The following is a 72,089-nucleotide window of genomic DNA, read 5'->3' as shown; positions in this document are numbered from 1 at the left end:
TTGCAAATTAAGGCACCTCTCAAGCTAAGGGGCTGAATGCGCCAGCTTATCCAACACCGGGTCAGATCGACCCCGTGAGGCCATGAGCCATCAAGGCCCTCAACTTAGAATAATAAGGCGCTATCTATTTCCTTTCTTCATCGGTTGGCCAACCTAGAAAGGCGACGGTAGCATTGAGCTGCTCTAGTCTGTATAACCCGGCAGGGTTTTTCCACCTTGTGGAGCAGTATTTCTACAGTAAAACCAGGTCTTATGCCAACCTTTGGGATGACTTTCCAACTTGGCTTCAGGGAAGGATCCTTTTTTCCTTTTCTGAATGGAGATTCCTCCGAGCTCTATGCTGGGCCCATCTTTGAATTCAGTCTGATGGTTGATATAGAAGAATTCCCGAAATAGATTAACAGTTGGCTCCGTCTAAAGGTATACTTCACAGAAAACATGGAATTGGCATAAGTTTGTGATTGAGTTGGGGCCGAGATCTTGTGGCCTGAGGTTGAAGAAATTGAGCACATCCCGGAAGAATTTTGACCCGGGCGGTCAGAAACCTCTATGCAAATGATCTGCAAATATGACAACCTCCCCCTATTGAGGTTGAGGGGGATTTTCTTCCTCAGACGTGCGCCAGCCGATCTCTGCTTGAGCCGGCAAAAGACCATGGCTCACAAGGTCATCCAACATGAGGGTTAAAACTTGAGATTTAACCTAGTCAACGGCCTTGTTGGTTTTTAGGGGCCATCCAAAGTCTCCCGAAGTTCAGCTGCAAAATGAAGGTTACAAACATGAGCCGGCGTACTATGTTCGCGTATGGTAAGTCGGTAAGTTATTCAAGTCATGAAGCAAATAAGCCGGAAATCGGTAAGTCGGCTATTGTCTAGCTTACAACTATTAGATTTAAGTAAACCATGGTAAGTATACCAAGGTGTCTACAAGCCAGTGAATCAATAAGCCGGCGTTGGTTATTCAGTGACATTTCTGGAATTTTACTAAGTATTGGGTGGCAAGATGAGCTAAGCTCGCTGTAAACGGGAATCTTGCAAAGTTTCTACGACTATGGACCTGGAAAAGGCTCTAAAAAGGAAAATAAAAGACCTAAGTGGGCACAGATGCGGGAACTAGTCTGTCAATGGGGGTCTATTATAAGCATTACAAGGATCCTAGATGGGATAGACGGTGTCGTCACAGTAATTAATGCACCTACTCGAGTTGTTTGAAGCGATTTAGATTCAAAAAAGAGGAATGGCGATGAGCGTCGATGAACTATTGACGAATTACGAAAGAGGTAATGGAGAACTTACAGATCTGAAGAGAAGCACGATGAGGCATAGACGCACTGCGGGTGTGGTCGGAGCATAGTAGATGAGCTCCGGCGACACCTGAGGCGGTGAAGAGGTCACTGCCAATGTGGCTGAAGAACTTGCGGAGACACAACACAGCTTCGTTTGCAAGGAGCAGAGGGCAGGATCAAATCAAAGGCACCAGACGACGGCTCTCCTCTCCCCCCTCTCTCCCTCCCCCTCCCGGGCGGCGGCAGCGTCGGGCTCGTCCCCCCGACTCCGGCATCCCCGTGCTGCCCCCTCGCGGCCTCCTCCTCAGTCCCCACCCCGCCGTCCACTCCTCGTTCTATTCTTCGTGCTCCTGCCCCCGCCAACAAGTTCTCGGCTCTCGGATCTGAGGCCTCGGACTCCGAACCCTCCTCCCCTCCTCCTCCTTCGCCCTGCGCCTTCGTGCGTGCTACCTTTCGTCGCTGCTCCGTCGCGGTGTCGTAAATTCGCTCCCGGCGGGCGTGGCCGCTCTGCTCCCGATCCGTTGGTCATGGATGGCTGGACCCGCGTTTCGTGCAGGCGCCGTCGGGTTCCACCGCTGTCTCCTGCCCGTGGCATCCTTGGTCCTGGGCGGTGTTGTGCGCCGGCGTTGGACCTGATTTCCCTCCCCCTCCCCGACTGTCTCCTCCATCTGTGCTTCGTCCTCTGGTTCGCTGATGGCCTCGCCGGCGGCGGCCGGGTTGCCTGAAACCCTAGATCTGGTGGTGCCCTCCGTGGTGGTGCCAGACCCTGGGATTCGGGCCTCCGCGCCTCCTGGTGGGCCTGGGGCCCCCCTCCCTTTCCAGTGTGTCGGATTTCCCCCTACCTCTCGTGGTTCTTGGGCCTCGAGTGGCCTAGGCCCACCCCCTCATGCCCTCTCTAGCCCAACCCATCAGCCCCGGCCTGGTGCGGTCGGGGTATATATGGGTGCGGAGGGGCTCGCTCCCCCCATTTCTAGGGTTCCCAGCCTCTCTCTGACCTACGTCGTCACCGCTTCCCCATCCGTGTTTTCTCTAGATCTACTCCTCCTCCGCCCCTCTCCCTATCGTTTGTGTCGGTCGTCTCGATGGACCGCTCACGCGGCTCCTGCAGCGAGGCCTTGTCCGGCCAAAAGCGGTGGCGGGATGGCTCTGTTGAGGGGGAGGTAGATCTGGAGTACGAAGCTGCCCTTCATTTCAAGCTCCAGGCGGATCGAGCTCGGGTGGAGGGGGCCGCGGTGGAGCCTGGCGGTCCTCCTTCCTTTGGATCTGGCTCGGTTGCGGCTGGTCCCTCTGCTCCCCTTGGTGGTTCTTCGTCGCGTCCTCCGGACCCCTGGGAGGTGGCGGCCGCGGCGAGTAAGGTTGGCTCTACTGGCCTGTCCTCGCGGCCCCCTCCTCCTCGCAGTGCTGCGGCCTCGACGCGGGCTCCGGCCCGGGCCTCGGCGGCCCCTGGTGGTGGTCCTGGTCATTTCGTGCCCCGCGGCTCCTCTGGGGCACCGGGTCGCCGCCCCTCCTCCGGCGGCCTGGGCCCTGCCTCTGCCTCTGGTCCTGTGGTGATGGTATTCTTCCTCCGCCTCCCCCCGCTCCAGCGCGCGCCCCTCCTCCTTCCCAAGTGGCCAACCCCACCCTAACTTGCTTCGCCTGCCACCGCCCTGGTCACTTTCAGTCTCGCTGTCAAACCCCCCTTCTGTCTCATTTGCAGAGAAGACGGCCACCTTACGGTCGACTATCAAAACCGCCTCAAACCCCCTGCTTTCGTGCATTACGGCCTCGGCCTCCCTGGATGTGCTTTCTTCGCACTCGATCGCGAGGTTCCTCAAGTGGTTCCCAGTCCTGCTCTTTCTAACGCCGGCATCATTACTGTCAAGGACAAGAAAATCTCCCCCCAGGTTCTCCTCGATGAACTCCAATTATGGGATGATGGTGGATGGGATTGGCAGATCCGCCAACTTTCTGAGTCTAAGTTCGCTGCCATTTTCCCCTCCAAAGAAAGCTTGCGAATGATATCTTCGTGTTCCAGTTTTACCCTTCCCCTCAACCAACTTGTCGTTTCTGTCAAGGCCGCCTCCAATGGATCTAAAGCTATCTCTTCGCTGTCTGATGTTTGGGTCTTAGTAGATGATGTCCCACCTACGCTTCGCTCTTCTGCCTTTCTTATGGCATTCGGTGTTCTTATTGGCAAACCAATTGAGGTCGATCTGGAGTCTCTGCTTGTCCTGGGCCCTGTGCGGCTGCGGGTCTAGTGCGTTGATCCTCATTGCATTCGCGGCTCCGTTGACGTCTTCCCTTCTGCTGGTGGCTTCCGTCTTAGGGTTCGGGCCGAGGGCGATGCTGCTCCGCTGTCGCCCCCGTCCCCACCCCCTCGGCCGGCCTCGGGCAATGATGACAAAGATGACAAGGATGGGGATGGCCTTCCGGATGACTCGAATCCTGGTGCTGAGCATCGTTTTACTCAGTCGGAGTGGGATGGGCTAACTTCTGAAGATCGTGATTTGCTCAAGGAGAAGGCTACGGTGGGTGGTGGGAACAAGGAAGCGGTGGACGGCGCCGGTGGGGGGTTGCTGCCTCTGATGGAGCGAGGGGTACCCCTTTCTCTGGTGTGTGCTCCAACCTTCCAGCCCGCTGATGACCCACAAGTATAGGGGATCTATCGTAGTCCTTTCGACAAGTAAGAGTGTCGAACCCAACGAGGAGCAGAAGGAAATGATAAGCGATTTTCAGCAAGGTGTTCTCTGCAAGCACTGAAATTATAGGTAACAGATAGTTTTGTGATAGGATAATTGGTAACGAGCAACAAGTAACAAAAGTAAAATAAAGTGCAGCAAGGTGTCCCAATCCTTTTTGTAGCAAAGGACAAGCCTGGACAAACTCTTATATAGAGAAAAGCGCTCCCGAGGACACATGGGAATTATCGTCAAGCTAGTTTTCATCACGTTCATATGATTCGCGTTCGGTACTTTGATAATTTGATATGTGGGTGGACCGGTGCTTGGGTGCTGCCCTTACTTGGACAAGCATCCCACTTATGATTAACCCCTATTGCAAGCATCCGCAACTACAAAAGAAGTATTAAGGTAAACCTAACAATAGCATGAAACATGTGGATCCAAATCAGCCCCTTACGAAGCAACGCATAAACTAGGGTTTAAGCTTCTGTCACTCTAGCAGCCCATCATCTACTTATTACTTCCCAATGCCTTCCTCTAGGCCCAAATAATGGTGAAGTGTCATGTAGTCGACGTTCACATAACACCACTAGAGGAGAGACAACATACATCTCATCAAAATATCGAACGAATACCAAATTCACATGACTACTAATAGCAAGACTTCTCCCATGTCCTCAGGAACAAACGTAACTACTCACAAAGCATATTCATGTTCATAATCAGAGGGGTATTAATATGCATAAAGGATCTGAACATATGATCTTCCACCAAATAAACCAACTAGCATCAACTACAAGGAGTAATCAACACTACTAGCAACCTACATGTACCAATCCCAGACTTAGAGACAAGAATTGGATACAAGAGATGAACTAGGGTTTGAGAGAGATGGTGCTGGTGAAGATGTTGATGGATATTGACCTCTCCCGATGAGAGGAGCGTTGGTGATGATGATGGCGATGATTTCCCCCTCCCGGAGGGAAGTGTCCCCGGCAGAACAGCTCTGCCGGAGCCCTAGATTGGTTCCGCCAAGGTTCCGCCTCGTGGCGGCGGAGTCTCGTCCCGAAAGCTTGCTTATGATTTTTCTTCGGACGAAAGACTTCATATAGCAGAAGATGGCCACCAGAGGGCCAACAGGGGGCCCACGAGGCAGGGGGCACGCCCCCACCCTCGTGGATAGGTGGAGGCCCCCCTGACGTATTTCTTCCGCTCAGTATTTTTATTATTTCCAAAAATAACTTTCGTGGAGTTTCAGGACTTTTGGAGTTGTGCAGAATAGGTCTCTAATATTTGCTCCTTTTCCAGCCCAGAATTCCAGCTGCCGGCATTCTCCCTCCTTATGTAAACCTTGTAAAATAAGAGAGAATATGCATAAGTATTGTGACATAATGTGTAATAATAGCCCATAATGCAATAAATATCGATATAAAAGCATGATGCAAAATGGACGTATCAACTCCCCCAAGCTTAGACCTCGCTTGTCCTCAAGCGAAAGCCGATAACGATAAATATGTCCACATGTTTAGAGGTTGAGGTGTCGATAAAATAAAATACGGACATGAGGGCATCATGATCATACTTATAACAGCAACATATATGGATATTGTCATATGATTTCTTATGCTCAAGTAATAATCTATTCAATCAGAAACTTTAATGAGAACCAACAAACTATAATCTCAGTCATTGAAGCAATTGCAATTTATCATAACATCAGAAAGAGTCTATGTCAGAGCTTTCTAGCAAGTCCACATACTCAACTATCATTTATTCTTTCATTATTGCTAACACTCACGCAATACTTGTGGTTACAGAGTTTTAGTCGGACACAGAGAAAGATAGGGGCTTATAGTTTCGCCTCCCAAACTTTTACCTCAAGGGTAATGTCAACAATAATAATTCATGCTAACCCATATCCAATTAGATATATCTATCAGGATCTTTTCAACATCCTGTGCTTGCCAAAGGATAAAATGTAAAAAGGAAAGGTGAAGGTCACCATGACTCTTGCATAAGGTAGAAGGTAATAATAAAAGATAGGCCCTTCGTAGAGGGAAGCAGAGGTTGCCATGCGCTTTCAGGTTTGGATGCACAAAATCTTAATGCGAAAGAACGTCACTTTATATTCCCACTTGTGATATGAACCTTTATTATGCAGTCCGTCGCTTTTATTTCTTCCACATCACAAGATCGTATAAAGCTTATTTCCTCCACACCAATCAATCATACATATTTAGAGAGCAATTTTTATTGCTTGCACCGATGACAACTTACTTGAAGGATCTTACTCAATCCATAGGTAGGTATGGTGGACTCTTATGGCAAAACTGGGTTTAAGGGTATTTGGAAGCACAAGTAGTATCTCTACTTGGTGCACAGAATTTGGCTAGCATGAGGGGGAAAGGCAAGCTCAACATGTTGGATGATCCATGACAATATACTTTACCTCAGATATAAGAAAACATAACCCATTACGTTGTCTTCCTTGTCCAACATCAACTCTTTAGCATGTCATATTCTAATGAGTGCTCCCAATCATAAAAGATGTCCAAGATAGTATATTTATATGTGAAACCTCTCTTTCTTTATTACTTCCTATTAATTGCAACGATGACCAAAGCTATGTTTGTCAACTCTCAACAACTTTTAATCATGATACTCTTTCTATGTGAAGTCATTACTCTTCATAAGATCAATATGATCTCTTTTTTATTTCTTTTTATTATTTTCTTTTTCTTTCTTTTATTCACTCAAGATCATAGCTAGATAATCAAGCCCTTGACTCAACACTAATCTTTATTATATATAGCTCACAGACTCGATTACATAGAGGAATCATAAAGCAAAACTCAAAACTAGATCATACCAAAACTTTTATTCTACTAGATCAAGATACTACTAAAAGGATCGAACTAAGAAAAACGGTAAAGATAGGAGTGTGATGGTGATACGATATCGGGCCATCTCCCCCAAGCTTGGCAGTTGCCAAGGGGATTGCCCATACCCATGTGATTATATCTCCTTCTTCGGGGATGGTGATGTGATATTCTTGGCGATAATGCCCCTCAGGATACGATTCTCTTCCTCGAGCTTATTGAGTTGCTGCTTGAGATCCATTATCTCCTTACGAAGCTTCCCTGTAACGGCTAAAGCTCCTTGCACCCAAGGGTGTTGCATAGCTGTGGGAGAACAAGTGACACTATTCTTCATATTTTCATAAGAAAGAAATCTAACATTGGAAGGGATAACCGAGTTTGGAATAGCTGAGCTCTGTAGTTCCCCCATCGTGAATCCAGCCCGGAAGCGAGAAGTGACTTCTTGATCCTCCTCCATGGCATCTATCCTCATCAAATCAGCCTCCATCTCTTCCTCCATTGCTGGCCCAAAGTGGTCAGCATCGCTGTTTGTCCTTGGTCTCGATGCCGGATGAGACACCCGGCTCTCCCCGACTGACTCTTCAGAAGACATCTTGCTCTAATCTGCAGCAGCAACAACTCGAAACAAGAATAGAAGACAATTGCGTGATACGGGAGTCAAAACCTTCGGGAGATTATATAATGAATTTTTACCGACCAAAACACGTATCGTGCAAGAGAACGGAGTCCGGAGAGTGCACGAGGTGCCCACGAGGCAGGGGGGCGCGCCCAGTAGGGTAGGGCGCGCCCTCCACCCTCGTGGAGCCCTCGTGTCCTCCCCGGACTGCTTCTTATTTTTCTATTTTTCTAAATATTCCAAAACGGAGAAAAATTGCCTTTAGAACTGTTTTGGAGTCGGTTTATTTACCGTACCACATACCTATTCCTTTTTGGAGTCTGAAACGTTCCGGAAAGTGTCCCTTATGTATTCCTCCGGGGTTACGGTTTCAATAACATTGGTTTCGACATTTATAGGATTACCTGAGATATAATGTTTGATTCTTTGACCGTTCACCACCTTCGGATTTGTGCCTTCGAAGTTGTTGATTTTTATGGCACCGGAACGATAGACTCCTCGATAACGTAAGGACCTTCCCATTTAGAGAGAAGTTTTCTGGCAAAAAATCTTAAACGAGAGTTGTATAGCAATACATAATCACCTACATTAAACTCACGCTTTTGTATCCTTTTGTCATGCCATCTTTTAACTTTTTCTTTAAACAATTTAGCATTCTCATAAGCTTGGGTTCTCCATTCATCAAGTGAGCTAATGTCAAATAACCTCTTCTCACCGGAAAGTTCGAAATCGTAGTTGAGCTCTTTAATGGCCCAATAAGCCTTATGTTCTAGTTCGAGAGGTAAGTGACATGCTTTTCCATAAACCATTTTATACGGAGACATACCCATAGGATTTTTATATGCAGTTATATAGGCCCATAATGCATCATCAAGTTTCTTGGACCAATTCTTTCTAGATCTATTGACAGTCTTTTGCAAAATTAATTTGAGCTCTCTGTTGCTCAATTCTACTTGACCACTAGACTGTGGGTGATAAGGAGATGCAATTCTATGATTAACATCATATTTAGCAAGCATTTTTCGGAAAGCACCATGAATAAAATGTGAACCACCATCAGTCATTAAATATCTAGGGACTCCAAACCGCGGAAAAATAACTTCTTTAAGCATTTTAATAGAAGTGTTATGATCATCACTACTAGTTGGAATAGCTTCTACCCACTTAGTAACGTAATCAACAACAACTAAAATATGTGTGTATCCATTAGAGGCAGGAAAAGGTCCCATATAATCAAAGCCCCAAACATCAAATGGTTCAATAACAAGTGAATAATTCATAGGCATTTCTTGACGTCAACTAATATTACCAATTCTTTGACATTCATCACAAGACAAGACAAACTTACGGGCATCCTTGAAGAGAGTAGGCCAATAAAAACCGGATTGCAATACCTTATGTGCAGTTCTGTCTCCAGCGTGGTGTCCTCCATAAGCCTCGGAGTGACACTTGCGTAGGATCTGTTCCTGTTCATGCTCAGGTACACAACGTCTAATAACACCATCTACTCCTTCTTTATAAAGATGTGGGTCATCCCAAAAGTAATGTCTCAAGTCATAGAAAAACTTTTTCTTTTGCTGGTATGTGAAACTAGGTAATTTAGGAACGATGTAATTAGCATAGTCAGCATACCAAGGAGCAGTACGAGTAGTATTTATGACATTTAATTGTTCATCAGGGAAGCTATCATCAATAGGTAGTGGGTCATTAAGAACATTTTCTAACCTAGACAAGTTGTCCGCAACGGGGTTCTCAGCTCCTTTTCTATCAATAATATGCAAATCAAATTCTTATAGCAGGAGAACCCATCTAATAAGTCTAGGTTTAGCATCTTTATTTTCCATAAGATATTTAATATCAGCATGATCAGTGTGAATAGTTACTTTATAATCAACAATATAAGGTCTGAACTTATCACAAGCAAATACAACTGCTAAGAATTCTTTTTCAGTAGTAGCATAATTTCTCTGAGCATTGTCTAGAGTTTTACTAGCATATTGAATAACATTTAATTTCTTATCAACTCTTTTCCCTAGAACAGCACCTACAGCATAATCACTAGCATCACACATAATTTCAAAAGGTAAATTCCAATCAGGTAGCTGAACAATAGGTGCAGAGATCAATGCTTTCTTAAGTATTTCAAATGCTTCTACACAATCATCATCAAAGACAAATGGTATATCTTTTTGTAATAAATTAGTCAGAGGCCGAGAAATTTTTGAGAAGTCCTTAATGAACCTCCTATAAAAACTGGCGTGACCAAGGAAACTTCTTATACCTTTGATGTCCTTGGGACATGGCATCTTTTCAATAGCATCAACCTTGGCTTTATCAACTTCAATACCTCTTTCAGAAACTTTATGCCCCAAGACGATACCTTCATTAACCATAAAGTGGCACTTCTCCCAATTCAAGACAAGATTAGTTTCTTCACATCTCTGCAAAACTCGATCAAGGTTGCTCAAGCAATCAGCAAAAGAGGATCCATAAACGGAGAAATCGTCCATGAAAACCTCACAAATCTTTTCACAAAAGTCAGAGAATATAGCCATCATGCATCTTTGAAAGGTAGCATGTGCATTACATAAACCAAAAGGCATACGTCTATAAGCAAAAGTACTGAAAGGGCAAGTAAAAGTGGTCTTTGATTGATCATCGACTGACACAGGTATTTGAGAGAAACCATAATAACCATCTAGAAAGCAAAAATGTGTATGTTTGGATAATCTTTCTAGCATTTGATCGATAAAAGGTAAGGGGTAATGATCCTTTTTAGTAGCTTTATTTAATTTGCGGAAATCAATTACATCCTATAACCTGTAATAATTCTTTGCGGGATCAATTCATCTTTATTGTTAGGAATGACAGTAATACCTCCCTTCTTAGGGACACAATGGACAGGACTTACCCACTGACTATCAGCAACGGGATAAATTATACCTGCCTCAAGGAGCTTTAGTATTTCCTTTCTTACCACTTCTTTCATCTTAGGATTCAGCCGTCGTTGGTGATCACGAACTGGTTTGGCATCTTTCTCCAAATTTATTTTGTGTTGACATAGAGTGGGACTAATGCCCTTAAGATCATCAAGAGTATATCCAATAGCAGCACGGTGCTTCTTCAGAGTTTTCAATAATCTCTCTTCTTCATGCTCTGAGAGGTTAGCACTAATAATAACATGATATATCTTCTTTTCATCAAGATAAGCATATTTAAGAGTATTAGGTAGCGGTTTAAGCCCAAACACGGGATCACCCTTGGGTGGAGGAGGATCCCCTAGGATTTCAACAGGAAAATTGTGTTTCAGGATAGGTTCCTGTTTAAAGAATACTTCATCTATTTCCCTTCTTTCATTCATAAACATATCATTTTCATGGTCTAGCAAATATTGTTCTAAAGGATCACTAGGAGGTACGGCAATAGAAGCAAGACCAATAATTTCATCCTTACTAGGCAATTCCTCTTCACGGTGTTGTCTACTAAATTTAGAGAAATTAAACTCATGAGACATATCACCCAAGCCAATAGTAACAACATCCTTTTCGCAGTCTATCTTAGCATTAACAGTGTTCAAGAAGGGTCTACCAAATATAATGGGACAAAAGCTATCTTGTGGGGAACCAAGAACAAGAAAATCAGCAGGATATTTAGTTTTCCCACACAAGACTTCAACATCTCTAACAATTCCAATGGGTGATATGGTATCTCTATTGGCAAGCTTGATGGTAACATCAATATCTTCTATTTCAGCAGGTGCAATATCATGCATAATTTCTTTGTATAAGTCATGAGGTATAGCACTAGCACTAGCACCCATATCACATAAGCCATGATAACAATGATCTCCTATTTTAACAGAAATAAAAGGCATGCCTACCACAGGTCTATGTTTATCTTTAGCACAAGGTTTGGCAATTCTAGCAGTTTCTTCACGGAAATAAATAACATGCCCATCAATATTATCAGACAAGAGATCTTTAACAATAGCAATATTAGGTTCAACTTTAACTTGCTCAGGAGGTGTATAATTTCTAATATTGCTTTTACGAACCACGGTTGAAGCTTTAGCAAGATCCTTTATTCCAACAGAGAAAGGTGGTTTCTCAACATAAGCAGTAGGAACAATAGGATCATTATAAGTGATAGTCTTTTCTTCAACTTTAATAGGTGTAGCTACTTTTACTTCTATGGGAGGATGATATTTAAACTACTTCTCCTTAGGGAGATCAACGTGAGCAGCAAAAGATTCACAGAAAGAAGCTACTATCTCAGAGTCAAGTCCATATTTAGTGCTAAATTTACGGAAAACATCGGTATCCATAAAAGATTTAACACAATCGAACTTAGGTGTCATACCCGACTCCTTAGGCACTTTTTTTTGAAGAAGAAATGGAAATGCTACCTTATCAATTTCTGGCAATATTATTTCTGTTTTTGGACTCAGCCGCGAAGACCTTCGTTGAGATCCCAATCTTCAGAGTTGCGTTTAATTCTTTCCAATAAGTTCCATTTGAATTCAATAGTCTTCATCATAAAAGAGCCAACACAAGAAGTATCGAGCATGGTGCGATTGTTATCAGAAAGCCGAGCATAAAAACTTTGAATAATTATTTCTCTTGGGAGCTCATGATTGGGGCACGAATATAACATTGATTTAAGCCCCCCCAAGCTTGAGCGATGCTTTCTCCTTCGCGAGGCCAAAAATTATATATATAATTGCGATCACGATGAACAAGATGCATAGGATAAAACTTTTGATGAAATTCCAATTTCAATCGTTTGTAGTTCCATGACCCTGTATCATCACATAGCCTATACCATGTCAATGCATCTCCCTTCAAAGATAAAGGGAAGACCTTCTTCTTAATAACATCATCGGGTATACCTGCAAGCTTAAATAATCCACAAACTTCATCCACATAGATTAGGTGCTCATCAGGATGCATTGTTCCATCTCCTGCAAAGGGATTAGCTAGCAGTTTTTCTAACATACCCGAAGGAATTTCAAAGCACACATTTTCATTTTCAGTAGGTTCAGTAGGTTGAGGAGCAACTCTTTGCTCTATTGGTCGGGGTGAAGATACCCCGAACAAGCCCCTCAGAGGATTACTTTCCATAGTAACAAGTGACAGTAAATTTCAGCACACTATATAAAGTTTTTCCTTACCAAATTCCACCTACCAAAGGCGCTTCACTCCCCGGCAACGGCGCCAGAAAAGAGTCTTGATGACCCACAAGTATAGGGGATCTATCGTAGTCCTTTCGATAAGTAAGAGTGTCGAACCCAACGAGGAGCAGAAGGAAATGATAAGCGGTTTTCAGCAAGGTATTCTCTGCAAGCACTGAAATTATAGGTAACAAATAGTTTTGTGATAGGATAATTGGTAACGAGCAACAAGTAACAAAAGTAAATAAAGTGCAGCAAGGTGGCCCAATCCTTTTTGTAGCAAAGGACAAGCCTGGACAAACTCTTATATAGAGAAAAGTGCTCCCGAGGACACATGGGAATTATCGTCAAGCTAGTTTTCATCACGTTCATATGATTCGCGTTCGGTACTTTGATAATTTGATATGTGGGCGGACCGGTGCTTGGGTGCTGCCCTTACTTGGACAAGCATCCCACTTATGATTAACCCCCGTTGCAAGCATCCGCTAACCATAGCATGAAACATGTGGATCCAAATTAGCCCCTTACGAAGCAACGCATAAACTAGGGTTTAAGCTTCTGTCACTCTAGCAACCCATCATCTACTTATTACTTCCCAATGCCTTCCTCTAGGCCTAAATAATGGTGAAGTGTCATGTAGTCGACGTTCACATAACACCACTAGAGGAGAGACAACATACATCTCATCAAAATATCGAACGAATACCAAATTCACATGACTACTAATAGCAAGACTTCTCCCATGTCCTCAGGAACAAACGTAACTACTCACAAATCATATTCATGTTCATAATCAGAGGGGTATTAATATGCATAAAGGATCTGAACATATGATCTTCCACCAAATAAACCAACTAGCATCAACTACAAGGAGTAATCAACACTACTAGCAACCTACAGGTACCAATCCCAGACTTAGAGACAAGAATTGGATACAAGAGATGAACTAGGGTTTGAGAGGAGATGGTGCTGGTGAAGATGTTGATGGAGATTGACCTCTCCCGATGAGAGGAGCGTTTGTGATGACGATGGCGATGATTTCCCCCTCCCGGAGGGAAGTGTCCCTGGCAGAACAGCTCTGCCGGAGCCCTAGATTGGTTCCGCCAAGGTTCCGCCTCGTGGCGGCGGAGTCTCGTCCCGAAAGCTTGCTTATGACTTTTCTTCGGACGAAAGACTTCATATAGCAGAAGATGGCCACCAGAGGGCTAACAGGGGGCCCACGAGGCAGGGGGCTCGCCCCCCACCCTCGTGGACAGGTGGAGGCCTCCTGACGTATTTCTTCCGCTCAGTATTTTTTATTATTTCCAAAAATAACTTTCGTTGAGTTTCAGGACTTTTGGAGTTGTGCAGAATAGGTCTCTAATATTTGCTCCTTTTCCAGCCCAGAATTCCAGCTACCGGCATTCTCCCTCCTTATGTAAACCTTGTAAAATAAGAGAGAATAGGCATACGTATTGTGACATAATGTGTAATAACAGCCCAGAACGCAATAAATATCGATATAAAAGCATGATGCAAAATGGACGTATCACCCGCCCTGACTCCCCTTCCCTTTTCAGTATTGAAGATCTGCCCCCACCGGTACCATGGCCAAGACAAAGAAGAAGAAATCGTCCGTCAAGAAATTCTCCACGCATAGCAGGGCTTCTGGTGATTCCAAGCAGTCTGTGGTAGGGCTTTGCCGCAGGCTTGATGCTGATTTGGGTGCGGCCTCGGGTCCTTCGTCTGCGGCGGCTTCGCCGTGCCGTGCCCGTCCTGCGCCGATGCGCTCCCCCGCTTCCACCGCCCGCAAGAGTGGTTGTGTCTCCAACAGCGGCGAGCGGGTGGCCGATCGGGCGACACGGCGCGCTGCGGCCAGAGATCTTCCCCCTTCAGGTACTCCTCCATGCTCCCCACCCCCTTCTATCCCTGTTTCTTCTCCTGTTCGGTTAGTCCTTCCGTCGCAGTCCAATGATCATCTTCTGCATATCTTAGAGGACGCAGGCACTTCTTTTGATCCTACTTTTGGCTCTCCGTCTACCCTGTTGGATATTGTTAGGGCAAACGAAATGGCCCAGGCGGATATTGCTAGGGCCAAGGAGGCCGCGTCTCGGGTTGATGCCTCACTAGTTGTGGCCGGTGGGGTCGAGGTGGCACCTGAGAGGGACCAGCTGCCCATCGCTGCGCCTTGGCGCGGGGCTGGCAAACGTTCTAAATCCTGCATTGCCCCAAGCAGGTCGAGTCTTCGCATAAAAAACCTTTCCCATTGATGAAGGCCTTATTCTAGAATATTAGAGGTTTCGGTGCTAGGGGGCGCAGGGACCAGCTTAAAGATCTTGTTCGGTCTGAGAATATAGACATCATTGGCCTTGTTGAAACGCTTAAACCTTCCTTCTCCCCAAATGAACTTTCTGCTGTTGCTGGGATTGATAGGTTTGATTGGAACTATTTGTCTTCTTCACGCCACTCGGGAGGAATTCTTATTGGTACCAAGAGAGACATGTACGATTTTGTTGCCTTCGACCATGGCATTTTTTGGGCTAGTACAGTAGTATCTCATCGCTCCCTCAATATGCTTTTGGAAGTTATGGTAGTCTACGGCCCGGCTGATCATCCCCTCTCTTATGTTTTCTTGGACGAAATTTTGAATAAGATAAAATCTTGTGATCTCCCTTTCCTTATTGGCGGTGACTTCAAATTGATGCGCTCTCCTATGGATAAAAACTCGCCTAATTTCTCTTGGCCACTTGCTGACGCATTTAACGCTTTTATTTGGGACTCCGCTATCCATGAAGTGCCTAGGTTGGGTTCCCGCTTCACTTGGATGAACCATCAAACGGCTCCTATACGATCTGTTCTTGATCGCGCTTTCATATGCCCCATATGGGACTCCTTGCTCCCTCGGGCCTCCCTTCGGGCTCTGCCCATCGTGGGGTCTGATCATGCGCCCCTGATTCTTGATGATGGGATCCATTCCGTCTCCTCTCCGCAGTTTCAGTTCGACGCTTCTTGGCTCCTGGTTGATGGTTTTGCTGATCTGATTGCGCATAAAATTTCCTCCTTCTTATCTTCTGCTCGCCGCTCTTTTGGACCGATGGACGACTGGCACCAATGCTCATACTACCTCCGAAAATTTCTCCGTGGATGGGCTAAGAACCACGCTGCTGAGTCAAGGCGTGACAAGGCTCGGCTTGCTACCCAAATAGGCTCTATGGACGCGTGCGTGGATGGCCCTGGTCTCTCTCCCCCTGAATGGCAGGCTTGTTATGATTTAGAAGAGGCCCTTTTGGCCTTGCACCGTCAAGAGGAAATTTACTGGAGACTAAGGGGCACCATTAATTGGACTTTGAAAGGCGATTCCCCTACTGCGTACTTCTTTGCCATTGCTAACGGTATGCGTCGCTGTTGCATGATTGATAGCTTGATCATCAGTAATGTCAGGGTGTCTGATCACTCCCTGATTATGTCGCACGTGGTATACTTCTTTTCCTCTCTCCTATCCGCTAAGCCTGAGGTGGGCTTTAGATTGGCTAACTCCTTCTGGGCTTCTCAGGAGAAGGTTACTAGCGATGATAACATAGCCTTGCTGATCCCCCCTCTGATGAGGAGATTTTTGAAACGATTCGCTCCGCTAATACCAATGCGGCCTCAGGCCCAAACAACTTCTCCATCCCCTTTTTTAGGCAGTTCTGGCCCTAGTTGCGGGGCCTCGTCCAGGCTATCATTCAAGGCTTCTGGTTGGGTACCGTTGGCATATCACGGTTAAATTATGCTGTGCTTACTCTTATCCCTAAAGTCAAAGGGGCAGACTTGATCACTCAATTTAGACCTATAGCCCTTATTAATAACTTCGCTAAGCTTCTGGCTAAAGGTTTTGCTACTAGGCTCTCCCCAATCGCTCATCGCACTCTTAGTCCTTTCCAATCGGCGTTCGTAAAGGGCAGTTTTATATTAGATGGCATTCTTTGTCTTCATCAGATTGTGCATGACCTACGAGTCCGGGGCTCCAAAGCGGTGATTCTAAAACTTGACTTTGAAAAAGCCTACGACTCGGTTAGTTGGAATTTCCTCCGACAAGTGCTTCTAGCCAAGGGCTTCGATGGTGCGGTGGTTCACAGACTTATGCAGTTGGTCACAGGTGGCTACGCTGCAGTTTCGGTCAACGAGAACATTAGTCACTTCTTTGCTAACTACAGGGGCCTGAGGTAGGGTGACCCGGCTTCTCCCCTCCTCTTCAACTTTGTGGCCGACTCTCTCTCTCATATTCTGACTCGGACTGCTGCTGCTGGCCACATCACTCCTGTCAGCTCTCACCTTGTCCCCAATGGCATGTCTCACTTACAATATGCGGATGATACTATCATTATGGTTGAATTGAATGAAGCTAGCATAATCCATCTAAAGTTCCTTCTCCTTTGCTTTGAAGCTCTATCTGGTCTCAAGATTAATTTTGCTAAGAGTGAAGTCATTGCTACTGGGGTCTCGGATGTTGAGGCCCAAAGAGTTGCTCATCTTCTTAACTGCTCCCTAGGCTCTTTTCCTTTCAAGTATCTCTGCCTTCCGATCTCTCCCCACAAGCTGTTGGCTAAATATTTTGCTCCGGCTATCACTAAGGTGGGCAATCGGGTCTTGCCGTGGAGAGGCCGCTACAACACCCAAGCGGGCAAGGTTGCCCTAACCAACGCTTGCTTGTCTTCCCTCCCCATGTTTCTGATGGGCTTCTACCTCCTTTTGGGAGGGACACACGCTGGTTTTGATAACCACATGGGTGCCTTCTACTGGAATTCGGCAGATAATAAGCGCAGATACAGGATGGTGAAATGGAAATACATTTGTCGACCCAAAAACATGGGTGGGTTAGGTATCATTAACACGGCTGTTATGAATAAGTGCCTCATTTTAAAGTGGTGGTGGAAAATCATGTCTTCTGTGGAGTCCCCTTTGTGGCTCACCAATCTCAAGGCTAAGTACTTCCTGATGTCGAGCCCCATGTTTGCTTCGGCCTCTGGTGGTTCCCAGTTTTGGCATCAATTCGTTAAAGTTCGTCCGATTTTTCAATCCTTGGTCAAATTTATAGTCAGGAATGGCAAATCTATTCGTTTTTGGTTAGACTGGTGGTGCGGGGAAACCACCCTCGTGGTGTCGTTCCCTACCTTGTTTTCTTATTGTTCTAATCCGGAGATCTCTATCTTCGAGCTCTCTCTAAATAACTGGGATCTAGACCTTCATAGAACGCTATCTCTTGAAGAGTTGGAAGATTGGAATCGCCTTATTGCTTGCTTCCCCTTGCTCTCGGAGGAAGAGGACTCGGTTGTCTGGCCCCATTTTTCTTCTGGTCGCTTTTCGGTTAAGTCTGTTTATGCTAAACTCATCTCTGGCCCCCCCACGTCCAAGTTCAAGTGCATTTGGAGTGCCCGAATTCCTCCTAAGATAAAAAATTTCATGTGGAAAGCTTTTCATGGGAAGCTTCCCGCGGAGGATCAAATTCGGAAAAGGAACGGTCCGGGCTCTGACAGATGCGCCTTATGTGGGGCCATCGAAAACACTAACCATATCTTCTTTCAGTGCTCTTTGGCTAAGTTTGTGTGGTGCTGTATTCGATATTGTTTGCAAGTGAATTGGAATCCCTCGTCCTTTGTGGACTTGCGGAGACTGGCCAGCGGGCTATCTGGGGCTTCTAAAAGGATCTTCTGGGTTGGGTTTGCAGCGATTTGTTGGTCGTTGTGGACCACTAGAAACAAGTTTACCATTGAACATATCTTCCCGGCTAATCCTGTTAGTTTCTTATTTAAAACTGGTGTATTCCTGCAGCAGTGCAGATTATTGATTAAGGAAGCGGACCACGAGGCTTTCGACGCCATGGCATCCAAGATTCGAATCACGGCTTCCTCCTTGGCGCGCTGGCATCGGGAGGCGTCTTAATTCTAGCTTCCTTCTATCATTTAGTTTGATGGTTGGCCTGTGTGCCATGACTGGCTAGGTTGCCAGGTATGCGACTTATTTTATCTGTTGTCTTGCTACTTTGTTTGCTTGGATGTTGGTTGTGCTACTCTGCCTGGTGGCTTTATTTTTAAAGTCGGGCGTATGCCTTTTATCTAAAAAAAGGAGCAGAGGGCATGAGAAAGAAGACATGTCTGGAGGTGGAGATAGTAAAAATAAACCTTGAGGCCCCTCGTGCATATTTATAGAATGGTAAGAATGTGGAACAGCAAGTGTGAAAGCCTAGGCGCAGTAAATTTTGGGCGGAAAGGTGGGAGGAGGATTTGTGGTCTATGGGGACATATACACCCTATATGGGAAAAATTAGTAATTCAACAAAAAGTCAAAAATTCCTGAAAATATTTTTGAAATAAACTTGACCTTCTGCTGTACCCGTGAGAAAAAATCCACAAAAAGAAAATATCCCTTCGGCTTCTTTTCAGAAAAGACAATTTTTTGGCTAAAATAGTGTGAATAGTGACCTATAATAGCAAATAAAATTTGTCTTTTTTGCTGTGAGGTCAACTTTTGTTTTTTTTCGTGAAAATTTATATACTAGTGCAAAAGTAAGTCAAGTGTTTTGTCAAAATAGTTCTTACCTATTTTCTCTTTTTATTAAAATATTTAAAAAAATCCCCATATAGGGTGCATATACAACCAGGAACCATTGGGTATTTCCCAAGAAAGGCGCCTCAATTTTTGGGCCTGTCATATCCACTCAAGATTTGTTGTGATGTCACGCGAAATACGGAAATTCAGGAGGGTGACGTCATGGCATGAAGAAGGAGCAAACAATGCTAAGTACAAATATCATGAGCCGGCATATACAACGACCCGACTAGGAAATGAGCTGAAAGGAGGAATTCTAGTTTATTAAAGATAACCCGGAGTTACTTTGGGTTTTTTTTTTCATATTTCTTCTTTTTTTATTTTTCAGGGCAGAGTTTAACATGGATAAATCCAAGTTAACCTGGGAGTTAATGTTGGGGATATACCCCATGATATGACCCAGTTATCATTTGGCGGCTCACAAACGACCTCGCTGTTGGGTCACAATGAGCCATAGAATTTAAGGCCGAGAGTGATGAAGACATGGCTACCTTGGATATGGTCACAAATATTGGATATGCGTATTTATTTGAGAATTATCAGACACTTGTTCAATCCACATGTGAAGATAAGGGAAAAAGAGACGTTTAGGTGTTGTTCAAGAAGTTCTTTCACGTCACTTTTAGCCCAAGAGAAGATAGAGTCCAAGTCTCTAACGTTCTGGACTCAGATTCGGACTGCACAGACATACCTGACTCAAAACGCTAAGAAATCTTACATCGAGACCGAGAATTGGGTGATAATTTTTTTTGTTGGAAAGTTCACTTCGTGCACTTTCCAACCCAGTTGGATTCACCTTCAAATTCGTTGGGAGCATTGAGATATTGATGAAACAATGTGACATTGCAGCAGAATCAGAGTCAAACTACAAGTCCAAAGGTGGGCCTTGCACGACATAGGGTTAGTTTTAGGCTGCCTTGGGATATCCTGCCACCTCCTTGGTCGCCACCCCTTGCTCCTATATAAGTAGATCAATCTACTAGCTTTTTCCTTGGGATTTGTTTAGTTGAAAGTTAGCCATTGCAACTTCGTGTACTTCATTTATGTCCAACAACCAGACCAAGACCGCTTACAGATCCCCACCATTATCAATACTTCATATATACTCACAATTTCAGATTACTTTATCATATTCTTGCTCGTTCTTTGATTGCTTGCAGGAATAGACCTTCGTGGTCAGTCTGATTGTGCTTCCGGCATCGTCAGTAACCTCAGGAGATTGGTTTAGCAATTGCTAAGGCGCAACGTGGATGCACATTTGTAGTCGGATCGTCAAAGTCGTCTCCACCAAATCGACAGTTATCATCTCATCGAAAAGATCGGACCCTCGCCTCTATCAAGTCGTATCAGTTTTCAGGTTGCTCGGTGAGAAATTCCAGTTATCCTTAGATTAGATTTATTTTCATACCTACTTTCCAAGAAAAATCCATAAAATGTTAGATCTGTTCATCCTTTGTCCAAGCCACTCTGAGCCTTTGCAATTTTCTTTTCATTGCTTGCATAGTTAAATTATCGATTGCATCATCGTGTCGAGTTGCTAGTCTTAGTGTCTAGTTCCTTTAGAGTTTCGAGTTCTATTCGCATTGGTCACACCGTTGTTGCATCATTATCCCTTCCGTTGTCCACCATCCCATCCATCAATTTCCACCATGTGCTATCCATTGTTCATTGTCATAATCATAGTTGAGGTCATTCGCATCTTCGCTTGATCCAATCTGCATCTTATCTAGTTTGTTTTGGAAAGAGAGAGAAAAGGCATACAAAAAAAGTAAAAAAAGTCAAAGAAATAAAAGAGAGAAAAGAAAGAAAAAAAAGTGAGGATTGGACTCTATTTTGCACACTGTTCAATAAAATAGGCATATCTTCCTCATACAAAGTCCGTTTTGGCTCCAGAAGTACCCAAATTAAAGCTAGCGACGAGCCGCATCTGAGCAGTTGCAAAAGCTTGTTCAATATTTGGCACCTCAAAATCGGCTTCTAAATAGGTCTTTTTGCCCACCAAAGTTTGCGAACACAGCTTGTTCCAGTTTTAGATTTTTTTGACTCCTCATATCAACTCGGAATTGAGTGATTCCTTTTGCGTTGGAAAGCTTGAGTCAGTAGCATTCTGTAGAAAAAATTATCAAAAAATTGGCACATACTTTTCTAGAGGAAAGTTGGAGAGAGAGTTTTTGGTATATCCTCCTTGGCAGTTGTTTCTCATCATTATCTTTACTTTCATTGTGATCTTCACTTATATCTTGTAGTCCAAAGGTACTTCATATCCATTATTGCTGCTAGTTGTGCTACGCCGTGACCTCATTAGTATTCTAGGCTTGCGTCTCTAGTCCGATCTAGCCTAGGACCATCACAATACCGTCGTTGAGCGTTTATTCAATATTGCATCTCTGAATTGATTGGTTATTGCTAATATTTTGCTATCATATATATAAAGCTAACCTAGCTCCACATATTTCTACATCGTGCATATTACGTTCACCCGACATTTGCTTTACTCAATCTTCGGAGTTATTCGACATCGCTGGTTGCCGGTCACCACCTGCTGCATCATAAGAACTTGTAAGATATTGATATTTTTTTACTGTGAGCGCTTTACCACCACATCCTAGTAGTTCACAGGAACATTATTCTTGAATTTTGTTTCTTGTTTCTACTCATCATGACAGGTTCCGGAGATAGAAGTTCCTGGATGACGGACACATCTTCACCATCGCGAGAGGTGGCACAACACACACAAGCACATGGTCAGGTTATCTCTTTACCGTCATTTGAGGGTAGATTTAATCCTGCTATTTATCTAGCTTGGGAGCTAGAACAAGTTTTTAGTCACCATGATTTTTCTAAACTTGAGAGAGTACGGGCTGCTACTGGAGCATTTACTGGTTTTGCTTTTGTTTGGCGGAGTGTGCATTGTAAGAAAAATATTGATAACCAACCCACAACTTGGAAAGATTTGAAAGCTATAATGAGACATGAATTTGCTCCTGCTTACAATCGTCACGAATTGCTTCACAAATTAGAACAATTAAAACAAGGCAGTAAAACTATTAATGTTGGGGAACGTAGTAATTTCAAAATTTTCCTACGCACACGCAAGATCATGGTGATGCATAGCAACGAGAGGGGAGAGTGTTGTCTACGTACCCTCGTAGACCATAAGCGGAAGCGTTATATCAACGCGGTTGATGTAGTCGTACGTCTTCACAATCCGACCGATCCAAGTACCGAAAGCACGGCACCTCCGAGTTCTGCACACGTTCAGCTCGATGACGTCCCCGCCTTCTCGATCCAGCAAGACGGGCGAAGTAGTAGATGAGTTCCGGCAGCACGATGGCGTGGTGACGGTGTTGGTGAAGAATAATCTCCACAGGGCTTCGCCTAAGCACTACGAAAACTATGACGGAGGATAAACTAGAGGGGACGGGGTTGCGGGCACACGGCTTGGTGTTTCTTGATGTGTCTTGGGTGCTAGCCCTACCCCTCTATTTATATGTTGAGCCTTGGGGTCGAAACTTGGAGTAAAAGCCTCCACAAAGTCGGTTTCACCTGAAAGGCAAGAGTCCTTCTCGGACTCCAGGGCCAGACGCCAGGGTTTCCGGCATCTGGACCCAGACGCTAGGGACCCTAGTGTCTGGCCCCTGGACTCCGCAAAACTTCCTTTTGCGCTTTCCAAAAACCTCGTGGGCTTTCCCCTTTGGCCCAGATAAAGTGTTCTTGTGCCCAAACATTTCGGGAAACATCCGGAACCCCTTCCGATGGATTCTGGAACCTTTCCGGAGATCAAACACTACTATCCACATATCAATCTTTACTTCCAGACCATTCCGGAGTTCCTCGTCATATCCGTGATCTCATCTAAAACTCCGAACAACATTCGGTCACCAACATACATAACTCATAGTACTATATCGTCAACGAACGTTAAGCGTGCGGACCCTACGGGTTCGAGAACTATGTAGACATGACCGAGACACCTCTCTTGTTAATAACCAATAGCGGGACCTGGATGCCCATATTGGCTCCTACATATTCTACGAAGATCTTTATCGGTCAGACCGCATAACAACATACGTTGTTCCCTTTGTCATCGGTATGTTACTTGCCCGAGATTCGATCGTAGGTATCTCAATACCTAGTTCAATCTCGTTACCGGCAAGTCTCTTTACTCGTTCCGTGATACATCATCCCGCAACTAACTCATTAGTTGCAGTGCTTGCAAGGCTTATAGTGATGTGCATTACCGAGTGGGCCCAGAGATACCTCTCCGACAATCGGAGTGACAAATCCTAATATCGTAATACGCCGACCCAACAAGTACCTTTGGAGACACCTGTGGAGCACCTTTATAATCACCCAGTTACGTTGTGACGTTTGGTAGCACACAAAGTGTTCCTCCAGTAAACGGGAGTTGCATAATCTCATAGTCATAGGAACATGTATAAGTCATGAAGAAAGCAATAGCAGAATACTAAACGATCAAGTGCTAAGCTAACGGAATGGGTCAAGGCAATCACATCATTCTCCTAATGATGTGACCCCGTTAATCAAATGACAACTCATGTCAATGGCTAGGAAACATAACCATCTTTGATCAACGAGCTAGTCAAGTAGAGGCATACTAGTGACACTCTGTTTGTCTATGTATTCACACAAGTATTATGTTTCCGGTTAATACAATTCTAGCATAAATAATAAACATTTATCATGATATAAGGAAATAAACAATAACTTTATTATTGCCTCCAGGGCATATTTCCTTCAGTCTCCCACTTGCACTAGAGTCAATAATCTAGATTAGACAATAATGATTCTAACACCCATGGAGCCTTGGTGCTGATCATGTTTTGCTCGTGGAAGAGGCTTAGTCAACGGGTCTGCAACATTCAGATCCGTATGTATCTTGCAAATTTCTATGTCTCCCACCTGGACTAGATCCCGGATGGAGTTGAAGCGTCTCTTGATGTGCTTGGTTCTCTTGTGAAATCTGGATTCCTTCGCCAAGGCAATTGCACCAGTATTGTCACAAAAGATTTTCATTGGACCCGATGCACTAGGTATGACACCTAGATCGGATATGAACTCCTTCATCCAGACTCCTTCAATTGCTGCTTCCGAAGCAGCTATGTACTCCGCTTCCCACGTAGATCCCGCCACGATGCTTTGTTTAGAACTGCACCAACTGACAGCTCCACCGTTCAATGTAAACACGTATCCGGTTTGCGATTTAGAATCGTCCGGATCAGTGTCAAAGCTTGCATCAACGTAACCATTTACGACTAGCTCTTTGTCACCTCCATAAACGAGAAACACATCCTTAGTCCTTTTCAGGTATTTCAGGATGTTCTTGACCGCTGTCCAGTGATCCACTGCTGGATTACTTTGGTACCTCCCTGCTAGACTTATAGCAAGGCACACATCAGGTCTGGTACACAGCATTGCATACATGATAGAGCCTATGGCTGAAGCATAGGGAACATCTTTCATCTTCTCTCTATCTTCTGCAGTGGTCGGGCATTGAGTCTTACTCAACTTCACACCTTGTAACACAGGCAAGAACCCTTTCTTTGCTTGATCCATTTTGAACTTCTTCAAAACTTTGTCAAGGTATGTGCTTTGTGAAAGTCCAATTAAGCGTCTTGATCTATCTCTATAGATCTTGGTGCCCAATATATAAGCAGCTTCACCGAGGTCCTTCATTGAAAAACTCTTATTCAAGTATTCCTTTATGCTATCCAGAAATTCTATATCATTTCCAATCAGCAATATGTCATCCACATATAATATCAGAAATGCTACAGAGCTCCCACTCACTTTCTTGTAAATACAGGCTTCTCCAAAAGTCTGTACAAAACCAAATGCTTTGATCACACTATCAAAGCATTTATTCTAACTCTGAGAGGCTTGCACCAGTCCATAAATGGATCGCTAGATCTTGCACACTTTGTTAGCTCCCTTGGGATCGAAAAAACCTTCCGGTTGCATCATATACAACTCTTCTTCCAGAAATCCATTCAGGAATGCAGTTTTTACATCCATTTGCCAAATTTCATAATCATAAAATGCGGCAATTGCTAACATGATTCGGACAGACTTAAGCATCGCTATGGGTGAGAAGGTCTCATCGTAGTCAATCCCTTGAACTTGTCGAAAACCTTTCGCAACAAGTCGAGCTTTATAGACAGTAACATTACTGTCAGCGTCAGTCTTCTTCTTGAAGATCCATTTATTCTCAATGGCTTGCCGATCATTGGGCAAGTCAACCAAAGTCCACAATTTGTTCTCATACATGGATCCTATCTCAGATTTCATGGCCTCAAGCCATTTTGCGGAATCTGGGCTCACCATCGCTTCTTCATAGTTTGTAGGTTCATCATGGTCTAGTAACATAACCTCCAGAACAGGATTACCGTACCACTCTGGTGCGGATCTTACTCTGGTTGACCTACGAGGTTCAGTAACAACTTGATCTGAAGTTTCATGATCATCATCATTAACTTCCTCACTAATTGGTATAGACGTCACAGGAACCGGTTTCTGTGATGAACTACTTTCCAATAAGGGAGCAGGTACGATTACCTCATCAAGTTCTACTTTCCTCCCACTCACTTCTTTCGAGAGAAACTCCTTCTCTAGAAAGGATCCATTCTTAGCAACGAATGTTTTGCCTTCGGATCTGTGATAGAAGGTGTACCCAACAGTCTCCTTTGGGTATCCTATGAAGACACATTTCTCCGATTTGGGTTCGAGCTTATCAGGTTGAAGCTTTTTCACATAAGCATCGCAGCCCCAAACTTTAAGAAATGACAACTTTGGTTTCTTGCCAAACCACAGTTCGTAAGACGTCGTCTCAACGGATTTTGATGGTGCCCTATTTAACGTGAATGCAGCCGTCTCTAAAGCATAACCCCAAAATGATAGCGGTAAATCAGTAAGAGACATCATAGATCGCACCATATGTAGTAAAGTACGATTACGACGTTCGGACACACCATTACGCTGTGGTGTTCCGGGTGGCGTGAGTTGCGAAACTATTCCGCATTGTTTCAAATGTAGACCAAACTCGTAACTCAAATATTCTCCTCCACGATCAGATCGTAGAAACTTTATTTTCTTGTTACGATGATTTTCAACTTCACTCTGAAATTCTTTGAACTTTTGAAATGTTTCAGACTTATGTTTCATTAAGTAGATATACCCATATCTGCTTTAATCATCTGTGAAGGTGAGAAAATAACGATATCCGCCACGAGCCTCAACATTCATCGGACCACATACATCTGTATGTATGATTTCCAACAAATACTCCATAGTTCAGGAGAATGGCGTTTTAGTCATCTTGCCCATGAGGCATGGTTCGCAAGTACCAAGTGATTCATAATCAAGTGATTCCAAAAGTCCATCAGTATGGAGTTTCTTCATGCGCTTTACACCAATATTACCCAAATGGCAGTGCCACAAATAAGTTGCACTATCATTATCAACTCTGCATCTTTTGGTTTCAACATTATGAATATGTGTATCACTACTATCGAGATTCATCAAAAATAGAACACTCTTCAAGGGTGCATGCCCAGAAAAGATATTACTCATATAAATAGAACAACCATTATTCTCTGATTTAAATGAATAACCGTCTCGCATCAAACAAGATCCAGATATAATGTTCATGCTCAACGCTGGCACCTAATAACAATTATTTAGGTCTAATACTAATCCCGAAGGTAGATGTAGAGGTATCGTGCCGACGGCGATCACATCGACTTCGGAACCGTTTCCCACGCGCATCGTTACCTCGTCCTTGGCCAGTGTTCGCTTAATCGTAGTCCATGTTTTGAGTTGCAAATATTAGCAACAGAATCAGTATCAAATACCCAGGTGCTACTGCGAGCTCTAGTAATGTACACATCAATAACATGTATATCACATATACCTTTGTTCACCTTGCCATCCTTCTTATCCGCCAAATACTTGGGGCAGTTCCGCTTCCAGTGACCAGTCTGCTTGCAGTAGAAGCACTCAGTCTCAGGCTTAGGTCCAGACTTGGGTTTCTTCTCTTGAGCAGCAACTTGCTTGCTGTTCTTCTTGAAGTTCCCCTTCTTCTTCCCTTTGCCCTTTTCTTGAAACTGGTGGTCTTATTAACCATCAACACTTGATGCTCCTTCTTGATTTCTACCTCCGTAGCTTTTAGCATTGCGAAGAGCTCGGGAATCGTCTTATCCATCCCTTGCATGTTATAGTTCATCACGAAGCTCTTGTAGCTTGGTGGCAGTGATTGAAGAATTCTGTCAATGACGCTATCATCCGGAAGATTAACTCCCAGTTGAATCAAGTGATTATTATACCCAGACATTTTGAGTATATGCTCATTGACAGAACTATTCTCCTCCATCTTACAGCTGTAGAACTTATTGGAGACTTCATATCTCTCAATCCGGGCATTTGCTTGAAATATTAACTTCAACTCCTGGAACATCTCATATGCTCCATGACGTTCAAAACGTCATTGAAGACCCGGTTCTAAGCCGTAAAGCATGACACACTGAACTATTGAGTAGTCATCAGCTTTGCTCTGCCAGACGTTCATAACATCTGGTGTTGCTCCTGCAGCAGGTTTGGCACCTAGCGGTGCTTCCAGGACGTAATTCTTCTATGCAGCAATGAGGATAATCCTCAAGTTACGGACCCAGTCCGTGTAATTGCTACCATCATCTTTCAACTTTGCTTTCTCAAGGAACGCATTAAAATTCAACGGAACAACAGCACGGGCCATCTATCTACAATCAACATAGACAAGCAAGATACTATCAGGTACTAAGTTCATGATAAATTTAAGTTCAATTAATCATATTACTTAAGAACTCCCACTTAGATAGACATCCCTCTAATCCTCTAAGTGATCACGTGATCCAAATCAACTAAACCATAACCGATCATCACGTGAAATGGAGTAGCTTTCAATGGTGAACATCACTATGTTGATCATATCTACTATATGATTCACGCTCGACCTTTCGGTCTCAGTGTTCCGAGGCCATATCTACATATGCTAGGCTCGTCAAGTTTAACCTGAGTATTCTACGTGTGCAAAACTGGCTTGCACCCGTTGTAGATGGACGTAGAGCTTATCACACCCGATCATCACGTGGTGTCTGGGCACGACAAACTTTGGCAACGGTGCATACTCAGGGAGAACACTTATATCTTGAAATTTAGTGAGAGATCATCTTATAATGCTACCGTCAATCAAAGCAAGATAAGATGCATAAAAGATAAACATCACATGCAATCAATATAAGTGATATGATATGGCCATCATCATCTTGTGCTTGTGATCTCCATCTCCGAAGCACCGTCCTGATTACCATCGTCACCGGCGCGACACCTTGATCTCCATCGTAGCATCGTTGTTGTCTCGCCAATCTTATGCTTCTATGACTATCGCTACCGCTTAGTGATAAAGTAAAGCATTACAGGGCGATTGCATTGCATACAATAAAGTGACAACCATATGGCTCCTGCCAGTTGCCGATAACTCGGTTACAAAACATGATCATCTCATACAATAAAATTTAGCATCATACTTTGACCAGATCACATCACAACATGCCCTGCAAAAACAAGTTAGACGTCCTCTACTTTGTTGTTGCAAGTTTTTACGTGGCTGCTATGGGCTGAGCAAGAACCATTCTTACCTACGCATCAAAACCACAACAATAGTTTGTCAAGTTGGTGCTGGTTTAACCTTCGCAAGGACCGGGCGTAGCCACACTCGGTTCAACTAAAGTTGGAGAAACTGACACCCGCGAGCCACCTATGTGCAAAGCATGTCGGTAGAACCAGTCTCGCGTAAGCGTACGCGTAATGTCGGTCCAGGCCGCTTCATCCAACAATACCGCTGAACCAAAGTATGACATGCTGGTAAGCAGTATGACTTATATCGCCCACAACTCACTTGTGTTCTACTCGTGCATATGACATCTACGCATAAAACCAGGCTCGGATGCCACTGTTGGGGAACATAGTAATTTCAAAATTTTCCTACGCATATGCAAGATCATGGTGATGCATAGCAACGAGAGGGGAGAGTGTTGTCTACGTACCCTCGTAGACCGTAAGCGGAAGCGTTATATCAACGCGGTTGATGTAGTCATATGTCTTCATGATCCGACCGATCCAAGTACCGAAAGCACGGCACCTCCGAGTTCTGCACACGTTCAGCTCGATGATGTCCCCGCCTTCTCGATCCAGCAAGAGGGGCGAAGTAGTAGATGAGTTGCGGCAGCATGACGGCGTGGTGACGGTGTTGGTGAAGAACAATCTCCGCAGGGCTTCGCCTAAGCACTACGAAAACTATGACGGAGGATAAACTAGAGGGGACGGGGTTGTCGGCACAAAGCTTGGTGTTTCTTGATGTGTCTTGGGTGCTATCCCTACCCCTCTATTTATATGTTGAGCCTTGGGGTCGAAACTTGGAGTAAAAGCCTCCAGAAAGTCGGTTTCACCCGAAAGGCAAGAGTCCTTCTCGGACTCCAGGGCCAGATGCCAGGGTTTCCGGCGTCTGGACCCAGACGCCAGGGACCCTGGCGTCTGGCCCCTGGACTCCGCAAAACTTCCTTTTGCGCTTTCCAAAAACCTCGTGGGCTTTCCCGTTTGGCCCAGATAAAGTGTTCTTGTGCCCAAACATTTCGGGAAACATCCGGAACCCCTTCCGATGGATTCCGGAACCTTTATGGAGATCAAACACTACTATCCACATATCAATCTTTACTTCCGGACCATTCCGGAGTTCCTCGTCATATCCGTGATCTCATCCAAAACTCTGAACAACATTTGGTCACCAACATACATAACTCATGGTACTATATCATCAACGAACGTTAAGCGTGCGGACCCTACGGGTTCGAGAACTATGTAGACATGACCGAGACACCTCTCTTGTCAATAACCAATAGCGGGACCTGGATGCCCATATTGGCTCCTACATATTCTACGAAGATCTTTATCGGTCAGACCGCATAACAACATACGTTATTCCCTTTGTCATCGGTATGTTACTTGCCCGAGATTCGATCGTAGGTATCTCAATACCTAGTTCAATCTCATTACCGGCAAGTCTCTTTACTCGTTTCGTAATACATCATCCCGCAACTAACTCATTAGTTGCAATGCTTGCAAGGCTTATAGTGATGTGCATTACCGAGTGGGCCCAGAGATACCTCTCCGACAATCGGAGTGACAAATCCTAATCTCGAAATACGCCAACCCAACAAGTACCTTTGGAGACACCTATAGAGCACCTTTATAATCACCCAATTATGTTGTGACGTTTGGTAGCACACAAAGTGTTCCTCCGGTAAACAGGAGTTGCATAATCTCATAGTCATAGGAACATGTATAAGTCATGAAGAAAGCAATAGCAGAATACTAAACGATCGAGTGCTAAGCTAACGGAATGGGTCAAGTCAATCACATCATTCTACTAATGATGTGATCCCATTAATCAAATGACAACTCATGTCAATGGCTAGGAAACATAACCATCTTTGATCAACGAGCTAGTCAAGTAGAGGCATACTAGTGACACTCTGTTTGTCTATGCATTCACACAAGTATTATGTTTCCGGTTAATACAATTCTAGCATGAATAATAAACATTTATCATGATATAAGGAAACAAATAATAACTTTATTATTGCCTCTAGGGCATATTTCCTTCAGTTAATGCTTACTTCCAGGAGTTCAAATCTTACATGCATCACTGTGACATATATGGATCTGAGGATGATACAAATAATAGATTTTTCGTGGTTTGAACCATGACACTCATGCATGATTTCATTATATTCCGTGTTCCATTACTGGTATGTTTGTTCGTGCTTGTACCTCTGAGTCATTGCGATAAGGTAACACTAAAGGCATTGATGACATAACTTCACATGAGGATGATGAATGCCTAGTTGACTTGACTACATCATGTGTTGAGTTACCTATTGATTTGAGCACAACACCTATTTTAGAGAATCATGTTACCGTTATGAATGTGTCATGTGATCAAACAACTGAAATACGAACAATTTTGTGTGCACCCATTGAATTAATTATTGATGAGAAAGAACCATGTGACTCGGTGACTAAATCTAATTTGGATCAAGTACAACTGATTAGACATGATGACATGTTATCTACAATTTGCATGCTCATTCTTTGTATTATGTGGTTTTGAATTCACCCATGGCTTTGTCACATGCAAAACTCAAAATAATCGAAATCACATGTTTAAAATCATCGCAAAGTGTTTGTGCCTATAATTTTACTTTTAACTTGATTGGAGATTATGGCGTAAATAGTGATTTTTTTGTGCATAAGATTTGTATCACGAGTGATGATCATGCTAGTTTGAAAGAAATGAAAATAATTGTGCCAATGTTTAATCATTTTGATATGACCTCTAATCTTGGTGATGATTATGTGTTAAATGACTTGTTGTATGTTTGCTTATTTAAGCATGTTGTAGCATGTAACTTTGATGCAATTAAAGTTTATTCACCAATGTTGGGATGGTTTAATGATGAACATTGTCAATCCTTTGATATGAATAAGAGCTTCACTTATATGAGCAAACTAGCTACAATATTTTCATGCCTTCTACTTCTTGTGATAATATTTTGGCTTTATATTTTACAAACTATGAAAGTTACTCATGTATACATGTGTCATATGTGCAAAAACCAAGAGAAGTAAAAATGGATGACATATACATATACAACATGTGCACCTTGTCTCTTTTGTTAGCCACATTGCAGACTAGGCAACGTTGAGAATGGCTTTGTTTTCAAGAAGGGGGAGGATGAGGAGGACATGGATACCTTGGATACGACAAAAAATGTTGCATACATGCATTTTTGTGAGGTGATTTCTTATAAGAATCATGCAATAATTTATTTATGTTATACGGAACAAAAGTACTTCACATTCTTTTTATTTCTTGCCTAATCGCAGAACTACCAGACACTTGTACAATCCACATATGAAGATAAGAGAAAAAGAGACATTTAGGTGTTATTCAAGAAGTTCTCTCACGTCACTTTTAGCCCAAGATAAAATAGAGTCCAGTCTCTCACGTTCTGGACTTAGATTCGGACTACGCAGACATAACTGACTCAAAATGCCAAGAACTCTTTCATCCGGACTCTGAATTGGGTGATTATTTTTTGTTGGAATTTTTTTCGTGCACTTTCCAACCCAATTAAATTCACCTTCAAATTTTCTGGAGTGTTGAGATATTGACGAAACAATCTAACGCTGTAGGAGAATCCGAGTCAAACAACAAGTCCAAAGGTGTTGCATCACCTCCACTTGGGCCCATGGGCCTTGTATGACCTAGGGTTAATTTTAGGCTACCTTGGGACGTCCTCCCACCTCCTTGGCCACCACCCCTTACTCCTATATAAGTATATCAATCTAATAGATTTTTCCTAGGGGTTTGTTTAGTTAAAAGTTTGCCATTGCAACTTCGTGTACTTCGTTTGTGTCCAACGGCCAGACCAAGCCCGCTTACGGATCCCCACCATTATCAATACGTCATATATACTTGCAATATTCAGATTGCTTTATCATATTCTTGCACGTTCTTAGATTGCTTGCAGGAATAGACCTTCATCGTCAGGCTGATTGTGCTTCTGGCATCGTCAGTAACCTCAGGAGATTGGTCTAGCGATGGCTAAGGCACAAGGTGGGTGCACGTTTGTAGTCGGATCATCAAAGTCGTATCCACCAAATCAATAGTTATCATCTCATCGAAAGATCGGGACCCTCGCCTCTATCAAGGTTTATTCACCAATGTTGGGATGGTTTAATGATGAGCATTGTCAATCTTTTCATATGAATAAGAGCTTCACTTATAGTTGCAAACTAAGTTGCAATATTTTCATGCCTTCTACTTGCAATAATAGTTTGGCTTTATATTTCACGACATATGAAAGTTACTCACGCATAAATGTGTCAGATGTGCAAAACCCGAGGAAAGTAAAAATGGATGACATATACATATACAACATGTACACCTTGTATTTTTTTCTTAGCCACATTTCAAACTAAGCAACACTGAGGACGGCTTTGTTTTCAAGAAGGGGAGGATGATGAGGACATGGCTACCTTGGATATGATCACAAATATTGGATACGCATATTTATTTGAGAACTATTGGACACTTGTACAATCGACGTATGAAGATGAGGGAAAAGATACGTTTAGGTGATTTTCAAGAAGTTCTCTCACGTCACTTTTACCATAACATAATATAGAGTCCAAGTCTCTCACGTTCTGGACTCAGATTCGGACTGCACATACATACCTGACTCAAAATGCCAAGAACTCTTTCATCCGGACTCTGAATTGGGTGATTCGTTTTTTGTTGGAAATTTTATTTCGTGTACTTTCCAACCCAGTTGGATTCACCTTCAAATTCGTCCGGAGCGTTGAGATATTGACGAAACAATGTGATGTTGCAGCAGAATCCGAGTCAAACTACAAGTCCAAAGGTGTTGCATCACCTCCACTTGGGCCCATGGGCCTTGTTGAGGATATAACCCTTAGAGTCACCCGCCAGGAGGGGTCGGGTTACTCATAATGGTCATCACACGAAGCCCAGTACCAAGCTTGAAGACGGCGGGTCAATGATGGGCCTAAGAACCAGAGGTGGCTTAAGGCCCGTAGTGTTAAACCGCCGTATGGCAAGACTTGTAGTGTAAGGCAAGAATAGTTGAGAGTCCGAGCCGGACACTCTTATGAGCCGGCCGGGACTCTGAGTGCCGCTGGGCGTCAGCCTCTCTATATAAAGGGACGACCCGGCGGCGGTTTAGGGACAAGTAAGATCTCATCGAGAGCCAGGCATAGCAATTAAGCTCCCTGGTCATCGAAACCATAATCAATACCACCTCAACTGGACGTAGGCTTTTACCTTCACTGTAAGGGGCCGAACCAGTATAACCCTCTTGTTCCTTGTCCCGTTTAACCCCTTTAAGCTTCCTAGCTACGATGGCTCCATGACTAAGTCCTAGCTCGAGGACATCTGCCATGACAATTCCACGACAGTTGGCGCCCACCGTGGGGCCAGCGCACGGTGGATTTGAGTTCTTGAAGGGCAGCTTCGAAGGGCTCAAGGGATACGCTGTGGGCCGGATGACCAAGAGTCGTCGCGGCAAGCTCTACATCGACGATGCAACCTGGGGCCCCGACGCCGACTCAATCGAGTACGGGTACCGGGTCCCCTTTGACGGGATCCACGTCTTCATTGGCAAAATTGGTGAGCCGGGCCCTGAGCCGGAGCTCTGCACCAACCTCATCGAGACGGCTCAGCGTGCACGGCCCGCCCGGGCTCTACCTGCCTTGAAGCATGCTTTCATGGGGTGTGTCCATGGAGGACTCTCTGAAGGATCTGGATCTGGTGATGAGGCGGCCGCCGGCTCTGACGGCGAGTCGGCTACGGATGAGTCAATCTCATTATATCAACTCCAGGATGGCAGGCTCAGGGGCTGTTCCGACGGCGACAGTATTCCGGATCCTTTTGAGCCGCCGAGCCGGGTTGGAATCTTCATGGCCGGTGCACAGCCTGTTCAAAACCCTGCTGCCGGGTCAGGAAACCCGGTGCCCTCGCCGGCTCAGGTGCTGATGGATCTCACGGACAAGATGACGGCCCTGTTGACCGCTACGGTTGACCCGGCGGATCAAGCTCAGCATGACGCGGAGGTGGCACAGTTAAAGTTAGATCTAGTAAAAGCCAAGGAGGATCTGGCGGCGGAGGGGATCAGGATGGCTGCAGAGAGGGTGGCTCTCGACGCCCAGACTCAGCTGATTCAGGCACAATCTTTCCGTCTCACGATGGATCAAAACGCGTCCAATGAGGTCATGAGAAGGAGGCACCACAAGACCCAATCTCGGCTCCCTCCGGTTTACGATCCTCGGAACCTCTTCAACGCGCCTGGTGCAGGGCCTAGTAACCCGCCAGAGATCATAGCACCCGGGACTGGAACACCAATTCAACCCCAAGTGATGGGGCCTCCCCGGGTGAACCCTGCCCCGCCTCAGTACGTGCCAATACCACCGGGTCATTATGCCAACCCGCTGGAAAACATGGTCGCTGCGGCGGCACGGCTGGCGGCTCTCCCAATTGATGGTGATTCTCCAACGGCGGTTGAAACCCGCCGGGTCAGGGAGCTCCTTCAGACGGCTCTGGCGCAGCAAGAGGCGTACTCTTACAGCCGGGACAGGATCCATTCGACCCCTCGTCCAGGCCGGAGCCCGAGTTATAGCAGACACATGGCTTCAACGACCGGCTCAAGTAATGTCCGACGCCATGACTTGCCACCTGGCCATGGCCCGGCTCATAACGGAGCCTTTGACGCGACAGACCAAGACAGAGCACGGCAAGAGGCAGAGCAGGTGCCTCAGTTGACGGCTTACCAGACACCCCCGGCTTATCCGACGGCTTCCGTCGACGTGGGTATCCCTACAAGGACTGGAGGTGTCCCTTGTTTAGTGCCGGCTCTCCGCAACGAACGTCTACCCAAGGACTTCAAAGGGCCTAGGAAGGTGCCTAATTACATGGCTGATTTACAACCCGGAGTCTGGATCGAGAGTTATGAGATGGCCATGGAATTGCTGGAGATCAGCGAAGCGGCGATGGCCAAGTACTTCACCATAATGTTAGATGGGACTGCCCGCACTTGGTTGAAAGGGCTGCCACCGAATTCCATCGGGTCTTGGGCTGAGCTGAAAGCCCGGTTCATCCAAAACTTCAAAGATACTTGTAGGCAGTCTATGTCAATTGTGGATTTGACTAACTGTAAACAGCAGGAGGGTGAGTCTACAACACATTGGGTTCGCCGGGTCAAAGAGATAATACATTCATATGATAAGATGGATGCCGGCTCTGCAGCCTTAATGTTGGAACATAATTGTCGTTTCTTGCCCCTGAAGATGAAACTCGGGCGGCTCAAGCGTGATTGTAATGATATGGGTACGCTGATGGCAGCTCTCGTCAAGTATGCCGACTCTGATAGTACCAAGGACCCCGCGTCGGATGATGAAAGGGCAGGGAAGGGAAAGAAGAACGGCAATGGCAAGGGTCCTCAGCATAACCCGGTGAACCAAGGAGGTGGCAAGCGTAAGGCCGATGGCAGCCTAGAGTTCGTGGCCAACGCCAACTCACAGGGTAATAACCAGCGACGCAAGGGGAGGCCACCTCCCCGAGCCGGCGGGTCAGGCCCGACGCTGGAGCAGCTGTTGAATGAGCCTTGTCCAAGGCATGGCTCTAGGGAGAAGCCAGCTACTCATCTATGGAAGGATTGCGCAATCATGAAGGCCTTTAAGAATTCCAATGCCTTTAATGGCAACAATGGCCCGGGCGGCGGCTCAGGCGCTGGCGGTTTTCATGGCCCGGGCGGCGGCTCAAATCTTAATCCTCAGAACGGTCAAGGGGGCTTTAATCAGCAGTCTGGCCAGGGTCATCAACAGCAGCAGGGGGGTTATCAGAGCAATCCAAAGCAGCTTAACGGTGGACAGTATCACGTATTTACCACCAGTCTGTGTAAGCGAGATCAGAAGCTTCATAAGAGGGCTGTGAATGCTGTTGAGCCGGCGGTTCGACGCTATTTAAGATGGTCTGAGCAGCCTATTGTGTGGAGTAGGGAGGATTACCCTCCCCGGGTTGATAATCTGGGTCACTTGGCCCTGGTGGTGGCTCCTCAGGTGGGAGGATATAAGTTCACTAAGGTACTCATGGATGGAGGCAGCAGCATCAACATCCTCTATTATGAGACTTTCCGTCGTATGGGGTTGATTGATAAGAACCTCAGCCAGTCCAATACTGTTTTCCATGGCGTGGTGCCCGGTAAGTCGGCTTATCCAGTTGGTAAGATCGAATTGGAAGTAGCCATTGGAGACGAGTACAACTACAGGGTGGAAAAATTGACCTTTGAGGTGGTCAAGATAAGAAGTCCGTATCATGCCATATTTGGGCGGCCGGCTTACGCCAAGTTCATGGCCGGCCGTGTTACGTATTCAGCTCAAGATGCCGGGTCACAATGGGACCATTACGGTTCATGGCAGCCGGAAGGTGGCCTTGGAGTGTGAGGAAGGCGATGCGGCTTATGCAGAATCTGTTTGTGCAACAGAGGAGTTGAAGTTTTACAAGGACAATGTTGACCCAACAGATATGACCTCTCTGAAAAAGCCGACTACGGAGCATGAGCCAGCAATGAAATTTAAGTCGGCTGATGAGACTAAACTTGTTGATTTCGTTCCAGGTGATTCATCTCAGCAGTTTAGCATCAGTGCCAATCTGGATCCAAAATAGGAAAGCGCGCTCATCGAGTTCATCCGTGAGAATAGGGACATTTTTGCATGGAAACCTTCTGACATGCCAGGTGTACCTAGAGAACTCGCTGAGCACACACTCAATGTTGATCCGAAATTCAAGCCGGTCAGGAAATTCCTTCGGCGGTTTAATGAGGAAAGGCGGAAAGCCATTGGAGAAGAGGTGGCCCGGCTCTTGGGGGCTGGTTTTATTGTTGAAGTCTTTCACCCAGAGTGGTTAGCTAACCCGGTGCTCGTGCTCAAGAAGAACGGCACCTGGCGGATGTGTGTGGACTACACAGACTTAAACAAGGCATGTCCGGCTGATCCTTTCGCTCTCCCTCGTATTGATCAAATTATTGATGCCATGATGGGTTATGAGCGTTTAAGTTTCTTGGATGCATATTCTGGATACCATCAGATCAAAATGGCAGTTAAGGACCAGGAGAAGACGGCGTTCATCACTCCCTTTGGAGCCTTCTGTTATGTGTCTATGCCTTTTGGACTCAAGAGTGCACAGGCGACTTATCAGCGTTGCGTGCAGAACTGTCTTCATAACCAGATTGGGCGCAATGTTCATGCCTATGTGGATGATATTGTGGTTAAGTCCAGGGAGAAGGAAACCTTGATAGATGATCTGAGGGAAACCTTTGATAATCTCCGGGTCTACAAGATGATGCTTAACCCGGCCAAGTGTGTTTTTGGTGTTCCTGCAGGCAAGCTCTTGGGTTTCCTGGTTTCTAACAGAGGCATTGAAGCTAACCCGGAAAAAATCAAGGCAATCACCTCTCTGGCTAAGCCGGCGTGCATAAACGACGTCCAGCGCCTGGCGGGTCGTATCGCTGCTTTAAGCCGGTTTATAAGCCGTTTGGGTGAGAAGGCCATGCCGCTGTACCAGTTGATGAAGAAAACTGATGACTTTATCTGGAATGATGCTGCTAATGCTGCTTTTGAGGATTTGAAGAGACAGCTGGCCGAGCCCCCAGTCCTTGCTGCTCCGGTTGACAAGGAGCCTTTATTACTGTATGTAGCTGCTAACACACGGGCCGTCAGTGTGGCTGTGGTGGTGGAGCGCAAGGAAGAGGGTAAGGAGCATCCGGTTCAGCGGCCGGTTTATTACGTCAGTGAAGTGCTCATCGAGTCCAAACAGCGGTATCCACATTGGCAGAAGCTTGTTTATGGTGTGTTCATGGCAAGCCGGAAGCTTAAGCATTATTTCCAGGGTCACCCTATCACTGTGGTTAGTTCTGCTCCCCTTGGAGATATCATCCAAAACAGAGAAGCCACAGGAAGAGTGGCTAAGTGGGCTATAGAGCTCGGGCCTCATGGTCTGAAATACGTACCACGCACTGCTGTTAAATCTCAAGCCTTGGTGGATTTCATCAACGATTGGACAGAGCTACAAGTGCCCGAAGAAAAGCCGGATAATACATATTGGACTATTCACTTCGATGGGTCCAGGCAATTGGAGGGCTCGGGGGCTGGAGTTGTATTGGCTTCCCCTAAAGGTGACAAGTTTCATTATGTGCTACGGTTGATGTTTCCTTGCACTAACAATGCGGCTGAGTACGAGGCCTTGCTCCATGGTCTTCGGATGGCTAAGGAGATGAGCTTGAGCCGGGTAAGGTGCTTCGGCGACTCAGACTTAGTGGCTCAACAAGTATCAGGCAAGTGGGATTCCAAGGACCCTCTCATGGCGGCTTATCGCCGTGAAGTTGATGCCATTGCTGGACACTTTCAGGGTTACCAAGTAGAGCACATCGATCGCAGGAAGAACGAGGCGGCTGATGCATTAAGCCGGCTGGGCTCTCAGCGAAAACCGGTGCCGCCTAATACTTTCCTGGACATCTTGCATAACCCTTCTGTTAAGGTACCTACAGAGGAAGATTTGGCTGTCCCTGACCCGGAGGCACAGTTGGTGGCGGCTCTCCACATCACCCCGGACTGGACGGTGCCATACTTGGCTTACATGACCCGGGGAGATTTGCCTGAGGACGAAACTTTGGCCAGACAAATAACCCGGCGGTCTAAGTCAATGGTTGTTATCAATGGTGAGCTGCATCGCCGCAGTGTTACGGGAGCGTTCCAGCGTTGTGTCTCCCCTGAGGAAGGTCAAGAAATCTTGCGTGAGATTCACGAAGGGGATTGTGGCCATCATGCCGGCTCAAAATCCCTTGTGGCCAAGGCTTTTCGTCATGGTTTTTATTGGCTGACGGCTCATGCTGATGCGGAGGACTTGGTCAGTAAATGTGATGGTTGCCAGAGGTTCTCGCGACGGGCTCATGTGCCGGCTCAGGAGCTGAGGATGATACCAATCACTTGGCCATTTGCGGTCTGGGGGCTTGATATGGTTGGGCCTTTTAAAAGGTCCAAGGATAAGAAGACTCACCTCTTGGTGGCAGTTGACAAGTTCACAAAGTGGGTTGAGGCAGAGCCAGTTAGCAAGTGTGACGCAGCCACGGCGGTTCAGTTCATGAAAAGGGTGATATTTCGCTTTGGTTTTCCACACAGCATTATAACTGACAATGGGACCAATCTGTCTAAAGGCGCCATGGAGGAGTTTTGTCAACGAGAGCATATTCGACTTGATGTTTCATCAGTGGCTCACCCTCAATCCAATGGTCAAGCTGAGAGAGCTAATCAGGAGATTTTGAAGGGCATCAAGCCCCGGCTTTTGGTCCCTTTGCAACGGACGCCGGGTTGTTGGGTGGAGGAGCTACCCTCCGTGTTATGGAGCATCAATACTACTCCTAACAGGTCTACGGGTTACACGCCTTTCTTCATGGTTTATGGAGCGGAAGCAGTCCTCCCCAGTGACATCCGTCATGACTCGCCTCGAGTGGCGGCTTATGTTGAGGCGGATAATGAACAGGCGCGCCAAGATGCTCTTGACTTGTTGGACGAACAGCGTGATGTGGCAGCAGCTCGCTCAGCGATTTACCAACAAGACCTGCGCCGTTATCACAGTCGCCGGGTTAAGTCCCGGGTCTTCCAGGAAGGTGATCTGGTGCTCCGGCTCATCCAAGATAAAAAAGATGCGCACAAGTTATCGCCGCTTTGGGAAGGGCCCTTTATGTTCAGCAAGAACTTGCACAACGGGTCATACTACCTTATTGACGTTCGGGAGCATAAAGATTCACGTAAGTCGGAGGAAGAGACCCGTCGGCCGTGGAACATAGCTCAACTTCGGCCTTATTACACTTGAGCCATCGGCTCTCATAATGTACATATTTCTATAGCCATGTATATATTATGATAAGCAATAAAGCAGGACCTCTGTCCTTTTATCTCCTCCAAAGGTAAATGTGTTGTTTCCATTACAAGATCACATGGTAACTTGGAGGTGGATCCGGCTTACGATCGTATTCGAATCTTGCCGTTAACCAATATATCACCTGGGGGCTTCCTGTTCAAACATAGGTCGTATTCGAACCAAAGAGAACATAGCTGTCGATACCCACTTGATTGGCACACTGCCGAGCTCATTGGGGAGTTTTCTTGATCATATTTGAATCATAGCTCAACCCCTTTGGGAACCGACGTGGATCGTATTCGAATCAGCGTCGTTAAACAACTTTTAAGGTCATTTGGGGGCTTCCTGTTCAAACATGGGTCGTATTCGAACCAAAGAGAACATAGCTGTCGGTACCCTCTTGATCGGCATCGCCAAACCCACTGGGGGCTATATGATCGCATTCGAATCTTAGCTTAACCCCTTTGGGATGGGTCTCTGGTCGTATTCGAACTGGAAGCCCCTAAGTTTTGATTTTCTGATTTACAACAAGTTCTTCTGGTTGTATCAACAGTGTACACGGCGGTTCTTATTCCGCCGACTTAACTTTGATTCACAGTGTTAGTCACACACAATAAGCATTATCAAAACTGGTAAACCGGAGTTGAGGTACCAACCTTATTATCCGGGTTACATAAACCGGAAGTATACTTGAAGGCCTGTAAGTATGCTATTATGGTTACATCAAGGATATAATTGCGGACCAGTCTTTGGTGACTTAGATTCATATTCCGGGTTATACGTATGAGACTATGATCCTCAGTGCGGTAAGCCGCCTAGAGACTTGTGACTTGTTTTTCTATGCAGGATGGTTAAAGACAGCTATTCGAGCTTAAGGAAAATAAATGATCAATTATGACCCGGAGAAATATAAGGAAGCAACTTCAATGGAGTTAAGCATTCAACACGTGCACGATGGCATGACAAAGTTAAAATATTGGTCCTACTCTATTACAAGACTCCCGAGTCCAAAAGGGTGAAGCATTGTTTAACAAGCATAATCATGGGCCGCCTAAAGAGTCAAGATGCTTGCCGGGTCGAAGCTTCCAACTCATCCCTCTCCGCTCCTCCGGCTGTTCCTATGACCTGGAAAGTTGACGATTTCCAGTCAATGCCGCTCAAAGCTTCAAATTGAGCCTCCTCGTCAATTAACCCGGCCGGGTCAACTTCTGGGGCGAAGGTATGCTTACGAGTCGGAGGGATCAAGCTGATTGCTTCGTAGCGTGGAGTGGGGATCCTCTGATTCTCCGAGTCATAACCCGGCTGATACTTGGTGAGGTCGGTGTCATTCCCAATTAAGGTAGCCACCGGGCGGACACTCTTCACACAATCAGCAAAATCTTTTTGGTCAAAGGGAGTGCCGTCTTCCTTCAGACTGGGATATCCAAGTGCGATCTCTGCCGGGTCTAGCTCCGGGAGGAAAGCCTTGGCCCGGCTCAGAGCAGCTATGGCTCCGGCTCTTGCAGAAGCCCGTCGCAGCTCTTGGAAACGCTGAGGAAGAACGGCAAGCCGGCGAAGTACGTCCGCCAGGTGAGTCGGAACCTCACTGGATAGGGCCACAACGGCCAAGGCGCGCTGTGACCCGGTGTAGAGTTGCTCCACCAAGGTGTACACGGCCTTCAGCTTGGTCAGCACGTTCTGATTGAGGTTGGCGCTTCTGGGACCTGTTTAACAAAGTAAGATAAGCCGCTAGCAATGATGGGAGTTATGAGACATAAAGACTGTAAACTTGTTCAAAGCCTGCAGAATGACTTACCGAAGATTGCGGCGACCATCTGTGACACATGGCGCTTTAAGCCGGAGAGTTCGGCGGTTCTCTTCGTTAGAGCCTTCTCCGCCTGTTCGGCCCGGCTTACCAGAGCAGCCTTCTCTTCGGCCCAAGTCTTCCTTTCAGCTTCAAACTTCTTCTTCAGCTTCTCTTGAGCAGCAACACTGGATTCAAATTTGGCGTTGGCCTTCCGGGTCTCAGTTTCCTGAGTCTTCAGGCGGTTCTTCAGCTCAGAGATATCAGCCTCAAATTTCTTGCAAGCAGCCTGTACAATTTCCGGGTTATAGTATGAATAATTATTATGCAACTTTAAAGTCCCAAGCACTTTCCAAGCAAAGACACTTGGCACTTGGGGGCTAATGCATGTCGAAAGTTTCTATCTACAAATTACCGGTTCATGGAAGTAAGCCGGAAGTTAAGTCTACAACATATTCTATCATAAGTAGTAGACTTGGGGGCTAGTATGGTAAAGATGACTATGTGGTAAGCAATAGAGTGGTACCTCAGACTTCTGCTGTATCTGCTTCACCATGTCAATCTCCAGGTCCCGGCTGCTGTGCACCTGATTGACATAGCCGGAGATGATATCTCCAATGCTCAAGTTAGCGTAGTTGGTGATGTCCAGCTTGGCCCTGCGGCGCTCTAGCAACTCTTCCTTGGCAGAGCACTTAGCCAGCGCAGTGGGTCTCCCCGGCTCGACAAACTCCGTCCGGGTGATTACCACGTCCGGGTCATCGGCCGGCTGAGCCGGGCTGGAGATCTCCGGGTTAGCAGAAGTCTCTGTGATTGGCTCGTCGGTTGGAGCGGTGGCTTCAGGAGCAGAGGCAGCTGGGCGGCTCTTGAGCTGAAGCTTCCGGTTCAGTCAGGACCGGCTCTTCGACCGGCTTATTCTTCTTCGCTCTTTTACTGAGCTTTGCTTGAGCACTGAAAGGACAAAAGGTTAGTACAAAAGCATGAGTAAGATAAGTACAACATAAGATGATCATCATTACCCGGGCGCGGTCTTGAAAGCCGGCAGGGTGGATTGCATAGAATCACCAGAGGAAGGTGAAGTTTCCTGATAATTGGAATCAGACGAATTGAGCGGTTGACGAGTGACACCCGCTAAAGGATGACAAGGGTATAAGTTGGAGATAACCTCAGTCTGGCGCTTTCTTGATGCTTCGGGTAAGCCGGAGGAGAGGTCTGCATCCTTGCTGGCCCGGGTTTGCCTCCGGCTCTCATGAATCTGTTGCTTCAAAAGAAATTGAGGATCTTGATAAGCTAAAGGATGCGAAAAGCTTACTTTCCGGGTTACTCTTTGGACTTTCAGCCTTGGCAAGGGGTCTGAGTCGGAGGAAAGTATAGTTACCTCTTCAGTTACCGGGTTACTTGCTCCGGTGTCATCCTGTGGATGATCAGTATCAATAAGGTGGATAGGAATAAACAAGAAACAAAACAAGAGCTACAGGATTCAGGGGTTACCTCTGACTCGGAGCTGTCACTTAGCTGAAGCAGCTCTGAGGCAGTAGGCCTGCTTCCCTTCTTGCGGGGAGCGGCTCTCCTGGCGGCTTTCTTAGCCTTTCTGGCTTTTTTAGCCGCCTCATGGTCATACTTGACCTTCCAGAATTTATCATCAGCCTGAAAAATACAATGAAGACTTCTTAAGGTTCAGATGAAAACTATCTAAGGAGAAAATAAGGTGTTCAGATCAGTGGCTTACCGCTGGGGCCGGGTTAGTCTTGCAGAAGGGGCTTAAGCCGGTCCTCCCGCAGTCTGTCAAGCTCTCATTCAAGAGGGACTTGGTCATGTCGTCAACAACGTCTTCAGGTAGATCGTTGCGGCTGTGTCGCAGAGGGTCATCTTTCCGGCCCGTGTAATCACACATTAAGCCGGGGCGGCGGCTTAAGGGGATCACCCGCCAAGAGATCCAGACCCGGACCAGATCAATGCCGTTGAGGCCATTTCCCAGGAGAGCCTTAATTTTGTTGATGGTGGGGATCAGAGGTTGACGCTCGGCTTGAGTTAGCTTATCCGGCAGGGAGTGACTTGGCTCCAGACGCAGGGCACGAAAGCCGGGCAGAGGGCTCTCGTCAGCCGGCGAAGTATCCTGGCAGTAGAACCATGTCTGGTTCCAGTCCTTTGGATGGCTGGGCGGCTCAGCGTAAGGAAAGAGGCAGTCTCTACGGCGTTGAATGGAGATTCCACCAAGTTCCAGGCTCGGCCCGTTGGCGCACTCGTTCTGGCGGTTCAGATAAAAGAGCTCTCTAAAGAGCAGCAGGCTGGGTTCTTCCCCAAGATAGACTTCGCAGAATACTTGGAAGTTGCATATATTTGACACGGAATTGGGTCCTATGTCTTGCGGCCGCAGATCAAAGAAATTTAGCACATCTCTAAAGAATTTTGAGCCGGGCGGTGCGAAGCCCCGGCTCATGTGATCAGCAAATATCACCATCTCTAGGTTGAGGTCTCTCCTCCGACGGGTCAGGGGCACGATAAGACATGATTTCCTTCTTGGGCAAGTAACCCGTCTTTACGAAATCTGCTAAGGTATCGTCGGTGACATTGGACCTCATCCAGTTGCACATGATGGGTGCCTTGGGAGCTTTGGGAGGCATTGTGAAAGATGAAGCCTATGACAAAAGGAAAATGTCCGGTTCAATTATAAGCCGACAGACGTTTACAGTTTAATGCTCAAATGGTGGCTTATGAGAGGGGCCTAATGACATATGGTTAAGTGCATCGGGTTATCTAAGCCGCTGAAGGTAAGAGTAATTCAAAATTATCTACAGCTTTATCATAAATGAGCCGGAAAATTTTACGGCGCGTGGCTTCTTTTGAGCCGGAAAATTTTGCGGCGCGTGGCTTCTTTAAGCCGGAAATGTGAGCCGCCATAGCTCAGCAGATGCAATTTTTGACTAAGTGTGGTGAAAACAAGTTTCACAGATCGCAGTAATTATTTTGGATCAAACGGTTGGCTAAAAGGAAAAATTTCTAGACCTAGAACAGACACAGAAAAAGTTCGAGGGTTTGAACGGAGCCTTTATGCAATGAAAGGGGATCTATGTACATTGGGAATGGGAGTGAAACAGCTACCGCAGCAGTTCTGTACAGTCTAAAGATCAAGAAAAGGTGGTAATAATGAAATCTATCAAGAAGCTCGCGATGAACGGCGATGAACACGGGAAGAACAGGAAAGAACCCTAATGCAGATCTATTCTACAGAGTGGCAAGGGCTTACGGGTGCTGGAGAGTTGCGGAGGTCATCGCCGTTTCTCTGGTCACGTCAGGTTGATGCAGCGGCCGGAGTCGGGGAAGACTAGGAGACCCACGGCGGCGGCGGCAGTGGAGCTCGGGCGGCAGGACAGTGGCGAGAGGAGGAAGAAGATGGAGGCGACGAGTGACCAGAGGCTCATGGGCCGGGCTATTTATAAGATGAGGCTCATAAGTGGGCGCGAGAAACGAGGAGGCCACGGCGTGGTTATCTCGCCATAAAAACGCCTCGATTTTCGGGACGGCAATTAAAGATAAGATCCGTTGCGGATATGGTGGAGTAAAAAAATGGACTTAATGGAAGATGACATCATGGCGGGTTACCAGAAATCCAGAAGATGACGTCACGGCGGGTTATAACTTTCACACGACCATAAGCCGGAAGATCTTTTCTCTCAAAATAATTGAAGATTGACATGAACCGGTTCAAATCAATCTGGGGCCTAATGTTGAGGATATAAACCTTAGAGTCACCCGCCAGGAGGGGCCGGGTTACTCATAATGGTCATCACACGAAGCCCAGTACCAAGCTTGAAGACGGCGGGTCAATGATGGGCCTAAGACCCGGAGGTGGCTTAAGGCCCGTAGTGATAAACTGCCGTATGGCAAGACTTGTAGTGTAAGGCAAGAATAGTTGAGAGTCCGAGCCGGACACTCTTATGAGCCGGCCGGGACTCTGAGTGCCGTTGGGCGTCAGCCTCTCTATATAAAGGGACGACCCGGCGGCAGTTTAGGGACAAGTAAGAGCTCATCGAGAGCCAGGCATAGCAATTAAGCTCCCTGGTCATCGAAACCATAATCAATACCACCTCAACTGGACGTAGGCTTTTACCTTCACCGTAAGGGGCCGAACCAGTATAACCCTCGTGTTCCTTGTCCCGTTTAACCCCTTTAAGCTTCCTAGCTGCGATGGCTCCACGACTAAGTCCTAGCTCGAGGACATCTGCCGTGACAATTCCACGACAGGCCTTGTATGACCTATGGTTAGTTTTAGGCTTCCTTGGGACGTCCTCCCACCTCCTTTGTCGCCTCCCCTTGCTCCTATATAAGTAGATAAATCTAGTAGCTTTTTCCTTGGAATTTGTTTAGTTAAAAGTTACCCATTGCAACTTCGTGTACTTCCTTTGTGTCCAACGACTGACAAGGGCCGCTTTCGGATCCCCACTTTTATCAATACTTCATATATATTCACAATATTCAGATTGCATTGTCATATTCTTGCTTGTTCTTCGATTGCATGCAGGAATAGAGCTTCGTGGTCAGGCTGATCGTGCTTCTGGCATCATCAGTAACCTCAGGAGATTGGTTTAGCGATTGCTAAGGCGCAACATCATGCACGTTCGTAGTCGGATCCTCAAAGTCGACTCCACCAAATTGATAGTTATCATCTCATCGGAAGATCGGGACACCCTCGCCTCTATCATAGAGGGCGGCTTCAATAGGAGGCCGGCTCATGGCCTAGTATCTGGCAGGCTGGCTCGATGAGGAGGTAAAGAGGAATCTCTCTTACTTCAGCAGCAAGATAAGTAGGAAATAGACTAAGACACGGGTCATAGTATGACCCAGATTCCGCTGTGACCTCAGGGCCTCGACCTGTATATAAAGGGGAGCCCCTGAGGCAGAAAGATTAGCGTACAAGCTCTTGAGTACTAGGTTAGTGTAGGATCGAAAGTATGTATAGAGTGGGGGTGATTAGAGTATTTGACAAATAAAAAACTAGACTTTTCCCAATTTTAAATGTGGACAAATTATAGCAATTATGACTAGTCAAGCAATCAACCTACACATGCAATTCTAAGAGTATATCAGCGAAAAGTAAGGCATTACACATGAAAGTAAAGGGAAGGGTTTGGAGAAGGCAAACGCAATGGGGGACACAAAGACTTTTGGCGTGGTTCCGATAGGTGGTGCTATCTTACATCAACATTGATGGAGACTTCAACCCACGAAGGGTAATGGATGCGCGAGTCCACAGAGAGCTCCACCCACGAAGGGTCCATGAAGAAGCAACCTTGTCTATCCTACCATGGCCATCGTCCATGAAGGACTTGCCTCACTCGGGTAGATCTTCACGAAGTAGGTGATCTCCTTGCCCTTACAAACTTCTTGGTTCAACTACACATCATGTCGGAGGCTCCCAAGTGACACCTAACCTATCTAGGAGACACCACTCTGCAAAAGGTAATAGACAGTGTGTTGATGATGAACTCCTTGCTCTTGTGCTTCAAATGATAGTCTCCCCAACACTCAAATCTCTCTCACAGATTACGCTATGGTGGATGAGGGATTTGAGTGGAAAGCAACTTGGGCAAGGCTAGAAATCAAGGTTCAAATGGTAGGAATGGAATCTCTTGATCTCAACACATGAGTAGGTGGTTCTCTCTTGAAAATGAATGGTGGAAGTGTAGGCACGTTCTGATGTGGCTCTCTCTTTGGAGAAGAAGGGGGTGGAGGGGTATATATAGCCTCCACACAAAATATAACCATTACACACTTTTGACCCATTTCAGTGGCACTGATCAGTAAACTCGGTGGCACCGATTTGTGTAAAGATATGAACATTAGGAATCTTGGTGGGACCGATTAGAACAACTCAGAGGGACCGATGTGCAAGGGATTAGGGAAAACCTCATCTCGGGGGCACCAATTGCATCATATCGGTGAGACCGAAGTGAAGCAATAAGTAACAGAGAATCGGTCAAGCCATCTCGGTGAGACCTATTGCAATTCTCGGTGGAACTGAAATAATTGCAACACAGAGAGCTGGCAAGGCTATCTCGGTGGGACGGAGATCCATATTTGTGGATCCGACTTGTTAGGTTTTTGGCAGTGGCTAAGTCTAGATGAACTCGGTGGCTCCGGATAGGCAATATCGGTAGGGCCGAGTTGGAGTTTAGGTTTTGGACATATTTGGATGGAAAAAGTAGCTGAGGGTTTTGAAGCAGTATCACTAAGAACTTGACCAACAAGATGATTAAGCAACACCTCATCCCCTTTTAATAGTATTGGCTTTCCTATGGACTCAATGTGATCTTGGATCACTTAAACAAAAAATGAAGAGTCTTGAGCCTTTTGCCAATCCATTTCCTTAGCATTTTGAGGGGGTCCACATCTCTAGTTCTTGACATGCCAATCATTGAACATCCTGAAATATTTATCTTGAATAGAAATTAATTCAATGAGGTATATGTTGTTATGAATTACCAAAACCACCCAGGGATTGGTTGCACTTTCTGAAGGAAATATGCCCTAGAGGAATAATAAAGTTGTTATTTATATTTCCTTATATCATGATAAATGTTTATTATTCATCCTAGAATTGTATTAACCGGAAACTTAGTACATGTGTGAATACATAGACAAACAGAGTATCCCTAGTATGCCTCTACTTGACTAGCTCGTTAATCAAAGATGGTTAAGTTTCCTGACCATAGACATGTGTTGTCATTTGATGAACGGGATCGCATCATTAGAGAATGATGTGATGGACAAGACCCATCCGTTAGCTTAGCATTATGATCGTTTAGTTTTATTGCTATTGCTTTCTTCATGACTTATACATATTCCTCTGACTATGAGATTATGCAACTCTCGAATACCAGAGGAACACTTTGTGTGCTACCAAACGTCACAACATAACTGGGTGATTATAAAGATGCTCTACAGGTGTCTCCGAAGGTGTTTTTTGAGTTGGCATAGATCAAGATTAGGATTTGTCACTCCGTGTATCGGAGAGGTATCTCTGGGCCCTCTCGATAATGCACATCACTATAAGCCTTGCAAGCATTTTGACTAATGAGTTGGTTGCGGGATGATGCATTACGGAACGAGAAAAGAGACTTGCCGGTAACGAGATTGAACTAGGTATGATGATACCGACGATCGAATCTCGAGCAAGTAACATACCAATGACAAAGGAATGGCGTATGTTGTTATGCGGCTTGACCGATAAAGATCTTCGCAGAATATGTAGGAGCCAATATGAGCATCCAGGTTCCGCTATTGGTTATTGACCAGAGATGTGTCTCGGTCATGTCTACATAGTTCTCGAACCCGTAGGGGCCGCGCGCTTAACATTCGATGACGATTTGTATTATGAGTTATGTGTTTTGGTGACCGAAGTTTGTTCGGAGTCCCAGATGAGATCACGGACATGACGAGGAGTCTCGAAATGGTTGAGAGGTAAAGATTCATATATTGGAAGGTTATATACGGACATCGGAATGGTTCCGAAGAGGTTCGGGGATTTACCGGGAGGCTATCGGAACCCCCCGGGAAAGTTAATGGGCCTCATGGGCCATCATGGAGAAGAGGAGGCAGGCCACAGGAGGTGGTGCACGCCTCCCCCTTGCCCAATCCGAATTGGACAAGGGGTGGGGGCGCGACCCCCCCTTTCCTTCTCCCTCTCCCCCTTACCCCTCTCCGTTGGAAGGAATGGGGGCAGAGTCCTAGTATGCCCCCCCTTGGCGCGCCCCCTTGGGCCGGCCAGCTCCTCATCCCCGCCTTTATATACGTGGGCAGGTGTCACCCCAAAGGAACACCAAGATTTCTCTTAGCCGTGTGCGGTGCCCGCCTCCACAGTTTACTCCTCCGGTCATAGCATCGTAGTGCTTAGGCGAAGCCCTGCACGGACCACATCACCATCACCGTCGCCACGCCGTCGTGCTGACGGAACTCTCCCTCGACCCTCTACTGGATCAAGAGATCGAGGGACGCCATCGAGCTGGACGTGTGCTGAACACGGAGGTGCCGTACGTTCGGTACTTGGATCGGTTGGATCGTGAAGACATTTGACTACATCAACCGCGTTAATCTAACGCTTCCGCTTTCGGTCTACGAGGGTACGTGGACACACTCTTCCCGTCTCGTTGCTATGCATCTCCTACATAGATCTTGCGTGCTCGTAGGAATTTTTTTGAAATTGCATGCTACGTTCCCCGACACTTTCAATCTCCCCCTTTTTGGTAATTCATGACAACATATAGATCAGAGCCTTGACAAAGGATTAAATGAATGAAATACATCATCGCTTTGAGAAGTATGTGATAAGTAAGAGCTCCTGCTAAATTTGTGCATTATTAAGAATTTGCATTTGAATGCAAATGCATAATCGATTAGGATCATGGGTCACTCTTCCATGTCACATACAACTTAGTGGAGCGCACAAAATGATATGACTGAAATTGTAAGCATGCATCACCAAAAACATAAGTGAATGATCGTACACAATTAATGATAGAGATAAGCATTAAGCATCACATGAAGCATAGTATGATCAATCACACATCCAACGTAGTATCTCACACACATAACGAGAAAAGTAGCACAAACCAAATGGAAATAGTAGCAAGAACTCAAGAAAAACCAACGAGCAAAAAGCAAGACACTCTCTCACTCGAAGCCTAATGATCTATACATATTCTCCCCCTTTGGCAACAAGTACCAAAAAGCGCGAGTAAGCATAGGACTATGCGGCTCTCTAGGCCCGATCTCCGGCAGCTCTTGGCGGTGAAGACCTCTGGCTAGCAGCTCCGGTGTGTGTATATGGCATTGAGAGAAGAGCGTCCGCAAAAGCTTCGTCTGAAGTCGGCTGGGCAGGTGGAATAGTGACTGGAGGTGGCACTGTAGCAGTGGCAGCAGGTGCAGAGTGAGTGGTCCTCGTGTCTGCAACTGGCACAACAGTAGATCTGGATGCTCTGGGCACTGTCTGAAACCTGTTAGTCATCGACAAATCATCTCCATTGTCCTCAGCTACAACTCTGGCTGTAACAACATCCTCCTTCAGCTTCCTCACCTCTGACTGAACCTCAATGATCTTCACATCAAGATCATATATCTTAGCCTGGACTACCCGCTCCAAGATCTCCTAGTTCTTGGTGAGGTTGGCCAGACTTCTCTCAATTCTCAAGGTAGCTTCAAGCAGATATGTCATTTGATCATTCTTTGTCTTGAGGTCAGCTATGGGATTAGTGGATGTAGATGCCTTCTGTGCTGCTTTAGCTTCAGTAGCTCCCTGGATGCTCTCTTGTGCCTGAATAGATGTAGGGTGTGAAGAGTCCATCACCACCACATTATCCTCAAACTCTGGCAACAAGGGTAGATGCTCACGACCAATAAGATATGTGCTCGTTCCAACCTTGGAATTGATGAGCAACTGAATGTGCAGAGCAAATCCACATTATCACTTTTGGTCAGCCACAGTTCTCTTGACTGTCTCAACTATAAGGCTCGTGACTTTGAATTTTTGCGGTGTGTCAAACAAATGTAGCAAGTTGATGGAGTGGCCACAGATCATCTTGTCATCTCTAGAATTGGGAAATAGAGTGTGCCTCAAGATTGTGTTAATGGTGGCCAAACCAGCAAGCAAATTGTCGTGGTTTTGTCACGGCAGATGCCCTCGTGAAAGGACTTAGGTGCGAGGCCATGGCTACGGTGATTATGTTTAAGGGGTTGAGCGGGATGAGAGACACACGAGTTTACCCAGGTTCGGCCCCTCACTGACGAGGTAAAAGCCTACTTCCTGCTTTGTGTTGTATTGACTGAGTATCGATTACAAGGGAGCGGAATCGCTTGACCTAGCTCTGGATTGATTGTAACCTAAGTCTCACCCACCGCAGGGTCTCGCCTTTATATACACAGGTCGAGGCCCTGGGCTTACAAGAGTCCAGGTCGGGTCATACACTACAAAAAAAGACACATCCGTGACATTTTGGGCCGAGCGAATTTTTTTCTGTCATACATATGACACTTCTATGACGATAATTGTGACAAAACCCGGTATCATCATAGATGTGGTGGGCTCCTACTTCTATGACAAAAAATCATGACAGAAAATGGGCTTTTCGTCCTGGGCGGGCCGGAGCCGCAGCTGCATGACATTCTTTGGGCCGTCCATGACGGAAAAAACCGTGGTAGAAGCGAGGGCGAGGAAAATTTTGGGGAGTTCCCGGTTACGGTGGGAGGTCGGGGGCCGAGCGATGCGCGTTTCTCTCGTACACGTACGCGCGTGTGTGCGAGGCGTTGGCTCTAACTGAACCCGAGCGAGGCGTTGGGATCTAACTGAACCCGAGTGATTGCACTCCAGGCTACGCGTTACTGAACCCGAGCGATCGATCGATGGCTGTTAACTGAACCCGATCGAGCGATTCCTTCGCTACTCCTGCTAACTGAAGCCGATCGATGCTGCCTCTGGATGAACAGTGAGCGTTGCTGGGGGGTTTGGATGAACAGTTCCCGGTGGGGGTGGATGAACAGGACCCCGTGGTGTTGCCTCTGGACGAACAGGACCCCGATCGATCGAGCCGGTTGGGGCTGGATGAACAGGACCCCGTGGAGGGCAGGATGAACAGGACCACCCCGTGGAGGGCAGAATGAACAGTAGACGGTGGAGGGCTGGATGAACAGTAGCCCATGGAGGGGTGGTTGAATAGGAGCCCGTGGAGAGGGCTGGTTAAACAGTAGCCGGTGGAGTAGCGCATGGTGGAGGCTGGATGAACAGGAGCCCATGGATGAACAGTCGCAGGTGGAGGCTAGAGGAGGTCGACGGTGGATGAACAGTAGCCCGTGGAGGCGGGAGGGGGTCAACGGTGGAGATGAAGAGTGTCCCGTGGAGTCCCATTTTGCGGTACGCCACACCCCTCCCGATGAACAGGACCCCCGTTTCGACCGTAGCGCTCCAACACAAGTCCGTTTCCTCCGTTTTGCGGTACGCCACACCCCTCCCGATCAACAGGACCCCCGTTTTGACCGTAGGAGGTCCGTTTCCTCCGTTTTGTGGTATGCCAGACCCCTCCCGAAGAACAGGATCCCGTTTCAAACGTGGCCGGTCGAACACAAGGCCGTTTCCTTCGTTCTGCGGTACGCCAGGCCTCGTTTCCATCGGCTGTTCCGTCCAAGCTGTCACGACCGGATTTTTGGGATAATAATTTCCCAGAAAAACGGCCTTTGTGCTCACCAGCCCCAGGATTACTGTTAGCTGATGAGGTACCAACTTGATACAAGAATTCCAAGCAAGGTACAAAAATATGTAGTACAAGACCATTGAGGCCTAGGAGTACAACACTTGGTTTCTAATGGTTGAGGGCGGAAGCGGTTGGATACATCTGCGTCTATGGGACTCCATTTCCCACAAGAACAGCTGACCAGGATAACTCATATCTTCGCGAGGCTGCTATCGTCAACACGTAGGCTCCGAGGTTGTCACCGCGATGCTTATCTCCAAGCGCAAAAATCTGGCCAAGACAATAGCCAGGGACAAGCCAGTGAGTACGTTTGAATGTACTCGCAAACATTAAGAACACGGGTATAATATAATAAGGGACAAACATGCTCCGAGATGATTATGATCACAACGTCTGTCACGGAATATACGAAAAACCATGATGCACACATGTGGGGTAAAAATAGACAAAAATAAAATACTGGGTGCCAAACGAGGGTCTGAATGACTCCTCGAGAGGAAACTGCAAGAATAATAATGCCGCAGTCGGGCGTCGGGGCGACACCACATAAAGGGCTTATAAATAAAAGTAATAACAAGCATGCCACAGTCGGGCGTCTGAGCGACACCACATAAAGGGCTTATAAAAGATAAATAAACAACAAGCATGCCGCAGTCGGGCGTCTGAGCGACACCACATAAAGGGCTTATAAAAGAACAATCACAGTGGGTATCCAGGAGGTAGAACCATCCCAGGGATACTCAATAAAATACATAATGTAAATGGTTAGTCCATAATAACAAAATTAAAATATGATCCTCAGATGTCACAGGTCATAAACCCAAATCTAGTCTAGTCGTTTCTCCATCCGAAGACCGTCACTGAGTTCTAGCTAATTCGTTCTCCATCCAAACACCGTTACTATGATCCAGTTAGCCGTGTCTCCATCCGAAAACCGTTGCAAGATTCAACTCAGACTGGGGTCCTTACTCAAGAACATGGCTATCCAACAGGATATATCCTCTGCAGAGGGAGTACTATTTTCCCACGAGTAACGGATTTACTTAGTCTTTCGGGACTAATTCCGCCTACGGCCTTTTAATTGAAAACACGGCTGACCTGCACACACCAGCTTAACTCACCGATGTCTGGAATCACCCACGACACCTGCCAAGCAAACTCTAAGTGGGGAGGCTACAACCTCGACGTAGCATGGGATCAAATTTCTATATGCGCGCTCTAAGGGGTGCCCCCCTCTCGGTCCCAACCGGAAACACCCATGCCCCCGGACCAAGTGGCATGCCTACCGGAGGCCTCCGGTATCTTCCACTATGGCCTCTCTGTACGGTGTGTGCTTTGGTAAGGGGTTGACAACTTACTGAACCATACCCCGTCTGCGACAGGGACAAGTGGTGGTACCAACAAATAGGGAAGCTACTGACCAACACTCGACCTACGACCGACTCAGGTGGTCCAAGAATCCTCCAACAATATTACCATCAGTGGAATAAATCACCACCCATCAAGCCTCACCATGCCATACCGGACATACTCGTATCGACGAGGGACTAGGGACAAGCTCGTGTCTACCCAAGACCATGACTTTCCCAGCTTCCTTCCGGTATGCATGAGGAGCTTACGAGGATGATCCAAATCACTAGTGCATCCATTGCTGACCACAAAACAACTCTAAAGTGTACTCATGCACGAGACTTTATCGTTACATAAAGATATCGCATACTCCAAGTCAAAGGGTGTTGTGATCGAGTCAAAACACCACAATAAAATATTATGCCAGAGTTCAGAAATGCTTGCCTTCAAGAGTATGCAAAGGATGCACTTTTTCAAAAGCTTTCCCTTCTCTCCAAAATTCCTATTTGAGAAATATCCAAATAACAAATATTTCAAACACAGTACAAAACGTTGTCTCAAATATTTTTGAAATAAATCTTAAAATAAACTAGATGGAATTTGAGAGAGGTAGGAAAAAGAATCAACTCATTTGGAGTTTTATTTTAAAAGTTATAGCTGGTCAAAGTCTGGTCAAAACTCTGTTTTTAATAAAACCAGAAAAAGGAAAACGCTTCGGGGTAGAATACGCTTTCGAAGCAGAGAAGACGTACTCGGAACTCTGCGCTTTCACTTAAACAGAGAGAGAACGGCGCGCGGGTCACTGACAGTGGGTCCAGACGGCCCACTGGTCAGGTTTGACCGTTCTCCCCTCCCTCCTCTCTCTCTCTGCCCGACGGGAGCGGGGCTCCGGCGATCGCTGGCGACGAACGGAGGCTCCTCGAGGGCATCTAAGGGCAGGGATGGACTGGCCAGACCGAGGCGGTCCTCGTGGTGGTTGCTGGGTCACCGGGGGTGGAAGAAATCGCCGGCGGCGAGCTCCGCGGCGGAGGGGGCTACGGTGGTGAAGTGGTTTTTGGGCTCCGGTGGTCTCCGATCGAGGCTGGGTAGTTGGGCAGCTCCGCAAGGACCAGGGGAAGCTATTGGTGGCGTCGGTTGGGCGAGGGAGTGGCTGATCGCGACGTATTGCACCGGAGTTTGGCGGCGGCCGAACTGGCCGGAGTTGGTGAAGATGGCCACTACGGGTCGATCCACTGCTTGGGGAGCGCTAGGAGGAAAGTCTGAGGTCGCCTGGGGTCTTGAACGAGCTCGGGGACCCTTTAAATAGGTGCTCGAGGCTGGACCGCGGCGGCTGGATAAGAACGACGACGAGTCGCCGTTTCTGTAGCTGCAGGGCGCCGTGGCGGCGACGAACGCGTGCCGACGAGCTTCAGGATAAGATCGAGCTATTCACAGGGGCAGCTGGCGCGCTGGTGTGGTTTGGGCGGTGCCGAACATGGCAGAGGCCGCTGCCGACGCCGGCGTGCTGCCAAGGGCGCTGCCAGCGGCGCCGCAGGGCGCTAGAGATGGCGTGGAGAGGGGGGTGAGCTAGTGCGGGGTTCAGCGGTGGAGCAGGGGCCAGGGACGGGTCGCGTCGAGTGCGGCGTGTCGGCTCAGTGCGCGCGCGTGCAAAACGTGCGCTCTGGGCGCGCCCAGAGCATGCACGGAACCTGCTCGACGAAATGCCAGGGCGGTCTAGAGCGCGAGGGTGGGGCTGGCAAATAACAGGACTAGGATAGAGGCAGCTAGGAGCTCAGTGGACATGGTTGCTGGGTCACTGGAGCAAGATCACAGTGCAAACAAAGAACTCATGCCAAAACAGACTGTGCACACCAAGTGTTCGACAGAATGCCAAGTGCACTTAGGCAACTCTTGGAGTGGCCAAACTTTCCAGATCCTAGCCTCTTTAGGTGTAGAAGATGATGGCAAAATCATATGGGCAAAACCAGAAACTTGATAGTGTAAGATTTGCAAAACTCCAGTTTTGGACAGAAAGAAAAAGGGTTTAATGCATGCACTTCAAAACCTCCAATGTGTCTACTCTTCTGGACTTAAGGGTTTTGAAGGGAGAGCTACAAGTAGGAAAAAGCTGAGGGTTACTAGAGCAAAGTAAAATAAGGTTGCAGTGCAAATCACCAAATTGGACCAGAATGCAAAAGAGGTTGATTCACTCAATTTTTTCAAAGAACATCACTGGGTTTTTGCATGAAGATGAATTGTATGCATCCACTGACATCTCCAAACACTTGGAAGAATTTTTAAAGGAATATTTAAATGGGTTGTAGTGCAAAAGTGCCTACTGGACCAGATTGGAAAAGTTGGTGTAGAGCTCAAAATCTCCAATGGACAAAAGGTATTTTTGCATAAAAGTGATGGGGAAACCTCACATGACATCCCCAAATTTTGGTGGAATTTTTAAAAGCATTTGTCAAAAGGTTGTAGTGTAAAACAGGCTCCAAATGCAAAAGAAAACGTTTTAAAAGAATAAAGCTCTGAGAAAACAAATCTTGCAATTTAAATCCACTAATAAAAAAATTGTTTTATTAAAGAGAGTATTCAAGTCCAACAATACTCTTTGAAGGTTTTTCCACTAGAGGCAAAAATCCAAAATCACAAAGGGTAAATCTTGGCAAAAAGGAAAAGTTTTATTTCCTAGCAACACTTTAATAAATAAAACAAGGTCAAAATTTTTGGGTGTCACACAAGCCCTCCCGATGAACACGACGGCGCATTCCGTTCCGACCCAGCCGGTTGGCTCCCCATGAACACGACGACGACGCTGTTTCTCCGTTCCGACCCAGCCATGTACACGAGCCCTGGCCGTACGTATGCGCGAGTAGGCGTTCGAGACCCTGCCCGTATGTACGTACGTGGCCGTATTTTCCTTCTTGCACACTGGCCGCTGTACGTACGTGTACATGCTACGTGCGCGCCTCTACTACGACACGTGCGCGCCTCTACATCGACCAGTATGTACGTACACGTTCGCGACCAGAATGACAATGCTACGTACGCTTCGACCAGGTGGGTCCGGACTGTCAGGCACTTCCTTGCCCACGAAGATGTAGCTGGTGGGTCCCAGCAGTCAGGGGGGTGAATCTTTTTTTTGCCCGGACGCACTTTCTTGCGTGCGAAGATGTAGCTGGTGGGTCCCAGCAGTTAGGGGGAAACGTTTTTTTTCGTGAAATAGAGTGGCCCGTCCGGTGGGTCCCAGCTGTCAGGTGGAGGAATCATTATTTTCCGCGTAATAAGGAGGCACTTCCTTGCTACGGCCGTGGACCCAGCTGTCAGCCTCTCCACGTACAGTACTCTTCCTATGGAAGTCGTTCCTTGACCACGTTGACCACGCCGCATGGAGAGCACCACGGCGGTGGACAACGGCGAGGCCTAGGAAGGGGACGACGCGGAGCCGGGGAAGACGCGGCAGTGGAAGCCCGCGCGGAGAGGAGTACGAGGGTTCACTGGTTCGGCTGCGGTCGCCGTAGGGCCTGGCCAGCGGTGGGAATAGTAGGGGGCGGTGAGGCCTCCGCAGCAGCACAGCCGGCCACGGGAGGCAGGAGCATGCGGCACAACCGGCGCTGCTTTGGGCGGCTGGAGCAAGAAGACCAGAGGTTGAAGAAGCACTACGGCCGTTGGATGGACATCGTACGGTCACTGGAGCTAGAATCGTTCATATTGACTAAAGTTGACAAAGGCCCCCGTCCCAGTCAACTTAGTAGGCCCACAAGTCAGCCTCCCACCATGGTGGGTCCCAGCTAGCAGGGTGAGTATTCATTTTTTTTGTGCATAATAAGGAGGCACTTCCTTGCGTGCGAAGATATAGCTGGTGGGTCCGAGCGGTCAGCGGTGGTAACGTTTTTTCGCGAAATACAGAGGCCCTTTCGGTGGGTCCCTGATGTCAGGTGGAGGAATCATTATTTTGCGCGTAATAAGGAGGCATTTCCTTGTGTGCGGCCGTGGACCCAGCTGTCAGCCTCTCCACGTACAGTCCACTTCAGATGCATGTCGGTCGTTGACCACGTTGACCAGGCCGCGCCGAGAGCACCAGGGCGGTGGACGACGGCGAGGCCTAGGAAGGGAACAACACGGAGGCAGGGAAGACTCGGCAATTGTTTCCCACGCGGAGGGGAGTATGACTGTACGAGGGTTTACTGGTTCGTCTGCCGTCGCCGGAGAATAACAGCAGGTGTGGGTGAGTAGAGGGATGGCTAGGCCAGCGATGGGAGTACGGTGGGGCGATGAGGCCTGCGCGGCAGCAGAGCCGGCCGTGGGGAGGAGGGAGCAGGCAGTCCCGCCGGCGCTTGTTTGAGCGGCTGGAGCAGGAAGAGCAGAGATTGAAGAAGCACGACGGTCCTTGGATGGCCATCCAAGAGTCATTGCTTGTGCGTCAACCTTTTTTTAGGAAAGCCTCAAATCTGTGGAAAACAACATACATCCCATCTGCCATTATTTCTAATAATTTACAGCCCATTTGCTAATTATTAATTTTTTTGGAGCCCATATTCTTTTTGTTAGCATTACAACCCATATTGTGGCCATGGTTAAAAAATTATACGAAATTTTGCATATTTCGGTGCGGTCCGAACTGTTTTTAATCCCGAAATTTTGACTCACATTCAAACTGATTTTAAAAATATAAAATCCAACAAATTATCCATGCATAAAAATTAATGTAATTTAAAATCTCGAAATGAAAAAAAAAGATATTTGAAACTAATTGCCGGTTTGATGTGTTTTAAAAATGTACAACCCATTTCTCATTACTGATGGGCCATTTTCTTGGCCAGCCGAATGAAAGCTCTCCTCGCCTTGAAAGATTTGCAGCCCAACAGGCCTGACAAAGTGACTTACTTGGCAAATCACAAAAAAAACTGGGCTGTGGCCGTGGACCCAGCTGTCAGCCTCTCCACGTACAGTACTCTTCCGATGGAAGTCGTTCCTTGACCACGTTGACCACGCTGCATGGAGAGCACCACGGCGGTGGACGGCGGCGAGGCCTAGGAAGGGGACGACGCGGAGCCGGGGAAGACGCGGCAGTGGAAGCCCGCGCGGAGAGGAGTACGAGGGTTCACTAGTTCGGCTGCGGTGTGAGGCTGCCGTCGCCGCAGGGCCTGGCCGGCGGTGGGAATAGTAGGGGCGGTGAGGCCTCCGCGGCGGCACAGCCGGCCACGGGAGGCAGGAGCATGCGGCACGACCGGCGCTGCTTTGGGCGGCTGGAGCAAGAAGATCAGAGGTTGAAGATGCACTATGGCCGTTGGATGGACATCGTACGGTCACTAGAGCTAGAATCGTTCATATTGACTAAGTTGACAAAGCCCTTCTTCCCCGTCAACTTAGTAGGCCCACAAGTCAGCCTCCCACCAAGGTGGGTCCCAGCTAGCCGGGGGAGTATTCATTTTTTTGTGCGTAATAAGGAGGCACTTCCGGTGGGTCCGAGCTGACAGTAGGGGAGACATTTTTTTCGCGAAATACGGTGGCCCGTCAGGTGGGTCCCAGCAGTCAGGGGGAAAACGTTTTTTTCGCAAAATACGGTGCCCCGTCCAGTGGGTCCCTGCGGTCAGTTGGAGGAATCATTATTTTCCGCGTAATAAGGAGGCACTTACTTGCTGCGGCCGTGGACCCAGCCGAGACTCTCCACGTACAGTATACTTCCGATGGAAGTCGTTCCTTGACCACGTTGACCTCGCCGCGTTCCGTTGCATGCATGCGTCCATGGGCGTGGTGCGTCCCCACTGTCAACCTCTCACGTACAGTCATCTTCCGATGACTCTCGGTTGTTGACCACGTTGACCACACCGTGCCGAGAGCACCCAGACTGGAACGACCTGGAGATGGGGAAGACGGGGCAGTGGAGTCGCAGATGGAGAGGAGTGGAAACTTCACTGGTTCGGGTGCGCGACAGCACAGCCACGGTGCCGCCCACGGGAGACAGGAGCAAGAACAGAGGTTGAAGAAGGAGCACGGTTGTTGGATTAACATCCAACGGTCCAGCTTCTAGAATCATTTGTTGATTAAGTTGACAAAGCCGTGCATACACGTCCGCTTAGTAGGCCCACAAGTCAGTCACCAAATCTGACGGGTCCCAGCTGTCAACGGGATGAATATTTTTTTTGCAAAACAAGGAGGCACTTCCTTCCGTGCGAAGATACAGCCGGTGGGTCCCAGCTGTCAGGTGGAGGAAACATTTTTTCAGCTTAATAAGGAGGAACTTTCCTTGCGTGCGACTATGGACCTCGTGGGTCCCAGCCGTCAGGCTCTCCATGTACAGTCCTCTTCCGATGATTCTCGTTTGTTGACCACTCCGCACCGAACGCAGTGAGGCGGTGGACGACGGCGAGGCCCCGGACGGGAACGACTCGGAGATGGGAAAACGCGGCAGTGGAGTGGCAGATTGAGAGGAGGAGAAGGGTTATAACTGGTTCTATTATGGCATGGGGCTGTAGTCTGTGGAGAATAACATGAGGTGTCGAGGGGTCGAGGGATAGCCTGGCCGGCGGTGGGGTAGCGCTTCGCAGCGATGCGTGCTAAGCAGAGCCACTAGCCGCCAGAGGCCGGACCAGGCGGTCCCGGTGACGCTGGAGGAAGAAGACGAGAGATTGAAGGTGCATGCTGGCCGTTGGATATAAATCCAATGGCTGTGGATGACACAATCATTTGTTGACCAAGTTGCCAATGCCATGCGTAGGCTTCGACCTATTGGCCCACATGTCAGCCTGCAAAAATGTGGCATATATTTAACCCATGTTTTCTAGAATGTATAGTCCATTTGCTGGGCTGGGTGAACAAATAATTTCACGTCAATCAGGCCCATTTATATTTTCTAAGAAAACCCAACCCATTTGCACTTCCTTGAAATACACGTATTAGGTGGGCTCGTTATATATATAATGTTATGTTAGAAGGAGCAATTAATATCAAAGAATAAACCGGAGAGGCACATTATATATATATAATTAAGAAATTAGCGAGTTATTGCTCAAAATAAAAATGAGCGCGTTATTATTAAATTGGTCCTTAAAATCTTCGCATACGCAATCACCAGGATTTTCCTTGCCTGTGAGTCAAAAACAACCAGGATTTTCCTTGCCAACTTCCGTTAAACATTTACTTTTATAAGTTAATAACACATGGGATGTTTTTATAATGTATATATAAGTCTCTATAAAATATACGATAATAGTAATAATATAAATATATATAATGTGGTTAGAAGGGAAAACATAAATTGGACACAACATTACTTTTATAAGAGACCGGCGTTTTATACCCCACAGTAGGCATACTAACAAGTTCACACACAAATACAACAGAAAAGGTAAACATTCATATCAAACTCAGGTTCACAGGACACGTTCATATTCATAGCCAGCATTCACTATCAACAACTCAAAAGATTCATATACACACAAGCTCAGCATATCTATGCATCCAAATGATTGATAGATCACACGACAATATTCATACATAATTCACAAAAAGATTCAGATATACACATGTTCAGTATGTTTATGCATCCAAATGATTGAGATCATAGCCAATATGATCCATGGACGAACTTTAATTACCTAGGGTACAGACTGGTAAATGGTGTTCAATCGGAGGTACTTCTTGCTAAAATTAGTTCTTGTATGAGTAAACTTTCGAGTACATAAGAGGCAGCACAGACAATCTGAACTTTGCTTGTAGGTTTATCCTCAAATAGTGGCCTCATGCCGAGGGAGGTTTGAGCAACTTGGCCACTACTTTCATCCAACTAGTTTACTGGCTCATCTTGGTCCTGTATCTCGCCAAAATTCTACATTGCAGACGAGAAAGGAGGCGGTTGAGAAAATGAACCACCCAAATTTTTTGTGCAGTTCAACTGAAATGGAGCATCCTTGGCGTGCAGACTGATTAAGTGCCACATGAATATACGCGTCAACCAACTTGTCTGGAATCTTTAGACTCCATGCCATATAGTTCGCTACCATATGTGCCGACAACCAAAAGGCACAAGTTGGGACCAAAGACTGGACTGCGTTTTTCTGGGCTATGCACCAAGCAATATTTTTGGCGTTCACTCTCCTAATACTTGGAGTTTGACAATTGGTTGACGCCGGTTGATACTCGAATGAATATAGGCACTTCTTGTCAACATCGATGCTTGTCTGAGTGAACTTTGGAGTACATAGCAGCAGCATAAGTACCTGTCCATCTGATCATTTTGTGCAGTTCTACTGAAATCACCCGATGTAATGATTTGCCTGCGAGTTCAGGCTCCAAATTACTCCTTTATGAAATCGGCAAACAGTAGAACAATACCAAATTACCAATACATATGACAGGCACAATAATCAGGATAAAGACCATTACCAACCTGTGTGAGGTAGCATATCAATTACTATTTCCTTTGACTGGAAGCCGAGATAAGCCAAGCGACTGACAGCAAAGGAAGAAAGCAAGCGGAGATTAGCGACTGACAGGAAAGGGCGGAAGCTATCGAGGCAATGAAGCACCCAAAGTTTTTGTGCAGTTCCACCAAAATCGGGCATCCCTGTTGGCACATATATTGAGAGAGTGAGATTACTGTAATAGTGGGACTAGTTGATGAAACATACACTAACAAATAGAAGCACCCTTATTATCTTAATGGGTAAAGTTAGCAACATAGTAGTCTTGCTTAAAGAGAGGTATTAGTTTATTTAATCAGTGCCAATTAGCTCAACTCAACTCTCAAAGCATTGCCATTTATCATAGGTTGCAAAACTTTAACGTGCAAAGATAAAGGAGTTTCTCATGACAGTAGCACGATACAAATAGTGATGACAGCAAACTAATATGGATGAAGGCCTTAGGCCCGTACCAACCTGAGAAAAAAAGCTTATTCATGTAGTCCCATAAGAGATGATAAAGCACTCAGTGGAATCACACAATCGTATATATTTTTGTGCACTTCAAATGTATGGTTGAAATCACTCTTGTTTACAAGTGCTGAGATTATATCGAAAGATTATCAAGAACTTCCAGCAGAGTTAAAGCACTGGCTGGGATACAGTTCATTGTATTGTCTTGTGTAGTTCCACTAAAATGTATGATTGGCACAACATGATCCCTGTTTGCACAAGTAGGAACAAGGTGAAACCTTCATTAGCTTAGTGAGAAAGGATAGGAAGACATTAGCATATTACTCAAACAGCAGAAGTGGAAGGGCTCCCTGGAGGATCGTCTCACATGTAAGGTAGTCGTTGCCGGAGCCCTTGAATGGCCTCGACTGAGGCCTCTGGCTTCAGCAAGATCGCCTTGGCACTATTTATTCTTATTCTTCCTCCTCTTCATGCTCTGTTTCTCTTTCTCCTCACCAGTTGGTGAAACCAAGTACATGATTGGCCTTCTAATTCAGAATTGGTTTTGTCAGTGAGGGAGTAGAAGTGCACTAGTAAAAAACAGCATTATTTTCTCATGGCAGTCGGAAAATAGAGATGAACACATGCATTAAATATCATTCTTACCTAAAGGAAGGTTATGGCACCAATATGGATGATGAGGATTGGAACACAGATCTCCCTTTGTGCAGTTCCACCAAAATGAACCAACTGTTCCATTCTGACATTCCAGTTAAACAACACAAAAGTCACTTCTGAACGGAGGGTGCACCAGGAGTCCAGTAGTCCAGCACCATGTACGTAAACAGGGGCATAAAGTGGTGATTCATAGTTTGTTGCCCCGAGAAACAAACATCCAAGAAACATATCTGGGTTGGTCCCATTTTTGTTCACTCTAGCCACCTACTCCTATGTGTGGATAGCAAATCTAGTCCTGGTCATACCACTGTGTACAGCGTTACCCCTATATTTCCCTTTTCGACCAAGAGACCGGTTGGATGACCAGTCTGTACTACTTTCACTCCCTTTCCTTCCTGTTTGTACCAAGTCCGATGTGTACATACTAAATTCCCCCACCCCCACTTTATTTCTTGTTTGAACCAAGTACTCCCTCCGTCCGGAATTACTTGTCATCAAAATGGATGTGTCTAGAACTAAAATACATCTAGATACATCCATTTCAATGACAAGTATTTTCGGACGGAGGGAGTACAAGATTCGACTCCATGAAGTAGCTTTACCTCTAACAATAGAAGAAAAAAATATGCGACGTTGGACCATCCGATCGAGAGGGGCTGAGAGGTAGAAAATGATGCACATGCAGCGACGTAGTGAGCTGGGAAGTAGAGCTAAGGCGGTTTCGGACGAAGATATACCTGAAGGTCGTCGGGATGTGGATAGGTGGGCGGCGGGAGGCCGGATCCGCCCACAGGCAACGACGAAGGGATCAGAGGACCTCCCGTGCCGGCGCTCGGCCAGAGATAACGCTGCGGCCGGCAGTGGGTCTCCTCCCTCACTGTCGACGACGGCCTAAACGCTGCCCGTCCTCCCCTTCACCGGCGAAGGGGGATACGTCCGGATCTGTAACCAGCGGTGAGGATAGAAAGCCAGTGTTTTTTGAAGGGAGAAGGACAGTGTTACTACCCCTATCTTGTTTAGATCTGGAGAGGATGAGAGTGTGTGAATAGAGCAACCCTAGCAAGCAAGCGCGGAGGCTCCGGCCTATATATACGTAGTGGGGTAGTTTTCCTTTTTCACTCCATCAAAACAATCGTTTAAAATTGTGTACTACTACATGCCAGGTCGCGGTTTTTTAGTTGTTGATTGTTTTTTGAGATAGCTACCCGCTTGTTCCAAGTGGTGTTACGGTGTGCCAGGTCGCACTTTGTATCGTTCAAGTCTGGTACTACAAGTCCCTCCATTAAATGAACAACCAACCACTCGTAAAAATTGTGAACAAGCCCACGGCTAAAATTAGCGGAAACGTGGGTTGCCCCAACATGCATTATTATTTATATTTTCTACTCCCTCCGTTCCTAAATATATGTGTTTTTTATAAGCCACACCTAAGACAAGAATTTTTTTATTAGCAGTGAACCCCACATGTCATAGACACAAAAATTGTGGCAAGATTCCCTTAGGCAAGCCAAAGTGTGTCTAACAATTTGAGCAACTCAGGTTAGGGAAGTGTGGCAATTGTGGGAAAAATAATGTGGCAACATAAGACAAACATAGTCACAATCCAAACAGCCCCGTAATTTTTTGTGACATGCATGAAAATTTGGTTAGTTAAATTTATAGTCAAAATTTGGCAAGGTGCATCAAATCAACACATGCAAGTATCAAAAGGAAAGTCACGGCATGCATGCATGCGTTGTACTCCCTCCGTTTCCAAATATAAGTCTTTTTAGAGATTGCAACAAGTGACTACATACGAAGCAGAATATGTCTACTCCCACATACGAAGTAGCCCATTTTAAATGTGTAAAAAGACTTATATCGAGTGCAGTGCTTTGATGTGTCGCGTCAACTCGTACAAGACCGAGAAATTTGATTACTACAACGCCCTCTCCCTCGCGGACTGAGCTCCGGTGCCTTAACTGCACCTGCCTTTGGCTGCATGATAGGAGGGCCAACCACCTGTTGGGCCCACCTGTCATAGACGCAAAGGCAGGAGCAGTAACTAGAAGCTTTCGCTACACGCTATCCCTCCCGCACGAGGTGGACGGACATGCAGTAGTGGATTCGATACTGTAGAAGTAGGAGTAACATCATTGTTCGTCTTCTCGAAGAGGCGAAGAGCCAAGCGCAACCCGAACGTGGCAGTTGCGAACGCTCGCGTGGTGCGGTTCCTTGGAGTACTAGCCAGGCTCTTGCATGAGACAAAATTGCTATTGTTTAACAATTAAAGTCCATTATCCATTGGTTGATACTCATTCTGCATAGGTCCACGCGCTTAGCACCGTTTCCTCCTGGGGTCACCAATGTTTATTTGCTAATTAATAGCATTGCATGCAATGAACTAGCCATTGCAAGTCATTAAAAGCATGCACACCTCTCATCTCTTATTGGTTGATATGTCAAGAAACAAGAAACAAGGTAGAAGTTAATGCATCGCGCCTAAGTGTTTTGGGACTATTTGGTTTTCGTAAGATGACTTACACACCTAGACGGAGGGAGTAGTATAGCCCTGTAAACCGGAAAGGAGTATTTGCCTTTCTAGAGATTTCAACAAGTGACTAGACTACACCGTGTGCAGTACTCCCTCCCTTCCGTTTTATAGGGCTCAAATCTCAAATCTCATGAACCAAGGCATTTTGCGATTGGAGGAATGTATCTCGTACTTTACAAAACTACCCTAATTAAACTCATGCATTAATTACGTAGTTCTCTTGTTTTCCTCTCCGCCTTGGTCGCGGTGCACAATATTGAGGACTCCTATATGACTAGCCGCTCTATCTACATGCGGGACATTTAAAAGCATCCGGGCCCGCGTGCCATCCACCAAATCACAGCAAGGTGCTACAGTCGAGACTCACCTGTCACCCCGGTGTGGCCGTCATGACCCGTCATATCACAAAACCCACACCTTTACCAGCAGTGGTAAGGTGGCCTCCAAGTTGGACTGGACGAAGCAACCATCATTTCACTGGAACGCTCGTTCAAGCCCTTTCTTCCCTTTCTTGAAGAATACCTCACTCCAGGCTACTCACTTCTGCCATTTTTCTTCTGTACCGATGAAGGAAAGGTGGGCGAATCAGTTATGCTGCTATATTTTCATTCCAAGAATCTTCTTTTTGCGAAGCACCGACGGATTCTCACATCCTGTTCTTTTCCCTTTTCATTGCGATTGTGGTTTCCTTTTGATTGCTTTTTGTTTGTCAGTTCATTGATGGATCCTGGAGCACTAGGAGTTGCCGGCGGAAAACCCACTGGAGACAGCGATCTCCAGGAAGCGAGCACCGACCAACGAGTTGACCATGTTGGCGGGCCAACCCATGGAGACGAAGAACTCCAAGAAACAAGCACTGGCCAAAGAGTTGAGGATGTTGGCGGACGAACTCCTCAAAGAAAGTTGGAAGAACAGCAAGGGCCCCACCGTGCCTACCCCAGGAACTCTGATTGCCACCTATCTGAGGCTCAAGACCGAGTTTGAGGAGATAGTCGCCGTTGAGAAGCAGTATTCCCCTGGCAAAGTGAAGGCCCCCATCGAGGACGAGGAGATGGCCCCCGGAGGGATGAGATCCCCCGGTGAGCTGCACAAGGTAAAAAATAATGGCTTATTACCATAGTTGTGGTTTTTGATTATTTGCAATGTGCTTGCTAATATGTTAGGGTTGTACAGGTGCCGGTGGACGTCCTTGATGATTCCGATGTCGTGGCCCGTCCTGTTGGCATCGCCCCGGAGATCGATTCCGATGTCGCTGTCCATCCTGTGGACATCGCCCCAGAGACCGATTCCGATGTCACGGTCAGTCCTGTGGTCATCGCCCCAGAAATCGATTCCCATGCCGCTGTCCGTGCTGTGGTCATTGCCCGAGAGATCGATGACAAGCAATAGTTGGTCACGCTAATCCTTCAGGGTAGTTTGCATTGCCCTGTGTTTAATTACCAGAACGATGTGTGTTATCAAACCATCTTAGGGCTAGTGCACTATCTTGTGTGGGCAGATCTTGCTACTTTTGTTTGATAGTGAATCATGCGATGAATCATGCGAACCCTCTCCGAGTTATCGAAACAGATGTATCCTCACCAGCTTTTGATGTAATATATGGCATGCTTAGATGTAAGTTTGAACTGTTTATCATATCAGCAGGGCTTGTTTGATGATTCTTGGTGTTAGTAGGCTAGCTACTGTGCAAGCTATAGTACTTGCAAAACACTCACCGAAGAGAAACGTTGGGGCTGATGAGCTCGTGGTACACTTATGCTTATCCCTCGTCGATCGACCAATAGCCCTAGCTCCTAAAATTGTTGGCTTAGCGATCGATCAGACAATAGTCGACATACATTCAGGCCTCATTTGGTTCATAGGGTAGGAAAATCGTAGCAAAAGTACAGAGAACGTGCAACACAAAATCATAGCAGTGCAGAGACGTACTCCCTCCGTTCCAAAATAGATGACCTAGGCGGGCTAGTTTGGCCTAGTGGGTTTCAGTGATATGACGTGGTACAATGCCGTCCAGTCTTCGCGTGTGGTAGCAGTATTGCGGGTACAGTAAGTTTTCTTGAAGAAGCGGAATTCAACGAAGTCATGATGGTTCCTTCGTCCGAACAACTTACAGTGGGAAAGGTTGGGCCTGCGATACGACCGGGGTAGACTAGGATAATTTTGTGCATGGCAGGTGGACCAGGATGGTCGACGTCCCACATGTCGGTGAATGAAAGTATTCTTTCTGATATAGAGGACGAGCAACGAGTATTCATTGTTTATTTTTGATGAAAGCTATTGTCTCCACTGTTACGACGGAGGAGTGTGAAACACGGCAGCCCAGTGAACTTGGCATGTGCACCACTCCCTCCTTCCTCATGTAATGCCCAGGTTACAGCTTTTTCTCACTTTCTCTCTATCTATTTCCTCTCAAATGTTTTTACCTTTCTTTTTTTAAGACACAATTGTTTTTATGCATTTTTTAGAATTATTTTTTTATACCTAGGAGCACGTGTAGAGATGGGCTCTTCCAGAGCCCACTCCTTGACTTTGTCAATGCCTCTCTCTCCTCCACATAAGGAGTACTACTTGCTATGCATGCATGCGGCGGGCAGCTGGCGTCTTGAGGGGCCAGGGCGGTGAGAGCGGGCTCCGGAAACGGTCCGGACTTCAGCATGGCCCACCTCACATTATCATCATATATTTCTTGGAGTCCGTGCGCGGCGGGCGGGCGATCTCTTCTCCCTCCCCCGTTTCTCTCTTCTCAGCCGACGCCCGCCGAGCGATTAGATTTCGGCTATCGACGGTTTATTCAATTACGGTCCCACGTGTCAGTGAAATTGCAAGACAACGCATGTCCCCTCTGGTGAGCGGCGTGCGAGCCGGACTGTCGGGGTTGCGACGCGTACGAGTCGTAAGTGTGCCGCCTTTTCCTTTAGAACTTGCGAAGCGTAACATTTCGCGCGATCGATCGATAGAAATCCAGAACAAAATGACGAGGGCGGTGCTTTCCCGCTCGTTAGGCGGGCTAGTTCGAGTGATATTATGTGCTACAGTGCCGTCCACTTGCTCCATTTTTATGTAAGCAAGAGTTTACACTCTTACGCGGGAGGAGTGCGAAACACCGCAGATCTGATTTTGATCGAGGGATAACTGTTCCCTGCCAAATAATGGAGGATTGTTAGCGATTATAGCATGATAGTTAGGGCATCTCCACCGCTGGCCCACAAATTTACACCGGCATCTGTCCGAGGACACTGATGAATGCCATCCGATGCTGCCCGCATACCTTTCGACAACTATATGAACTAACCGGACGAAATTCATGCAAACAAAGCAAATTTCAAATTAACCGGATGAAATTCATTACATTTCGTAAACTTTTCCTACAAACTGGAGGAAATTCATTACATATTTCGCACAAACCGTACTAAAACCTACTATAAACCTAATCTAAACGATCGCCGGCGCCCGACCACCATGTCCGGCCATGAACCCAAGAAAGCCGGCCATTGCCTTTGCCTCCTCCTCATCCGCCTCGATAACCTCCTCCTCCAGAGCGGCGGCGACCTACTGTGTACTACTCTTCCTCGCTGCCGGCTGCGCCCGTGCATGCACGCCAGCTTTGTGGTCGTGGCGGCGGAGGGCGGCCGGGGGGGTGCCAGCGATCTCCTTCGTTTGCTCCTGCGACAGTACGTCGAAGAGAGCTTTGGAGCGCGCCCGGAGCGGAGCCGCCGATGTCCCTCGTCTGCTCCTGCGACAGTACGTCCAAGAGAGCTTCGGAGCGCCAGGAGGCCATAGTTGAAGTGGTGCCGACAGAAGGAAGGGACCGGAGGAGAATAAGTGTGGGTCTTTGGCTATGGCTAGGAGCTGGGGCTCAAGTTAATATAGCGGGCGAATGGCAATGAGCCGCGGCAGACGGATGGACAACTGGCGCCGGAGTAGGTTCGTCGGGCGTGAATGCGGACGCTGCTTCAGTGACTTAACTGCAGATGTGTTTGGGTTACTGACATGTGGGCCCAACAGGCATCTGGCCTGCATGTTAGTAACACACCAATTGCACCTGCAGTTAAGTCCAGTGAATGCGGCATTGACATTCTGGAGAGACGGTGACCGTTTCAGGCGGGAAGCGCGCGCTAGCGATGGAAGGGGTTTCGGTGTGCAGTGGCACTAAGATCGGTCGCTCACGATAGTACATACTCCGTACCATACTACCATAGTACCCTCTCTAGCTTAGGCTGTTTTATAGATTGTCGTTGCGATGGACGATATACATGAGCAAGGCGGTCTGAGTATGACCGTTGGTGTTGAGCCAGGTGAATACATGCTCGGCGTTCGTGTAGGCCTCCATCAAACGTCTAAACAGTAATGTCAGGCACCGCCGGGGTGCGCAGGTGATGGGCTCGCCGTTTGTGTTGCGCCATGAGCAGGACTTTGATTTAGAGGGCGACGTGCATGCATTAGCATGCTTTGACAGCGTGAGCGTGAGTGTCTGACACGAAGTATTTCATTTTCATTTGGCTGACGAGGGTGCTTTGCAGCGACGAGTCCGTGGTTTGATTCCCCACATACGCATAATTTTGGTTTTTACAGTATTTCTTTCTCCATTGACAGGTAGGCCCGCGTAGATAGATAAAGAACACGAGCTGATGAGGCGCATGCGGACTGTTTGACTGGTCAACCAGACAAATACGGAGCTATACACTGAGCCAGTGACCGTATAATCACCATATCTCGTATACAATGATCAAAGTGAGCTATCAAGATAAGTTCGATGACCGCCAATGCATTTTACTCGGTAATAAATGACCAGGATTGAAGGGGAATCCAAATTTGCTTCGTCTTCTGTCCTTGAGCTCTTGACAAACCAATGCACTATACGGTTATCCGGCCACTCCACCCCAT

This window comes from Triticum aestivum, chromosome 1D, assembly GCF_018294505.1.
Source record: "Triticum aestivum cultivar Chinese Spring chromosome 1D, IWGSC CS RefSeq v2.1, whole genome shotgun sequence".
Taxonomy (NCBI): domain Eukaryota; kingdom Viridiplantae; phylum Streptophyta; class Magnoliopsida; order Poales; family Poaceae; genus Triticum; species Triticum aestivum.
Note: the sequence above shows the minus strand (reverse complement) of the source record.